Source organism: Myzus persicae, unplaced genomic scaffold (assembly GCF_001856785.1).
Source record: "Myzus persicae strain clone G006 unplaced genomic scaffold, MPER_G0061.0, whole genome shotgun sequence".
NCBI lineage: Eukaryota > Metazoa > Arthropoda > Insecta > Hemiptera > Aphididae > Myzus > Myzus persicae.
The window spans coordinates 1-53376 of NW_019102340.1; the positions used below are offsets into that span (position 1 = coordinate 1).

Genomic DNA, 53376 nt, shown 5'->3' on the forward strand with positions numbered 1-53376 from the left:
TTGAAAATTATATTAAAAAAACTAAAAATCTGGTTTGTGGCGGTCGCTCTGCTGTATATTAGGTTACAAGTGGGTCACTGTAATGGATGGCGTTAAGTTTGAATTCAACAATAAAAAATCATTGTATACGAAAAACGATTCTGAGCGACGACGGTCTGTCAGTTTATAATATAAATTAATAATTTAGTATATTTGATGATATTATTGTGATTAAAGTAATTTATTTTACTAGTAAGTATTAGTACTGCACGCAGTAGATTAAATTCATTAACAAAAAAGTAAATTTAAAAATTCAATGTGGGTATAAAATATAATATACTTTAAGAGTTTCAAGTACCCACGAATAATATTTTTAATTTACAACAAAATAACATAAATCTTTAATTTAGTTCACATTTGAAAATAAAAATATGAGATACTATTTTTTTGATTTTATAATAACAGAATAACCTACTTGCTTGACACTTTGTTTTGAATTTTCAACCCTAACCTACAAAAGTTAAATATTTCAAAAATTTTAAACTATAAAATTATTTGTACATTTTAAATTTTTAAATGATGTGAATTTTATTCAAATTTAAACTTTAAATGTTCATTGTAAAAATCAAGCCTATTTATTTTAAATATTTTTTAACTAATATTGTAAATATCTATGAGGAGCATTTTATTGAATTTTCAAGCTTTTTTCCCCAACAAATACAATTTTATTAACAATTATGGAAAAAAAAACTAAATAAACTAAAAAAATCAAAATTCAAATTTTTTGTAAACAGCTCAAAACGAGTCAAAATAATTTGAAAATTGTATTAAGTATATGAATTGAAAATATAAACAAATGGTGTGAATTGTAAATATCTGCAATTATTGGTTTTTCCATTATAAAAGAATAAGTAAAAATCACTATATGAGAAATGGAGTGAATGTTGTCAAAATGTCAACTTCAAATGCTTATAAAAATTTTAAATTTGACTTTCCGGTAGAATTATTTTTTTTGATAAAGGTAGATAAACTTATAAGGAATCTTGTATTAAGTTTTAAAAACTTAGATATAAAACGAAACATTTTTATGAATTTCTAACTCAAAATATTTTACACATTTTCGTGACTATTACTTATTTTGTCAAAATTCAAAATTCAAAGGCTTATAAAAATTTGTTGTCAAAATTGTATAGTTTATAGAAAACGCCGTTATAAATATTCAGTAAAAATGTCATGTATATCTACGGTACCTATATACTACGGTATATTTTTTTGGAGTTACATCAAAGACCAAAATCGATTTTGTCGAAAACCGGGTTTCCGTGAAAATTCACTTTTTTAATTAATTTTTTGTTTGTTTTTCCTGCCGCTTTTGAAAACTATTGAGAATTTTTTACTTTTGAGCCATCAAAGTACCGATACTATTCACATTTATACCAGAAAAAATGCTTGTTGAAAAAAATCTAAGCACTTTTACTCTCCCAAAATAACGTGATGAGGGAAACAAAAAAAAATAAAAAATAAATTGTAAAATCAATACATTCATCGCTCCGCTCGGATTCTAAAAGAAGTTAAAAAGTTAAAATTTACGTAACTTTAATTTTTAAACTCGTATACACCCAAGTTTGAATAACTACAAAATTTTAGAATATTTGAACGCCTGTGTCTATATTTATTTCATTACTATTTACTATATTATATAAAGATACCTATACTAGTATAAAAGTATATTTTTCATAATCACTCGTACGGGGTGATTACTTTTGAGGATAGTGAGTTTACCACTCTGTGAACATTGTTGTTTTTTGGATACAATTATAATATAATGAAATATTAATATATTATAGTAGAACAATGATGCGCTCGGGAACAAAAAATATGCCCCTACTTTACCCGGGTAGCAAATTTTCTGGGACAATAAATTTTAATTTTGAGACTAAAAAGTAAAATATGTAAGCCCCAAAAGAATAGGTAATCAAACTTACGTATACTCTTCGTATATCGACTGTTCGGGGAGTATATAGCTGCAAGGATCTATCTGGAGTGCAGACGCCATATCGAGAAACTTCTTTCTTCATCTAAGCCCGAACTGAAAAAATCGAGATTTTTTATAAAAATGACTTGAGTAGAATGAAATATGTGAGAAAATGTTTATTGTTGCCTTACACATTTCTCTTTTGTTCAATGAAATTATTAGAATTGTGAATCGTCTCCGACGAGTGACGACGATCGGTTTTTGCCATAGATGACAGATATAATATAATATGTTGTTATCAGTTTACGAGTTTTTGAATTCTTTGGATGACACGATACATTTTTTATTTCAGATTCCGAAACATAATATTATTTGGAGTGTTTAAATCTAAACAATTCAGAACACGGACCTCTGCGTATAGGCCATTTAGATACCCTACTGTCGCGAGTTCATTTTTTTGTCCGGCATCTCACAATATTGTTTTTAGTCTTAACGGTTAATGTCAAAAACCATGGTTTGGTCTGTAGAACAAAGTCTGACAGTTGTTCCCAGCGCACTTCGTCTCTCTAAAAGGTTAAGTGTGGTGGACTGTGAGTTCACTTGATTTGAGCATTTGTGACTTCTTCCTGTGAAGCACAATGTAGATAATACGACGTGGACACGTGGTCACACCCTATTTTTTACTTAGACATTTTTTAGTCGTAATTATATGGCATTTAGAGAAGCACTAAGAAGGCCGATTTTTCAAAAAATACCTTGTAGCGGTATACACGTTTAAACTTTACTAACGAATGTATAGTTTACATCCTAAGCAATTTTTTGAAATTTTGGTATATTTATGCTCTATTTGTTGGTGAAACCAAAATTTACTTATCTTACTTACTTTTTTCTCTTGTTATAACCATCGTAGGTTTTACGTGTTTTATCAAAAATAAAAATAAAGTAAGTAAGATATGTAAATTTTGATTTCACTAAGACGTTGAAGATACCAAATACCAGCAGTTCATTAAAAGAATATTCCAAAAAATAAAGTATTTTAAGCTCAATACACGATGTTATCAAAAATACTCTGAACAAATAGACATAGTATTATGGTAATGGCATATTGCCAATGTGACATTGATTAACAATTATTGTAAATTTGTAACTAATGTAACTTATATGATTAATTAAATAATCTTTACTACTGATTTCAGCTTATAGATCTGGCTCTACTGAGAATGTACTCAAAAACATAGCGATTAAAATCCAAATGTGAGACTTTGGGTTGGGTGTAAATGCAATTTAGCTCAGAGCTTTTTTTTTTAATTTTATTTTTTCATAAAGTATGTTTTTGCATGCTTATTTGATTGTACTTACAAAAAAAAAATCGTTCAAACTTCATTTGTAAGTAACAGTCAAAAAACTTTAAAATTCTCAAGTTTTGGAAACATTGTGTTTTTGACCTTAAAATACTATGAATAAACATTTTTTGGAATTTTCTTCTATAGAAATGTTGGTATTTTTATGCTCAACTTGTTGGTGAAATCACAATTTACTTATCTTTCATACTTTTTTTTATTATTAATACACAACGAACCTCAAGTTGAAATGGAATGAACGGTTACACAGTATTTTTCGAAAAATCTGCCTTCTTAGCGCTCCTGGCGGTCAAATCCCGCCCTAAATGCCATCAAATTACGACTCGCTTGTCGCTCGGCAGTTCGGCACCGAGTGACCACTCCGTATTATCTATCTACATCGTGCTGTGGACTATGGAGGTACCTGGAGGAAGGTGTTTTTGAAAACCGACCTCACGCCTCGGAAGAACTCAAACTTCGAATTCGAGAGGTAATCACTGCTATTATTTATGTCTATAAGTGGCAAAATACCGCCGAAAACCTCAGAATTCGTCTTATCAATGTAACACTGTTGAGGGCAATCCTCTTTAAAATTTCTATAAGTGTTTAGCAATGTCGCACGATGTACCGAATAAAATACCCTCAGTTCTGTAAGCTGCGTCGTTTTTTAAAAAAAAACCGTTCAAAACTGCACCGTTTGTTTTGCTTCACTCCGTACTACTACTTATAATAAAAACCATGGTTTGAAGTCGATGAGATTTTTCGATTTTATTTTCAATGTGGCTTAACGGTATTTTGTTTTACTGATTTTAATTGAAAAATATTGTTTTTTACATTTTCTGATTTCTATATCTTTGCGCCGTATAATTTTTTTCTGAAGTTTGAACTCATTATAGGTATAAGTTATCTTTTTCTGCGGTATAAAATATCATTTTTACATACTTTACGTTTTTAATTCTGAGGTGTACAATCTACTTACATCGTATCCTACGTGCAATATTGTGGTTCTCGCATTTTAGTGATAATACGCAGTTGTTAAATTTAATGGCTCAAATAAAACGAAATATTTGTTGATACTGTATTACCTACCGTCGAACGATATTATAGACTTGCAGTCTATTTACCTACAATCATAAAACGTTTATATTTTTTTATAAATTATCTATTAAAATGTTTTCCAATTTCAATATACATTTGGAATATAATTTAAAATAATTTTTTATAATTTTTAGTATACCAAGGCTGCTCATAATGCTTCTCATTGATTTTAGCTATGTTTCATTTTCAAATACTCAGCACTCGTGAGATACCTACAACTACATTATGAGCGACGGTAAGCACTTTCACATAATGATAATATAAAATTACACTAATTTTTTTTTAACTAGGTAGGTATAATTTAACAATTTTCAAATATTAATGGTGTTGAAGATTTTTATAAAAATTTAAACTTTAAACTCTTAAAAAAACATTGTGAATTTATATTTTTGATGATTGGGATGTGAACAATTTTTGAAAAATGTATTAAATTTTCAAAATTTTTAGCCAAAATAAAAATGATATTATAATTTCCATTTTTTAAAATCAACTATTCATTTCATACTTATTTATTCCTCTTAGGAATCAAAAACGATCTGTAGTATCTCACTGGACTATAATTTTGATCATTGTTTTAAAAATAAAACTGTTTTCTAGGTAAACTTTGTTTCGAGTAGCATATATCATGCTTTTGGTAGGTATCGCTAAGGATACTCTAATTTATACAATTTTTGAACTGAATCATATGTTTAATTAGTGAATCACATATTTTCATCATAATGTTTGGAACAAACACATGTACCTATGATGTTAACTGTTTAATGTTGACTACCTTGTAGAATAACTTTGATAATATGATCTAAATACAAATTATACTATCTGATCAGTTAACAGTTTTATGTACCTAGTCTAAATATTATATTGATTTATCGAATATTAGATAAATGTTAAATAAAATTATTATCTTGAAACCATAATACTTTATTTGGTAATAAATGTATATTGTAGATGTAGAATAGCTAAAATACAGCTCATGTACCTAATGCTTAGTGTTATATGTGAATTAATACACTGTTTTTACCTATTTCAGATTTAAAAAAGATGGCACTCTCTACAAATTTAGAAGCATTACGCTGCGCAAATCAAGACTTTTCGTTTTCTTTGTACAGGGTATAGAATTAATTTTTCTTATTATAAATATAATTTTTTACCTAATAAATAATAATTCTATAGGAAGTGGCAAAAACTGAAAGAGGAAATATTTTCTATTCTCCGTTCAGTATTCATTTGATTATGTTTATGGCTAGTTCTGGAGCAGCTTCAAAAACATTTGATGAAATAGTAGCCACCTTACATCTAAACAAAACTACTTATTCACTAGAAGCGTATAAGCAATTATTGGAAGACATAACAGTGAGTTCATTATACAGCATGTTGCATTTATTGTATCTCATTATGTTTATGTATTAATATTTTTATGCTATACAAATATAAATTGTACCTATTACTGTTTGCCTATTTTACAATTATGACATTTATTGCAATGGAATATAAGTTTCATGGTAATTTATTTTTTTTTATCATAATGTTGTAAATAAAATATTTTTAAAACAGTATAGAAATAATTTGTTAAATATTAAAATGTAACTATATGACCTTATAAAAATAAAAAGTACTTAAATACTATTTTAGAGTGAAAATGATAATCTGAAACTGGCAACCGGAATGTTTGTTGATAAGGCTTTCAATGTCAAAGAAAGTTTTGTGGAAAACTCTATGAAATATTTAAAATCTTCTATGGAGAAATTGAATTTCAAAAATGATCCAGAACAACAGCGCCAATATTTAAATGATTGGGTTTTAAAAGAAACCAATAACAAAATCAAAGATGTATTTCTCGAAGGTAATTAACTCATATATGAATGTTTATGTTTATAATTAAATATTCATAATGTAAGTAATTGTTGTTAAACAATTTTTTTATAGACTCTATTAATCGTGATACTACTTTAGTATTGGTAAATGCTGTGCATTTTAAAAGCTCTTGGGCACATCCATTTAGACATGTTTATGATGAATTTTTCTATGTGACTCCAAGCAACAAAGTTCCAGTGAAAATGATGAACCTCGAATGTGATTTTCAATACTATTATGATAGTATTCTAAAATTCTCCGCACTTGAATTACCTTATAATGTGATAATACTGCTTATAAATTTAAATTTTTAACTTTGAAAAATGTATTATTTTGTATTTTTCCTTTCAGAACTGTGATTTTAAAATGACGATTTTACTGCCCGATGCTAAAGATGGTTTGAGTAATCTGGAGGATAATTTTTTTTCAAAATTTAAATTACTTGATATTTCAAAAAAAATGGCCCTGAATTACCTTACAGTCAAATTACCTCGTTTCAAAATAGAACAGTCACTACAATTGAATGAAATATTATCCATTGTAAGTACATGAAAAAAAAAAATGTATATTTGTTGATTTAAATAATATTTTAGCTTGGATGTCCTACAATGTTTACACAAGAGGCAAACTTTTCTAACATTGTTGATGATCGTGATCTCCATGTGAGTAGTGTTTTGCATAAGGCATATATTGATGTAGATGAATACGGAACTGAGGCTGCAGCAGTTACAAGTAATAATAAAGTTCATTACCTTACTTTAGATATCATGCATTTAATGATTGTTATAGTTTTTATAAGTATGTAAATCAGTACCCACTTAATCATTAATTTTTAAGTATATGTATAGGCTGTAATGCTAATTTAATTATGAATATATTTTAAATAATGTTAAATATAATTAGGTTTCAAACTTCTTCATTGTGTGCAATATCATCTGATAATGATTTTGTTTTTGATCATCCATTTATGTTTTTTTATTCATCTAAATAAAACAACATAATATTTGTAGGCTGAGTGAGACCAAAATTGATTAATTGGCTCAACATTTTATTAAAGTTCTTTTAATTATTTACTAAAGCTTGTTAACAAATTAATTACTGTGAACCATTTACAGTAAATGTTTTATATTTTATTAACAGGTTTGTGAGTAAAATTATAATTTATATTTCCAAGTGCATTCCGTTTATTTTTAATTTGAAATAATGTGTCCATGTTTTGAATTTTTTATAATAGCTTTAAATCCTTACTTTTAATAATGTTATTCTATTTATTGCTTTCTATAAAAATGATGTTGATTATGGAAGATTTTTATCAGGGTTCAATACCGTTTCCTTTTGTACTGGTTTCTGTTTGAAGAACAATTTTTTTTATAATTTTCCGGTTTTTGTGTCATTTTGAACATTCTATGAGCAATAAATAAATTTTATGATGATTAGAGACGGTGAAAAATCTCCCATTTTCTACATCAGCATCTTTCTGGTAGTAATGTGAATTTAGTTGGTACTTTAGAGATGGGCTGCACTCCTACTAACTATTTTTATAATCATTTTTAATACACAATTTATGATGAATTTGACCTACGATAATATTATTAAATAATATAAATTTCAATCTGGATTAAGTAAATACAAATGCATAAGCTAATTTTTTATTGTTTTTAATGTTTTAGGTATCCAATATCAACAACAACAGCGTTTAGGATCATTTAAATGTGTCATTGTTGATCATCCGTTTATGTTTTTTATTTCTACTAAATGTAATACCATTATGTTTGCAGGTCGAATCACCAAAATCGATTAATTTTATATTGTTTACAACATTAATCTTTTTAAACATTATCATATATTATTTTTTTATTTATTTATTTTGTTAAGAAATGAATGAGTATTTATTTGCATTAATTAATGTTTTTATAACCATTTATTACTTTTTTTCAAAATATAATTTAACGTATTCTGTGTATTTTTAAATTGAAATAATGTGTATATGTTTGGTTTTTTTAACTTCATCTTTTAATTTTAACTCATAACATTGTTATTCCATGATAAATCTATAGGTATCGTAAATAAACCGCACATTTTAATTAAAGTAGTATCTCTAAATACTTATTTCCCACTTTTAGTTTATCTTTGGGATTATTATTTCTTAAATATTCCTCGCAAAATTAGTATTTTAACCCCATTAAAATAGTACATAGAACATGTCATGGATATATATCTTGACTTATATTGTTGAGTGTTGACACAAAGAGCCGATTCTGGGCTCTGATATAATACTGGTTAGATAAAAAGGTAATGAAAAGGTCGAATGTAAAATCCGCTAGTTTTATTTTCTCACCTGTAATGGATGTATGAAAACTCCGCCAGGATTAAGGCCTTTCTTATGTAAATCTTAATAGATCTGAAATGGAGGTAGAGCTGCAATTGCATATGTCAGATAGATTGAACAATATTAGATTTATATATTTTTGTATTGATTCAGTATTTTTTTTTATTTTTCGGTTGTTCAATTTTTCCGTGACCATTTATGTACGTGTATGGTTACTGATATTTCTCCAAAATACATCATAATTATTAATTGTACAATATTATATTAGTATTATGAAAAATGCAGAGTTGTTATATTTTGTGTATTTCTTTTTAAAATGCTTTGCTTTTATTGATTTAAATAAAAAAACATTTACAATAAATGTTTTAGACTTCATTAACAGATTTGTGAGTAAAATTAAAATATATAACTACAAGTGCATTCTGTGCATTTTTAGTCTAAAATAATGTGTCCATGTTTTGAATTTTTTACAATAGCTTAAATGCCTTACTTTCAATAATAGTGTTATTCCATTTATTGCTTTGTATAAGAATGATGTTGATTTGGATATTTTTATCGGGGCTCAAAACCATTTCTAATTGTACCAGTTTCTGTTTTAAGAAAATTTTTTTTTAATTTTCCGGTTTTTGTGTCATTTTGACCATTCTATGCGGAGCTATAATTATATTGATTATACAATGATGTTTTTTTTTCTGTCTGCCATCACCTTTAGAGATGGTGAAAAATCTCCCATTTTCTACATCAGCATCTTTCTGGTAGTAATGTGAATGTAGTTGGTACTTTAGAGATGGGCTGCACTCCTACTAACCATTTTTATAATCATTTTTAATACACAATTTATGATGAATTTGACCTACGATAATATTATTAAATAATATAAATTTCAATCTGGATTAAGTAAATACAAATGCATAAGCTAATTTTTTATTGTTTTTAATGTTTTAGGTATCCAATATCAACAACAACAGCGTTTAGGATCATTTAAATGTGTCATTGTTGATCATCCGTTTATGTTTTTTATTTCTACTAAATGTAATACCATTATGTTTGCAGGTCGAATCACCAAAATCGATTAATTTTATATTGTTTACAACATTAATCTTTTTAAACATTATCATATATTATTTTTTTTTTTTATTTTTTTTTTTTGAGAAACGTATGAGTATTTATTTGTATTAATTAATCTTTTTAAAACCATTTATTACTTTTTTTAAATATAATTTAACGTATTCTGTGTATTTTTAGATTAAAATAATGTGTATGTGTTTTGATTTTTTTTTAACTTCAGCTTTTATTTCTTACTCATAACATTGTTGTTTCATTTAATGCTTCCTATTTTGGTTCCAGTTTCAAGAATGGTTTTCAACTAGTTATTGTAAATTCATAGTTATGGAATAACTATATTTATAATAGGTATATAACATTTTATTGAATAAAATATTGTAAAACAGACTGATCACCCCATCGTGTCGCCAATTAGACACAGGTTACTATTCATCTATTCAGTACAATGTATTTAGTTATTTGTAAACATTAAATTGTGACGAATAAAAAAAACATCAGCTATAGGTAACTGCTTTAAATAGTTTAAATTATATTACAATATGATATGGGCTTATTAGTTATTAATAATATAATTATAAACTAAAAATACAGATTAGCATTAACATTAACATAGGTAACAACTTTTCTCCTTGATATCCATGCATTCCGACTTATTTTTGTTAACAAATTTTGCGGCTGACTGCCTCCTTGTATATCATATTATATACCTACCATAATGATGGTATGCACAGGCAAATACAGGAATATTATAGTACACAGTCTTCTAAGACCGTGATCTAGAACTTAAATTAGAATTAGACTGAACTATAGGTCTATAGCTTGGACTTATTTTTCAAGCAGAGTTATAAACACTGTCTTCAAAATATGTCCTGAGTTATTATTTTAAAAAAAATAAACTATTATTCTAGTTATCAGGTTTAGGTACCTTATTTAACAAAATCTGTGTGACTAAACACCCTGCGAGTCTGCCTAGTACCTACGGAAGATAAATAAAGCGCATAAATATAAAAAACAACCACAATTAAAGGTCAAAGGTATGTTTCAATTATTAACCTCCATGACAATAGTAATAAAATAAATTAAATTAAAATGTATTATTTTTCGTTATATCATCAGGATTTGCATTAATTAATTAAAGATAATTTTTTATTAGTGTGAAATTACTTATTTTAATTAGAATTGTAAATGTTTTATATAATTTAAGGAAGCCGATATCAGTTTAAAGGTTTCTAAAAATGTTTGATTTTGGTTATGGTTTTTAAAATTTTTAGGTAAGTTCGGGCGATTGTTAACTCCGCCAGAATACTGGTTAGATAAAAAGATAATGAAAAGGTCTAATGTAAACTCCGCCATTTTTATTTTCTTGCCTGTACTGGAAATATGGAAACTCCGCCAGTGCTTATGTAGGTAAAACTTCATAATATATCTCAAATAAAGGAGCTCAAAAATCCAAAATGATAGTGTTAGAGAACGTTATAAATGCTTATGAAAATGGATTTATATTAGACTGAGATGCCAGAATATCTACAAAGTACAAATTGTATCTCATCATTTTAGTTCACAGTTCCCCATGTTATAACATTACATAACATACCCGTAGGTTTCAAGATACATATTTTATGATTATTAGTTATTGCAATTATTTATTATGATAATACATTAATACCATGACAATTTGGATGATTTGTTCTGAAAATTATTATTTTTATTAATTTTTGTATATTTTTTGGAGTATTATAATAATGTACATGATATCTGCCCTATAAATTAATTTTATACTGTGGCTTGATTTCCTTTACTAACAAAGTTTACATGAACCCAATTTTACCTGTTTTTTTTCCTGGCGGAGTTATCACTAAAAAAAAGGTACTTGTGGCGGAGTTTACATGCGTCCGGCAGGCCAGATTTTAGATTTTGAGCTGATCGCTGAATGAACTGATTTTAAATCGATGTATGTTTTTCTTTTTTGGTGTTCCTATATTGGTATTAGATGCCCAATATATATCATATATAATGCGTGTAGGGGGCTGGAGCAGGCATAAATAATCACGTAAAACAGGCCAAAAGCTAGATAAAACTGCGGGACTTGGGTTTGACGGATTTTAATTTAAAAACTAATTAAAAATCTTCAAGAACTTTACTAAAGCATGGCAGTGGAAATGTATCATTATTACGACAATTAATACTTAATAGCATACTTAAATATGTAAAATACCCAAATTTTTATTATTTAAATTGTCAATATTTTATCGAAGAATTTGAATAAATAAAATCTTCTCGACTTTTCCCTAATAAACACAATGGCTAATTAACATACGTTTTCAAAATTAAAGTTCGTCGAATCCGAATCCTTCAATTCCGTCTAGCTTGGCATTTTGTCATTTGAATAGCATGGCGTTTAGATGGAATTCATATCATTGACATAGGTACTGACATGTGCCTGAGCTTGCGGAAACTTATATGCGGGCGGTGAGCCGTCGGTACCCGGTACTCGATAACAAATTGTATGAATTACGCATACTAACATTAATTTACATAATTGTTGAGCTGTAATAGTATAGCTAAAAGCTAGTAAAAAAAAAAAAAACATTCATTTATTTCTCACACAAAAACACACCTCAAATGTAATAGCTAGGTAAATGAAATGCCTAAAAATTACTCCTTAAAACACGTCACCTTCCAGCCACCTGAACAGTTGAATATTATGGGGCTAGGTAAATTGAGTCCGAAATACCATTTTTGCGGTGAACTGAGTCCCGGGTCTGAAAAGGGTATAGGTAAACTGAGTCCCGAATTAGTTTCCAAAAAGCACATTTTCCTTCCCACTTTTACAGAGAAATTTATGTCCGTCAACTATAAAAATTGTCTTGTTTCGTTCACTTGTCATTAAATCCATAGTATTAAACCACACTGTTTTTTGTAATAAATAATTTTAAGAACTGTAATTTTGAAGTTGAACATTTGAACTACAACCGGTGACTAGGTCTAGTTGTCATAGTCATCGGTATAATTTACGTATAATTTGACGATATATACGTTTTTTTGATGATCGATAGACGGATAATAAAGTGTGATGATTTTCGTGCTCATAAGGTCTTTCCAAACACTATCGGCAAATCGGCAATCGATAGTCACTAATTGGTGACTATAGTCACTATACAGTACTCATTGAATGTAGAGACTTTTTATTTTTAAGTTATCGTCGTTATTTATAAATTAATAACAATTTATTTATTTAATTTTTTAGAAAAACATTATTACTCGGGACTCAATTTACCTAGCCCTAATATCCACCCAATTATTTAGCTCTCAGTTTACCACTCCGGCACTCCGCCCGGAATATTATAATACTTTGAGGGTGGTGACGGTGAAAATGTTCTAGTTTTGTGTTGTTCAAAAATGTTGATTTCTGTACACGAATCCTATTTATATTGGGTATGTTCTCTATAATACACTTCGGGGTTTAGTATAACTACTAGTGCATAATACAAATAATACAATGTCTTACCTACCTATGTAGTGCCTATATTATTATGATCTACTCGTATATAGGCTAGGCAGGTAGACTGTATAGGTATATTGTATATACAAATCTAGGGATTCGTTCCCTGATCGGAGGACTCTATTGAGATAATTTTCGAAGAATTTAAAGCTTAGTTAGCCGCCAGCCACTTTCTTGATGTATCCAGCGCATTTTATGGATTAAAATCAGAACACCCATGAGCTTTTTTTTTAATAATTATATATACAGGATGATTCAAAATTTATATTACTACCATTTTATCATATAAATTTTTATTCAAAATAGTTCAAAATATATTGGTAATACAAAAGTTTTTTGATTTATCTATTAAGATTTTATAATTTTATAATTGCTTACGATATTTTAGGGGGAGTTTTGGGGGGTCAAAAAAATTGGAAGCCAATACTTTTTTTAAGTAGTTTTCAAGCATAGAGTTTTACATTAGTTAATGTTGTTTATGCACTAAAATTTATTCAAAAAATGTCTTCATATTGTGTTTGCAAAAAAAAGTATTGGTTTCCATTTGAATTTCTATAGTTGACCCCACAAAACCCCCCTAAAATATGGTAAAGAGTTATACAATTATGAAATCGTAATAGATGTTTCTAAATCAATAAGTTTTTTTATCATATATTTTTCACTATTATGAATATCTATATGATAAAATGCTGTAACATAAATTTGAAATTTGAATCACTCTGTATAATATGTAGTATATACAATATAAGTAGGTACTTGAGTGCTTAAGATATTCCTTTTAATGTAATGTTGTACCCATACAAAGGGGTAACTCGCATTATTGAGTGGGACACGAACGGCTACAATAGTCAATATAAGCGCAATTGGAGTATTGTAACTAATGGCAGTGTACATTGGTACTATTAAATTATTATATAATATTATTATAGCTGATAACCATACCTTTTAACAGCATGTCGAATATCGACAACACTCACTAAATGATTAACTATTGAAGGCTTATAATATCTTTTTAGTTTTTAGTTAGAAAGTTTGCAAATGTATTATACATGGCGTATGTCGCATGTACTCGAAATTTTGTGTACTTTGTTTGTCAGTATTAAATTATTAGTCATTTACCTAAGTGGATTACCTAACTATATTATATAGTCACTTTTGACTAAGCAGTATCGGATGCCTGCCTATAACAGCAGTATTATATACTAGCCTATAATATATTTGTAGGTATACACTCACGCATCAAGTTAAAACATAAACAAAGTTTATATATTAATTCATATTTATTTATGTTTACTAGTTGATTGATATGACATAACTGCATGAGTATTATTGATAATTTAGGCGTAGTACTTATTTTTCCTCAATAATTTGTACACATACAACAATAAAACAACAATAATAATTGAATATTTAACCGCCAATTTAACGACTTGTCGTCAATATAGCTGTAGGAAATGTGTTTTTCTGTATAATTACTAAATACCTACTTATAACACTTTCTGGCACTCAAGAAAATATCCTAGTTATATACCTGCAATTGAAAAAATAATTGAGAGAATTAGATTAATAGCAAAATCTTGATCATTTTTATTGTTATGAAACTAATGATTTTAGAATGTAAGCCTGATGCCTCTATATTATATTATTAGTAATATTTCTATATTATAGATTTGTATATATTAATAAAATGTTTTTAGTTTATATTGATCATTATAATAGTCATTACTCATTAGTCATAATCCAATAATTTAAATACATTTAATTTGAGATTAAAATTATTATTGTATAATATCAATAATAACTCAACTAGTATTAATATTTTTCATAATATTAAATAAGGTATGTTGTTTTTATATCAAACAACAAAAAAAACCAGTTGGACGGGGAAGCATCAGCTATAGGAATGCCATATCTTGTATAAAAACAATAATATTATATTAAAATAAAAATATTTATTAATATTACATTTTAAATTCCACTCACTGTAAATACAATTAATTTATTAAAGATTTTTAAAATCCTTCGACAAAAAATTGGTAAAAATCTTTCAAAAAACTGGTGACAATAAATTATTATTTTAGTTTAGAGCCAGGAAATTTTGAATTTTAAGATCCTCTCAGTGCAATCGGAATGTCTGTGAATATAAATTTTAATATGATGTTTGTAAATACTAAATTGTAAGTATGAGTGGGCAGAGAAGGGGCAAATTGTAATTGTCCGGTAGCACCACATTCCTAAATTCGGCCTTGAGTGTCGCAGCAATATCATACGGATATCTGCAGAATATCATAATGTTTTATTTTAAGCATTCGACATTTATTAAAATAGTAAAATCGAGTTTGCTAAAGACTTAGGATGCAAGTCTAGTTATAGCTCGAACAAAAAAAATGTACATTTACATTTGTCGTCTGTGATATATCAATATATCAGATATTGTATCATATGTATTAAATTATATGCCTAGTGCCTACCTATTTAAATATGTTTGGAAGGCAAAGTAATTATGTTGTATAAACATGAAACATGAACGATCTAATAATAGCCTGCAGTCTGCGGGGCTGTGAATTTTAAACAAACACAATATTATTTTGTTTCTTGTAAGTTGCACAACTTAGTTTGATCACAAACAGAATTTGAATTGTATAGGTCATGAGACCTTATAAACTATAGGTAGGTACCTATATAATTTTGAAACTTATATTTTGATTAATTAGTATTTGAATTTTAATCGCATCTCTAATTACTACTTTATTTTTCTGGTTTCCCTATTTTTAAAATACTTATGTAATCCCGTCCATATTTTATAAATAGTTTAGGTGTTAGGTAATTTTATATCAACCTATATTTATTCACAGAACACAGACCTAATTACAATTTACAATGTAGGCAAATAGCGGTAGACGGCATTAAACGAATTCCCAGGGGAACCAGAAACCACAACATAATAGCGAGGTCGATGTGCCCCTATTGTACTTACCACCTGCACCTCCTATTATTGAGTCTTTTTTGTAATAAATAATAATCTACTTACAAAAGTTCGGAGATGACGTCACGGCACGTTGTCGTTGCGCTTGCTTATCGCTCTATTCGGCACCCGCGGGGGCGGGGCGCGGAGTGCGGACAGTGTTAACATTCTCTTATCTAATCAACGACCAACGACCCTCGACAAGTGGTGACAACGCATAGAAAAGGTATTGCGTCTATTTTAACTTCAGAGAAAACTCCAAACTATAACAGTAAACAGTATTAGATAATAATTATAATTATAATAATTTATAATACTATTAAGAGAACAAACAGTTATCCTTCCCATTCTTTGCAGGCGACACGTACGCAGCGGACGAATAATAATTATTGGTAGTCACGTCCGAAATTCATCGCGAGAAGTCATCCGGTTGTTAGATTTTATTTCAAAAGTACCATCACGGATACTCGCAGGTCGCGATCGTCTCATTGAACTCTACACTTTTTTCTGTTCCACACACAAGTTTGCCGTTGACCAGAAATACCGACGAAGTTATGAGTGACGGTGAGTACTTAATAATTATTCTCACATCATAATAATGTTTTTCATAGTTATGGTTACCATATTTGGCTAGGGTCTCGTCTGGACGTTCTAGGATTTAGGAATTCTAGGATGGAGTGTATAAAAATTCTCAATTTGAAGTAAAAATTTTCATTTTGGTTTGCAAGCAAATAAATGTAGTAAATTTTCTTTTGATTACGGTTTTTTGAGTTTCATATAATATGTTGCGTCGAGTAAATAAAGCGCCTGCCTGACATTTGCCGAAATTTCGTAGTTATGCCGGGTTCTCGTGTCCTACATTATTATAACATTTTTATACATTGATAACAATAACGATTGTGATAACGATTTAATTGGATTTTAATCATGGGCGTTTAGTCGTACAAGATTTTTTGTTTTTCGATCATGATTCATGAATCGGGACATTTTGGTCTTTTGTCGGGACGTTGGGACAAAGATATCAATATCGGCGACAGTCCTGATATATCGGGACGGATGGCAATCCTAATCATAGTACATAATATACTTACTTAATTCATACTTGTCATGTCGACTAGTTATTTAAATTTTAAATCACCTACCTAATTGCATCGTTGGGTTTTATGATAAACACAAACAAAGATGTGATTAGTTTCTATTAGTCATCAATAAATACAATGTAAATGTTTCAAAATGATGTGTTACAATAGGTAATATCATATTAGGTATTATATATTGTTATGATAACGTTAGGTGCACAGTTTGAGTAATTGATGGCACGTTAAGCCCTGTTTACTCGTCTATTTTGTTTAGTTGTTTTGTATCGTTTCAATGCTGAATCATACAAATAATGATGAATAATAGGCGATAAATAACGACGATTCAGATTCCCGGTATATCTGCGGTGAAAAATCCGAAAGGAAACGCATGGAGGTACGTCATCGACGATGAGTGGGGAACCGCCGTCGGTCCGTGCACTTTGCACATCCTATTAAAAAATCCGCTCATCTGACTGTGGTCGCACCGCCGCCGCCAACGTAATTGGTCACCGTCGGTAATCGGCGGGTTTCAGGTTGTTGTTGACCGTAGTTGTCCCGCCTAGCCCGACCAAAGTACCATCACTGCAGTAAACCATCATACTAACAATATAATATTATAATAGCAATATTATCTAGGTAGGAAATATGAAATATTCAGTACCCAATCACCCGCAGACCGCAGTCTGTGCTCCCGAGTCTCCGAAGCAGCACCGCGATCGTCGATAAAATAATATCCACCTGCCGACCCGCCGGACAGTGAGTTGTAACTTCGTGCGAGGGTTTTGGAAAAAAAAACCGTTTTCAAGGTAAAATCTGTTTCGAATAGATTTAGGTACTTAGGCAAGGCGTAGAGTTCTCGGTTGTTTGCCCGTCGATGTGGATTCTCGTGTCTTGGAAATCACCTAGGAACTTACTTATTATGGCCGTGTCTGCTCGAAGCTTACGAAAGATAAACACCGGTTTAATAATAACACCAACTTACTATTTCCCTGTGCAACGATTTCCAAGGTTTCTGACGTTTTGACCGTAACTAAAATATTAAACTTGATCACTTCTTGTATGGTTAATTATTAATGGTTATAGGAATATGAAAAAAATACATTTCTTGATTAGATAAAATATTTTTAAAAATGCATGTATCTAAGTTTTAGAATCATTTTTCGATATCCATAATAATAATGTGATCTCCACAATATTTCGGTGACCTGATCATTTTACAGTTGTATAGTGTAGTCTAAATACATTATTTTATTGTATATCTATATGTTGGATAAAAGTTTCTTTGACTGAGACATTTTGAGATTTTTAGTTCTTTCTGAAAAAGTTGATGCTGATGGACAGAAATTAAGTTTTGTTGGTGTTTTCGATTATCAACCTCTTTGTCCCCCCTCCCTTATTACAACTTATTAATGGATATTTTCAATGTAACAAATAATAAACTGAATGACCTACCTATTTTTAAGTAATTACAGACTTATTCATACATGAATTAATTAAAGTTCAATCTCATAACGCAAACTGCATTAGAACCCCTACTCAATATTGTCCATAGATGTGAATATCAAATGGAAATAAGTTGAAAAGAAAGACAAAATGTATTTTATACCCAAAAGTTAATACCTAAATTACTTTGATGACCATTCTTCTTGTATACTGTAACTTGTTAGGAAACTATATAGTTTCAAGTTAAATTTTCATATGCCTTGTAATTATGTTTAGTAGGTAGTAATTAGACTTGTGTAACTATTGGCCTACTGCAGTAAGTTCTTTGTGTATTAATTTTTGAATTGTCATACCTAAAATAAGTACTTACAATTTTATTAGGTTGAAGGTCAAACTTTTTGTTAAATTTTAGATGACCTATAAGCGGATTAGATAAGTAATCATCATTTTATAGTTTATTTTTGTCTAATGTAATTATTTTCTGTGTTTATATGTTTTAAATTATAATCTTATTTTTTTTTAAATACACCGAATATCATTTAAAATTTTCTCTGTCTATTTATTTATTATTATTTTTAATTTAATTCTTAATGTCCAATATGCAGATAGTATACATTAATATTTATATATTTTATATAAATCGGTTTACGAAATAAGAGTATTGCATTGGATTATCAATGGCCATACTATTGTAAGAAATGTAATTATTTATACGTAATATAAAGTTAGGTTATTTATCTTGAGTACTATCAGTCTTGAGATCCCTATTAAACTATATAGTACCTATTTAAATATTTTATTGTAATTTGAAAATTGCTACTTACCTAGGTATTACTTATTGAATATACCTATTGCTATAAGTGTGAATTAATAAAAGTTTATTTCATATATCTATTTCAGATCCTAAAAATATGGCGCTCACAAATTTAGAAGCGTTGAGCTTGGCAAATCATGATTTTTCGTTTTCTTTGTACAAGGTAAAGAACTATTTTTTTTATAAATATAGTAATTTGTTTTATCTAATTATTATTTTTAATTAATTTAGGAATTGGCCAAAACCGAAACAGGAAATATATTTTACTCACCATTCAGTATCCATGTGATTATGTTTATGGCTAGTGTTGGAGCAGCTTCAAAAACCTTTGATGAAATGATAAAAACTATACATTTAAATGAAACTACTCATTCATTGGAAGCATATAAGAATCTATTGAAAGACTTAACAGTGAGCATATTATGCGTTGTCTGAATATTAAGATTAAATTGCTTAACTTTTTGATTTTTTTAACAACCATGAAATGTATAACAATAGAATATAAATTTTCACCTAAATACCATTGTAGTTTATACTTAAAATTTATTCTCTTAAATGTTGTTAAATACAGCATACTTAAAAGTGTATGAAAATAGTTATGTGTATTTACATTATAAAAATATAATATGTTGTAATTTAATACTATTTTAGAGTGAAAATGATAATCTGAAATTGGCAACCGGAATGTTTGTCGATACAGCTTTCAATGTTAAAGATAGTTTTGTGGAAAACTCTAAAAAATATTTAAAATCTTCTATGGAGAAATTAAATTTCAAAAGTGACCCCGATCAACAGCGCCAATATTTGAATAATTGGGTTTTAAGTAAAACCAATAACAAAATCAAAGACTTATTTCCTAAAGGTTAATAACTTTTATAATATGTTTATATTTAAATATGGATAATATAGTAATATTAATGTTTCATTTTTTTTACAGATTCCATTACTCAAGCCACTGCCTTAGTATTGGCAAATGCTGTGCATTTTAAAAGTGCTTGGGCACATAAGTTTAATGATGCAGAAGATGACTCATTTTATGTAACTCCAAGCAACAAAGTAACAGTCAAAATGATGACTCTCAGACACGATTTGCAATACTATCATGATAGTGATCTAAAATTCGCTGCACTTGAATTACCCTACGAAGTGAATATTGCTTTATAAATGTAAAATAAATATAATATTTTGAAAAATTCTTTATTTTGTATTTTTTGTTTAGCACCACGCTTTTAAAATGATAATTTTATTGCCCGATGCTAAGGATGGTTTGAAAGACCTGGAAAATAACTTTTCAAAAATTAAATTGCATGAAATTTCAAATAAAATGACCCAGTATCATGTTACTGTCAAATTGCCTCGTTTCAAATTAGAGCAGTCTCTGCAATTAGAAGAAACATTATCCAACGTAAGTATATTTAAAAAAAGTCTATATTTATTTATTTATAATATATATTTTAGCTTGGATGTCCAACAATGTTTACACGAGCGGCAAACTTTTCTAACATTGTTGAAGATGGTGATCTGTATGTGAGTAAAGTTATGCATAAGGCATATGTTGACGTTAATGAAAAAGGAACCGAGGCTGCAGCAGCTACAGGTAACATAGTTTATTTTTTCTAACTGGGGTTTGGTAATCATTCTTCTTTTATCCACTTTTTAGGAATAAAATAATATTTAACAAGTAATATATTTTCTATTAATTAAGCACGTCACATTATTTGCCAATATTTAACCTCTTTAAAATGTTTAAATACTGGTGTATTTTTGTCTAAAACTCTTAATAATTGTATGCATGGTTGTTAAAAGCTTATTGTTGGGACTATCTTTTTATAAGAATAGGTGATAGAAGATACTTATTTTTAGAAACTATCAGTAGGCACTATTTTAATCATTACTTATAAGTAGAGATGTGAGTGGGTATTATCATTGATTATAATTGCTATTGTATTTATAATCAATGGTATTATACATCTGCATATAATTTTATTATACGAGGTACTATATTACCGTGGTATAAAATTATTTTATATCTGCGGTATAAACAAAAAAATATATTAGAAAATATAATTTACTGTGAATTGTAACTTAATTTTTTTAAATTTAAATTATTGCTAATCACTACATATGTCATTACTATTGGAACAATGGTACCATGATTTTAAATATTAATTTACCCTCACCTAATTCTTCTATTACTGTTATAAATTTTTTTTTAAATATGATTAAAATATTTTGAAATTGGTTATTACTCATTAGTCTTATAGCCTATGTTAAATTGTTGATCATTTAAGATACTACATAGCTTTATAGTTTATACCATATAATAGTTATACCATATAATACAATACAAAAATTAAATTTTGTATTTCAACAACTCTACTTATAAGTTATTTATTTTAATAATTTATCTCTTTAGTTATTAAAATTACATCACACCAAGGTTTGTTTTATTTATTCATTTTCTGACACCTTAACTTGATGTGTCTAATCAGATTTTTAGCTACTATTTTTGTACTTATTTGTACAATAAATGTTGATTCAATATCAAATAAGTGTATCGAATTTAATAGAATTGCTCACAAGAAGAGTTCGCAAACCATATCATAAAGGGCAAAGTGAATAAGAATCAATAAAAATAATTGATGTACAAACAACTATTATTATAGGATAAGATAAGATTCTACGTATCTATTTCTTGTTTGAATAATTTTGTTTCTGTAAGCATTTAAAAACATGTTGACTGATTTAATAATTAAGAAATAATAATGTGTACAAATATATCATAATTATAATACACTAATATGTATTATAAAATTAAATATCATCATAATATTAAATTATTTTCTTATCATTTTATTTTAACATTTTTGTATACAACATAAAGAAACTGAGTCGAATAACTCAACCTAAATTTGCGATACTTTTCAATATAACTTATTAGTTAGACATTTTTTTTAAATTATTAAATTAATAATGTTTTTTTTAAATTTGATATCTGTATCTAGATGTTATATACTACGTAAAGAATTGTATTAGACTCCTGCATAGTTTTAGGACGCTACAACTGCATGTGTTGTCCCTCTCTTCCAAATTTAACACATAGCAAAAACTGAAACCGTTTAACATTAAAACCGAGAAGGCTGCATTCATAGCTAATAAGTAATAACATAAAAGGAGAATTTTGGCTGTGAAATATTGTTTTTATTTTTTTGATGTCCGAACTACAAATAATAAAGTTATTCAAGTTTGAAAAACATAAAATTAATGGGATTTTGAAACAACAAGAACTTTTTTCATATAAGTGATAATATGAATGATATAAATGATATTATACAGATAATGTTCTCAATCAATAACAACTTGGAGTCTTAACTATCACTACAGTTTCAGTGATTCTATCGCGCATAAACAGTTTTTGCTATGTTGTACATTTGTTAGACTGAGATAACTCATATAGATGTGTATAGCGCCCGCCCAATCAAACCCTACCTAGATAAATTTTAATTGATTAATGTATGATTAAAGAACTATCCGTTGCTAACATTTATGAACACATTTTTTTAAAGGAAATTAGTAGTGTTTTTTTTTTTTAAATTCTAATAGTAAAAATGTATTGCAGTTAAAGGTTTCTAATAAATGCATTATTATTTAGCTTACATTATAATGATTGGGTTTAACCTGATTTTATAGGATATGCTTAATTAAATTTTTTTAACAATTTGTTTGTTTGATATTATTTGTTTTAGCTGAAATAATCTAATTTTAATCATTTATGATTGATCTATGTAACCTTGTTTTTGTTGTGTTACAATTATGATAAACAAGTATAACAAACTTTGGTGTTCATTTCTCTTAACTAATGTAGTATATAATAATAAAACTTTCAATCTGGCTTTAGTACCTATATAATTAAATTTATTAGCTAAATAAAAATATTTGAAATATTATTAGGTATGGCAATTCGTATGAAGAGAAGTTTAATAATGAAAGAACGTAAAGATTTCGTTGTTGATCATCCGTTTATATTTTTTATTTCGACTAAAGGTGGTAGCATTATTTTTGTAGGTCGAATGACCAAAATTGATTCATTAGTAAAATATCTTACTAAAGAAGAACTTTAATATGTCCCATTTAAAAAAAAAATGTATTTATAATTGGGTTATTAATTTTGTTAACAACTTAAACTGTGTTGAGCCATATATATTATATATATATATTTATTTGTGTTGTTAATAACTTTATTAGTATTATTATTTTGTTGTAGAATGGAAATAATATGTATTAGTAACAAATAATTAATGTAATTGATAACATTTAAATTTACAGTAGACAACCTATGTTAGTATCTGTTCTAATACAAGTGTATGCTTATGTTATTAGGAATGACTATGCTTACCCGGTGTTTGATGACCCCCAGAGCATACGAAGAAGTTGAGTTTTTTGCAAACTGTCCATACATCTTCTTTATAATGGGCCAAAACAATGAACTTTTATTTTTTGGCCGAGTACAAAACTTATCTGAAAATTAAAAGCCACCCAAATGTTATCCTATTAATAGTTACCCATTTCAATTTTATCAGTATTTTCACACATTTTTATTATTTCATAGTTAGTTTATTATTGTTAGTCTAAACGCACATGTTAATCATATTCTCAAACATAATATAAGTGTTTGTATTTTCTAGCTATTTTTTTAGTGGAAAACTATTCTTCATACTTAAAATAAATGATATTTATATAGTAAATATACATTGACATAGACCATTAAGGTTGTTCCAATGAACTAATAAAAAAAAAATATATAGTAAATGCTATAGTGGTATACTATTTAAATTATTTAAATGTTATTATTAGTTTTATTTCACATTGCACATTTGGGTACATCTCAGATGAATATTTTCATTATAAATTTTTAACATTGTTATTTAATTACATATAATGAACAATTGAATATTTCAGTTTTTAACCATCTGATCTGAACAAAAGTTATAACAATTATTATAAAATACAACCAATATTGGACTTTTATAAAATACTGTTAAGGGTATAATATATATTTTGTAAGTTGATTGATTAATTTTCTATTTTTTAAATACTAATTTTGAAAGCTGATTTATAATATATATTATATATTTTTTTCAATTAATTTATTGTACTGTTATTTTTAAAATTTTTTTTTTTATATCAATTATACATGTTTAGTTTCAATGTTCCTGTTCAAATGTATCTGATTTAAGGTAGTTTTTTTTTATAAATGTACCATGTAAATATCAACAATATCAAACAGCTAAAATACCTATATATATTTTTAACAATGTGTATTTTACCAAAATATAAGATTTATTCAAGGTTAAGCACTAAACTATATTATATACCATAATAAATTGCTTATGTATAAGAGTCTCATGCATTATTTGTTGTTCCCCGTTACATAGCTTTTTATTTTCTAGTATCATAGTATCTGCTTGGGTTGATATTTTAGAAAGTTTTACCGTCAATCATTATTATGGTATAACCTTAATGTGTTTAACAGGCTGGGATATGGACAACAGTATGAGTTTTCCAGGAACAAAAAATAGAAGTAAATTCAAAGCTGACCATCCGTTTATTTTTGTTATTCTATCATATTTTGATTATTCTCATGTAATTTTTACTGGCAGAATCGTTGCGCTGTGATACTACGGTACTATACTACCTTAATGAATATTTTTAATTAACTAATTTACTTAATTATCTAAATAGTTGAATAAATGTGGATTTTGTTTCTTGAAACTAACCTTAAGCAAATAATTATATTATTTTGTGTTGTAAAAGCACCCAATTAATTATACTCTTCAGTTGTATCATATTTGATTGTTACTTGATAATTAGGCACACAGTATTAAATTCACTAACATTTATATTTATATCAATAAGTTAGTTTGTTGAATAGTTTATGAAATATAAGTTACGAGTAATCATAAATACCAACAAAAACTTTTTACAGTGTAAATAAATCAGTTTTATGAGTAATAACAACTAATGGTACAACTAATTTTTTGTGCACAGAAATGTTATTGTTGATCCCAAAGCTAAATTTTAAGAAGGGTTTCTTACATCTATTTATTTTATAGTATAACTAATGTTAAAACTGTGCTTGAGCTATACGATCATTAGGTATTTGGTAACCGTCATTCATTTTGGTGCTGGTGAATGTTGCAATTTGATCAAATACTAAAATTAAACTTATGCGAATTCATAATATTTTGAATGTTGTATTTCATTGCATCTGATAAACACCTAACAAATAGTTAATTTGTTAGTTTCATTATGTTATACCTATTTTATTTGAGACTTGCACTTTTGTTTCTACGCTTATCTAATTGTCAAAACAGACGATACATTATTGTGTACCTTATTATAAGATTGTTTTATTTTTATACAGGTGTAAATATAATTTTACTGAGACTTCCTGCACAACTACCCAAAGCATATTTTGTTGCTGATCACCCTTTCTTTGTTTCGATCGTTTCTAGAACAAAGACCATTTTATACATGGGCCGTTTATCAAAACCGTTAAAATTATATCGTTTCTTATAATTTTCAGTTATCATATAATTAATATAGCATTTTGCATTTTTCAACACTATTACATTTTTTCACTCATTATGGAAGTTTAAAGTATTAAGCTTCTACCGGTGGGCCGAGCGGGTCACGAGAATAATATTGATAGCGTAAATCTCCAATATCCATTTGTAGCGATTCTCATTGTACGTTAAATATTTGGGTAAACCAGCTTTGGTTGTGAATGTTTTTGTTAACCATGACTAACTACGTAATATTTAATGTCAAGTTTATTAATAATTATATTGTCGCAAAGCTCTAATCGCGCGCGCTCACTCGAATTTCGTAAATTGCTTATTTAAATCTTCCGGATGGAATTTTCTGCAATCGTTTAATCAAGTACGTATCTTAAGGTAGCGAGTCTATGGCCCCTCCCCTTTGCAGTTCTTTTTTGGTATTTATAATATATAATTTTGTGTTGTATCTCTAGTAAAACATTTACGTGATCCTCGTTTTCACATCATCAAATTTGTGACGCATTACAAATATGTATTGTTGAAATACCCTCTATATGTACCTACTATCGTGCACTACCTATGTTTGTTTTGTATTTGTGCAGGTATGACGTTCGTCACAAAGAGTTTGATTCAACCAATTTTGCCGCCGCCCAACGTAAATTTCGTCGCCGATCATCCTTTCACGATTTCAATAGTTTCTCGCTACAACGACGTAGTCTTTGTAGGCCGCCTGTCGACATTTTAAGCGATGTGTCGATGCACAGTCTCCCGGTGACACATATCATTATCCTGTCGCCAAACGCGTATATACTGTTAACGTAAAACATAATGTACCTAAGTATGATATAATAAACATTCTGAACAATATTTTACCATTTGATCCTGCGGCGTATTTAAGGGTGGTGGATACGTAGATGGTCGGATCGCCGGCTTCCCTTGGTAGTTTTTTTTCTATGCATATTTACAATAGGTACTTATACAACACAATATATATTATTATGATTTTATAGATGAAACGTTTACGCGATTTCGCTTTCATATAATATAACATACAATTTGTCGCGCATTACAAGGTTAGGTTATTTTGTTTTATTGAAATGCCTAACCGCTATATTTTTTACTACCTATCACATCCCTACTATCTATATCTGTTTTATATTTGTGCAGGTTTGACGTTTGTATCAGAAAGTCTAACTCTACCAGCTTCGCTTCCGCCCGGCGTAAAGTTCGTCGCCGATCACCCTTTCACGCTTTTAATAGTTTCCCTCAACAACGACATAGTCTTTGTAGGCCGTCTGTCTACATTTTAAGCGATGTGTCGATTTGCACTTTGCAGTCTCCCGGCATAACACGTGTTATCGTGTCGTCATACGCGTTAAACTGTTAGCATAACATAATGTACCTAAATATATTATAATAAACGTTCTGAACAATATTTTACCAGTAGAAAATTCAAGGAGTAAATTTTTTCTATTATTCCATTCTATTAGTAAATTATAGTTAATTCAGTTTCGCATAGTTTAGAGCGCGGGTCTATAGTCGCATCGCCTCCTCCCTCGGTAGTTTTTTAAATTCAAGCCTGGGCAAGTTAACGATAATCTTTAACTGAGTTAAGTTAAGTTTATAGAAAACATTTCAAAAACTTTTAAGGTTCATAGCAGGTAGTTAGGTTAGTTTAGTAAAATTAGTTATCCTAATTTTTTTTAAGCTCAGTTAGGTTAATAGTTTTACGGAAACTTGCAATTAACTTAACTTAAGTTATTTACTATTTTTTATTTTATATTTAAAAAAGTTAAAATAAAAAGTTAAAACTAACTCAACTTTAACTTTTTAACTCGTTTTTGCCCAGACTTCGCCTTTTTTTAAATCTATTTTTTTCATACTTCATGCGTAACTCAGCCGATTTTCAGCTTCTATACCAGAGCTCTCCAACCTTCTCGATCCCCTGCATCTTAAATACCTACTCGTTCCATTTCTCAATCTCTTAGGTTGATCCATCCAACGTTGTCGTGGCCTTCCCACGGATAGTTTTTTTATTTGGCTTTTTGATGAGGTACTGTCTAATCGATTTACCCCCTGCTAGCGCACTCTATAGCCTTGTCGACATCTGAAAATCTTGTAAATTTGGCGCATTATAAAGTCTGTTCGAGTCTGCTCGTATAAATCAGTATTGGGTTTTAACACAGTCCCATATATTTTTCTAAGTGTTTTCCTTTCGAAGGTCCCTGTGTTGCTTGTTTTTGTCACCCTGCGTCGTGGACCATGTTTCTCATCCGTACACCAAGCAATGGGGTTTTTACCTACTTACAGTAACATTTACGTGATTTCGCTTTCATGAAATATTACATAAAATTTGTCGCCGTGCATTACAAATATGTATTATTGAACTACCCGCTATACTATTGTGTTTGTTTTATATTTGTGCAGGTATGACGTTTATGGTGACTAGTATGTTTCAACCACCTCCGCCGCGGCCCAACGTAAATTTCGTCGCCGATCATCCTTTCACGCTTTCAATAATTTCTCGCAACAACGACGTAGTGTTTATAGGCCGCCTAACAAAATTTTAAGCGATGTGTCGACTACTCGACTCGCAGTCGTCCAGTGGCGCATATTATCATTGTTTCGTCAAACTATACGCGTATACTGCTTACAAGACAATAATGTAAATAATATATAATAAACATTCTGAACAATATATTCATTTACGGTGATTAAACTCCGGATTAAAAATAAAACGGTGTTCTGGTATAAATGATAATTGCTCAATACAACTTTTTAGGGAATGAAAAAAAATCTTTACATAGGTGCCCTCAGAAATTTTTCTAGGGTGAGGGAATAATCCTCAAGTGTTAGAAGAGAAATTTTTTCAATTTTCTTCGCATTTTCACAATTTCAGAAAAAAATTACTGAAAATCCAGGGCGGCCAATTCTTCAGCTTGGCCCCCCTTCCTATGTATCCGTACCGAATTTATGCACTGTTTTTTTAATTATCCTTCAAACAAAGTACAAAAATCAAAATATTTTGACATCGAAAACTACGAGGAGTACCCACTATACCTACCTACATCACATAATGCTACTTAGAGCCTGGAGGTAGGTAATAATCCCCACAAGACTACTGAATTGACTTGTACCCTCCTCCTGAACCGTTTAAGCATGTCATAATAATAATATACCGCACAGCTGCACGCGTCATGCACAAAATATTGCAGTTTTCGATCGAGTATCTAGACGAGTGCATCAGCGTGTCGCTGCTGCGTACAATCCAACCAATCGTTTTTTCGCCGACCGTTGTGTTGTAATGTTGTCACTTGGACATTTTTCAAATCGATCCGATTATAGACTGCCCACGTATTTACGATCCCTATGGAAACGACATTTGAAGTTGACGACGATGATCACGGTGTATACGTGTGTACATATTTTGCGCTAATCAAATTATGCGCTATACGCCGTTTCGAGATAATTATACCTACACAGGTTCTGCGTATTATTATTATATTATATACTGCGACAGATAATTGCATGCAACGCATTACTGTGTCCTGCACCATTTGGCCACATCCGGCGATTTACGCATTCAATTCAACACCCTTATATTATGTACCTCGACCGCTTATTCCGTGACCGCGGTTCTGTTCGTCTACGCGGTTTGCAGCAGTGATGATGGTTATTAGCGTGCATTGTATTATATACATTTAACGATTTAACCGCCCGAGGTCGACTATTATGTTATTGTGCCCCTCTGTTGCGTATGATATCGATGCTCTCGAAATGTAAATCTTTTTGGTTTCGAAACGTGTAAACTTTTTTTTAAAAGTCGTCTGCCGGATTTCTACATAGGTCATTATAGTGTATAATATATAGGTAGGTAGTTTAGTAGTTACCATTCTAAGTCCTTGCGTTGGTCAATAAAATCGTCCACCATACGATACCATTGAATCACTTATCATTTTGATATTATTATACTTTACTTTGGTCATCAATTTGACTTATATAAACATATTATTTCGTATTTATTAAATTCGTATTTTTCTCATATTTGTTCAAGTGGTTAATTGATAGTTATTATAAGGCGTCTACTACTACCCCGTGGTTTCTAAATCGGTTGACGTTTTTACAAAACCGGTAAGTTTACCGTCGTGCTATAGTATACGTAATGTTACAACGATTCCGATTTCTAATTTTTTTCGTGAACAAATGTTAAAAATGCGACTTCGGAGTAGGCGCTGACTGTTACAGAGCTGAGTTTAGATGCAATAAACGCTCGGCTTGTTCACCGATCAGCTTCGGGAAGCTCGTCTGTGATACATTTTTGTAACAGTTTCCCCTCTCGTCTGATGAACAAAAAAAATCTTTTCACGAATTAAATATCGGTACGGTACGTAACACATATATGACGCTAATCTGCCACTTCTATACTGCAGTTATTGCATCGATAAAATATGATGCAGTTGCTGTTTATCGACAAATTTCGTTTGAACATATTTTGCGATTATTATTTAAAGTTTTTGTGTATGTGATTGTCGCCCGATGATGTTATTTGTATAGGTGCTCGTTTCTTTGTGGGAATTGTTGGCTTTTGATAATAGTTGAAGGTCGCAAAAGCAGCAGTGCATGTGTTGTACCTTTATTTGAATGATACTATAGGTGTACAGTGGTTCAAATTGTATTGGATATCGTGATCGTAATTTTTTAACATTATTAACCGTCTTGGGGTGTCTAGGGGCAAGGTGCGCTTGCGTATAATATTATACACATAAAAAAGCTGTCCTCGATTTTGAAATTTTTTAAGGAAAATTATATATAAAAATAAAAATACGACCTCGCTATTCAAGTTTTATGAGCTCAAAATTGAATTCGATCGAGCGGCTAACCTTTATACCTACCATCGGTGCGTTGTATTAAATAAAAACAATTATTGCAGTTTTCCGTGGAAAAATAAATGCAAAGAAATCTTTGAGCGATGGCCATTTCCAGTTTTTTTAGCGGCACGAAATCTGACCGGTTTTATAATCAGCTCGCACCTCGCTCCCCGTCACCCGTATTAGTGACCACAAATCTTACCTCGTAGACATGTTAAAAATGTATATAATATATATTGTGCAGCACTCGTTATGGTGAAGTACAGTGCCAGGTATCCGGTCGAACCACCGAAAAAAGTTGAATTCCACGCCGATCATCCCTCCGCCATCGCGATAGTGTCGCGCACCAACGACGTCTTGTTTATGGGCCGCCTGTCGAACCCGTGAACGACGACGTTCCATTATTATATAACGTGTACATAGACTTAGGTATATCATTGCAAGTATTATTATTTTTATTATTGCAAGTACCTACGACCCGACCGTTTTTGCGAGTGCGCCTACACCCCGGTGCAGTATGTATATTATAGAGTGTGTTGTAGAATTTCAAACTGCACGATTTCCTAACAATAAACATTTTGGAGTTGATGCGTTTTTGCTATACAAGCACGTCAGTATTATGCTGGGTATTAGGTACCTATGTTGATTCACTTAATGCTTATCGTATTAATATATAGGCTGATTCGCCAGCGTTCTTATTTCTCACCCTCATTTTCCTTTAAAAGTGCAGTTATTCAAAATCTAATTTTTGCAATTTTCAAATATACTTAAAAACCGCATACTTGAATACTCAATACTAACACTAATTTTTGGATCATTTTTCGGTGATACAAACTTCTGTTTTTCAATTCAGAACCACTCTTTTTTACTTAAAATTATTCAGTACTCAGCAAACTATTTTTTAAAACAATGTTGATGTACCTATATATGTTAATATCTAAATAAAAAATTGAGTAGTTTCCGAGTTATTGAACATTAGTACCGGCTAAGAATTATAGAAATACTCACAGCATAAAATATATTATCAATTATGTTATAATTATTTGTGTACGAAAAAAATTGTGTAAGAGATTTGATGAAATGAGAAAGATATTTTGTTGCTTTTTAGTTGTTTTATATATTATAGTTAATAAGATAATAAATTAATCTATTATCGTTTTAAAACATTTGTTACAATTGTCTGAATAATAACTTATGGTAATAAGAATATGACAAAAATAAATAATACTCTTACATATATTTTAGTTTTCTGTAAAACAATAGCCGGGTGCCAGGATTTGTCATACACTGAGGGTCCTTAGTACATTAAGTGAAATAAGTTGGAAAAAAATCTCGTAAAAGTTTTGATTTAGATACAAAAACATTTTCAAAAAAATTATCTGCTGAATAATTTAAAGCAAAAGGGTGGTTCTCATTAAAAAATCAGAAGTTTGTATCGCCACAGGATACTCCTTAAATAGTATAAAAAATCTTAAGTATTCGAAAATATGTAGTATTTGAATTTAATTAAAAATTCCAAAAATCTTATTTTGAATAACTGCATTATTCAAGAAAATAATAAGGGTGAGCATACTTTGTGAATCACCACTGTTTAGTGTGTCTACCAATTCGACATAGGCGGAGATAAAAGTTTAAAGGCGGGAAGATAAGATTTTAATATTAAGGTAAAGATATACCCTCACCAGTCTATCGATGTTTAGAATATCGTTGTTCCGTTATATAAATACATCAAATATTATAATGTAATATTAGGTGTCATTGTCTGTAACTTTTATTCTCAACAATTAATATTTTTGGAAAATAATTTATAACTCTTACTATACGTATTTTGAGAGCTACTATTATTATACAGATATGTCGTGTTTTTCATACTTAACTATACTAGAAGAAAACAAATTAAAAATCGTTGTTTTTTTCTTTTTTTTAAATCTGCGATAGCCGATTTATAGAGTTAATTTACATAAATACTTTATGAGTTGAATTATGAATTTCTATTAAATATTCAAATAGTTATGTAAGTCTTAAAGATTACGCATTGAGGAGGGCTTACAGAGTACCCCACAACTACCACCTTACTTTATATGTATATACATATACTATATTATCTCTATCCGCTTTCTGATCTTAAACTCTATAAGACTCATACGACTATTTGAATATGCTTAATACATAAATGCATAATTCAACTCCATAAGTATTTACGAAAATTAGCTCTAAAAAAGTTGGCCATCATAGATTTTTATGTCGAACACAAAACAACAATTTGGGGTACACTATATGCGATTGTTTATGTTAAGACATATTATATAATTTTATGATAGACATGTACACATATTACACACTCATAGTTAACCGTTTTATTGTTCAACCGCAGTTTAGCCTGTAACACGACAATATACTGTAGTTTTGTAGGTACCTATCTAATTATATCGTTGTTTTTGCACTCTTAAAATTGTTAAAAAAAAAAAAAAACAAAATACTTATAGAGGTGTACGTGTACATGTATATAATTAATAGTTTTTACGCATTTTACGCGCCAGCCACAGTCAGCCAAGCCAAACGTATTGGGGTTTTTGCACAGATATTGTACAGTTATACATAAGCTGTTTGCTATATTTCTATGGAAAAAAATCAGCTTTTTCATTGGCCCGTCCGATCGCTTTGAATAATTGTTTTGCTCACTCGTGCTCGCTGTGTGTGTGTGTGTGTGTGTGTGTGTGTGCGTGTGTGCGTGTGTGTGTGTGTGTACAAAATGTATATAGATATTATTGATATAGATATAGATATATCATGATAATGTGTACCATATAGTGGCTCATACGGTACACTTAAACATGATACATAGGTATTATAATACTGTGTAGTGAGCGAAATGTATTTTGTGATATTGATTTTTCTTTGTTCAATGTCTCAATCCGTTTCGAACGTATAATAATATTATTATCATTGTCGATGAACAATAATTTAAATAATTGAAAAACAACTCACCGTTATCTCATATTGTATGTGTGATTTTGCGTACAGGAATGCAATTCGCGTTATTGAGTGCGTGGATACCGGAACCGTCGCCAAAAGTTGATTTCCACGCCAATCATCCGTTCGTCATCGTGATACTCTCTGGTACGAACGACGTTTTGTTTCAGGGCCGTTTGTCAAAACCATAACCATAGTCCAGAATGCCAAACGATTTATCATATTTTATTATATTCATACCTATAAGCAATATTATACACACAATAACTACTTATTATTTATTGATACGATTTTTATTTTTACATGTTCTACCTACTTTTAAGCGATAAAAATATAATATATTAAGAATATTATTCTTATGATACCATCTATACAATTAATAATATGAACATTTGTTTGTTATTTAATAATTATTATTATACGATAATTTCTTACCTGATTAATTAGCATTCAATTCCAAGCAATTCCAATACCAATTTTGTAAATATATACCTTACAGTCTCAATTTGTTAAAAGTAAGTTGGCAGGCATGCGTTGTACGTTTAAAAATATCTTATCACACATAACTCTTTAGTTAGACCCTGTAATAATTGGCTATATAGTAGTCATTTTATTAAGATTTTTTTACACGGAAATAACTGTTCAGAGATTAAGTTGTTTTGTGTTTTTTCTCGGCTATTCCTCTTGGTACCTTTTTATTACACTATTAGGTCATTATAATCTCCTGAGAATTTCCCTGTTCAATTATACCTTTGGACTAATTTATTCATCAAGTTTTCCTTGAAAAAAATATCCGCATATTACGAAAGTGAGCGTCCCTTAGCTTATAATTTATAATTTTTTTTTCCATCCATGAAAATAATGAGCACCACTGATAATAAACATGCGTGTGTGTGTCCGCTGCTCACAGTTTTAAATTACCTTATACCATAAATCATAAAGTACCATATTACCATATACTATAAATTATAATAAATGTATTATTAAGCGTTATGTGGAATATTAAATAGTTGCGCTACCTATATAAAACATTAAAATAATAATTCTATAAATAGGTTTTTTTTTCATTCAATGGTAGTTTCAACTACGACCGTTGTAACTTGTAGTACTCACTCGGTTTTATGGCAATATCCGTTTATCTGATCGTCGGAAGTACTTTGTACATTTGCAGTATAGGTAAGTACCTACCTGCAAGAACTAGGTATATAAGTTGAAAATAACATTTAATATTTCAGATCAATTTATAGTTGTCAGAAATTTAGAACTACCTACTAAAGTAGATCTATTATCTGGAAAAAGTCCTCTATGAATTATACTACGAAAGTTATTTTTAGTGCTGATCGTATGACAGGTAAGTCGTTTTACTTTGACTAATTGTGTCTTTTTTACTTAAAATTAAGACAACAAAGAATAATATAAAAGTTGAGATTAAATATTAAACTTGTTATTAAGGAAGAACATTTTTTTCTTTTGCTCGACCAATACAATATTTAAAAGTACTAACCTTATTCGTTAGCAATTTTGGCTATTCACGATTATTAGTTTTCATTTTAAACGATCAAAAATAACTTACTATTTTTATGAAAGATAAATGCAATCTTTAGTATGATTAGTATTCATCAAAATTGAGTCAAAATAGAAACTTGCAGTGTTTTCTATTTTGTACTATATAGATAATATATTTAGTATGTATTCAAATGATTGTATATAATTAGATAGCTGGTGTTGGAATATCTTCAAAAACATTTAATGATATTATATTGCAGTTATATTAATGTTCTATCATTATTGTCCAAACCTACTTCTATTCACTTTAATAAAGTCAATAATAGATTTAAATGAACACCCATTCACTAGAAATGTACAGAAGTATACTGCAATATCATTATTAGCAGTATGTGTAAGTAATTTAACTATTAAGTTAAAGAATTTTAGTTACTACTGACCTACATTATTACTAATATATTTGTCAAAGATTTGCTTGTTTTTTATTTAAATTGTATTTTGAAAACAGATCAGGGGGAAATTAAAAATTGTTGATTAACTGCACAACAACAATTATAATTTACTTAGGTGTAAATGTTTCTGTCTAAATTTACAATATTTCGAATTACCTATATCCTGTTTATGATTATTTAAACATACATTTATATAAACTCGGTCATTATATATAGACATGTAATACTAATCTCAATACTTTATGTTATTCATGGTTGAAATATGCAAGATTATTGCACATGTATATACCCCTTTTCAATCAAATATTTTATAATAAAAACAAAAATAGCAACGCAAAGGAGCTTATAATAATCAAGTAAAATATATGCTCGGGAATTTTGAATTTGTGAGCTTTTGCCACTGTATTTTTCATGATAAAAAAAATTAATACTTGTGACATCCTTTTACTCAGCCATTTCCTATCTGACGATTACAACCCGAGTCTAAAGTATAAAGTATGCATTAATATGAATACATGATGTATATTAATATTATTAATTTTCAACCATGATGTTGTGAAAAATTAATCCAGGTCAGGTGTGTGTAGCTAAATAGCCTATGTATGTCGCCGTGTTATAATTTCGTTATTTAATAATACTCTAATAATAATTGTGGACAATAGAGAACATCAAAAAACATTATTGGGTACCAACAAAATGGACTGCTGAAAATATTAGATTAAAAGGACAGTCTTTATAATTTAACAGTAAACATTTTGTTGGAGACTGCTTTTGCTGTTGCTTTCATGTTTTTGATATCTGCTTTCGTCAATGGTGACGACAATGGCGTTAAACCTTAATATTCATAGTGTCTATACATATATTAATGTATTATTATTTTATTGTATACGTTTGGATCGTTGTGATTTTTATAACACCGCAGTCACGAGTCTCGTCTAATCGATTTAAATTACACATTGAAATTCCATATTATAAGAGTATTGTGCTTATTGTACCGATAGGTATACAACTTTATAATATTTAGTGGGTATGAAATATTTATTCACTCGATAATTCTTTTCAATATTTGGATTTACCGTTTTTGATGGGTTCCAAGTTTTAATAGTTTCGATACAGAAAAACACTCACATACCACGTGAACAGATGTGGGTACCTACCAACATAGTAAAAATCGCATACGATCATGATGCGTTCATCGTGGCGATAAGTTATCTTTCTCACATATCCTATAAAAGATTTATTTAATTATACTTATGAATTATGATACATCCGTCTATAATATGAACTGTTTGTGTACTGTTTGTTAGAACAAAGTTGACGATAATATTTGCTTGTATCGGTCTTATGTAGTTTATCAGTAGTGATACATATCTACATAATATTTGTACCTCACTATTATACAGGTAATATATTGATATTGATATGATCATTGTTTTGTACTTTTAAATTATTATAAATCACTCGTCTAATATAAAATACTTATTTCACTATTGTTTTAATTTAACAATTGTTTTGTACCCATCATAATATCTTTTGTTCACAAGTCACAACAACAGCATTTATTTTTTTCGTTAACGCGGTAAAAGTGTGGATACCTGTAACAACTTTTTTCGGACTCGTTGAATCAGATACAATTATTGAAGGTACATAATACCAACACATTCTATAATAGGTAGCTTCTTGCGGAAACGGAATGCTCATTATCAATGAACAATACTAGTTGGTGCAATACGGTGTATTTTGGCATAGTAAAATGGAACTTATACACATTAAAATATATCGTTAAACTCAAATAACATACCTATTTAAGTAAATACATTTTTTTGTTAGATAACTGCATGGCTTACATTGCCGGGGGACCAAATAGTGATAGGTATGGTCTGCAATCAATATTCAATTATTTCAATTATTGGGATTACAGTAACGGTCTAAAACTCAAACTATATATGTTGAAGATTTCACTTTTAAGTTTGATATCTGCTGTAATGACTTTGATCATTGGAGAAAATGTTTGAATTATAATTTTACAAGGTAGAAGTTTGGCTAGTACGACAAATTAGAAGTATTTATTAATTGAATACCTATATGGCTATACATGGAATAATTATGGTAACTCTAAATAACAGTAATCCAATTTATTTATAACAACGTTTTTATTTATTGATTCTTAATAAGAATATTATATTTTAACATTATTATTTTCTAAACATAGAAAAACTGTGCACATTAATAAACAGGCAAAATAATTTAAATAATATTTGGTATGATTATAATTTAAAATTATAAAATGTATTGGTTATGTCATATCACATTTCGATGAAAAAAAATCTAAACGCGAATATATTTGATAAGAAAATTGGTCATGTTTCCAAATTCAACATAAAAACCAAGTCAGCTTATCATTTATAATGTCAGTTGTATTGTATTATTATTTATCAAATAAATAATATTTTATCTGTGGATTCGTCGTTATCAAGTAAAACTATTATAATATCTCTTCTATGACAATTGGCAACCGTTGCGTAAGAGTGTAAGACGTAGGCAGTGTTAACGATTCTTAAATAAGCTTTCAATAAGCAGAGTGAACAGGAACAAAACAATGTTGTGTTCCGTTCGGTTTTATTTTTTATAAATCACAATATTTTTAGTTCAGAACTACGGCGTTTCCACGTCGGTGGTGGTGAAATATGATACTGCTTGGTTTTCTCCGAAAGAGTCGAGGTTTGACAAATTCCATATATATAAAGTATATTATTTATATTATTTTATTAATATTTATAAATCACGATTTTTTAAGTTCAGATACGCCGTATAACTTTCTTAAGTGTGCGGTGGTCAACTGCATGTGTAGGTCAAGGATTTCCCCGAAAGAGACGATGTCTACGTAAGTTTATTTTCTTATTCTTTTGGAGCTTAAATTTACTTTTTAGACTTAAGATAAATATTTCATGCCACACGCAATGTGCTACCCAATATTTGTTGGTAGAAACATTTTTTATTTCTAGACTAACGGACATGTACAGTTTCCGCCAATTTAAAAAAGGTTTGATTCCCGTTTCCGTCAATCTACCTGCTATGGTAAAATTATCATAATATATTTCATATCAATTGGAGTATAAATAATTCGGATACCATATATTATAAATATATTATACTCAAATGGAAAATACATAATATTTTATCATACGATTTATAGCTAGTTTTAATATAAATATAATAATTAAAATAATTAAAAAGTAATAATATTTATATAGCCTTAATATAATTAAATGCAACACACTTTAAGTATGAATAATGCGATATTCGTTTATTTTTAAATTCAGTTGGAGCCTTACTAGTCCTAGCACATTTTAACAAAGTGGATTTATTTTTTGGCGTATTCGCAATATTTAAATTGGCGCTATTTATTTTAATGTAAGTGTCCGTCTGGACTTTTTCAACCAAAAATTTTTAAAAATATACATATATTTGGGTATGATTTGTAAAACTGATGGCTAAAGTGTGAGTGAAATGATTCACAATTGTTGGAGGAAATTTTAAATTTCCATGTACATAAGTTTCTAATAAATGTTCAGAACCAAAAATATGGAATATATCATAATAATTTTACCTCGAACCTTTTTTTAAATTGGCGGAATCGGTCATTTCAAATTTTGGCGGAAACGAGTAATGCCTAGACTAAGCACATCAATATTATAATACAATTTATAATTTATACAACATTCTGTAAAATAAATTTACAATGTATGTATTATAATATAATAATGTTTGTTGAGCAAAGTCGTGTTAACATCGGACTGAATATTTGTCATAAAATTATGGAAAAATATACATATTACATATATATATTTTAATTAATTATATTTTTTAATTAATTATCCCTAATGTATCTAGATGATTATTATGTTTTGATTCATTTATATGTTTAATAATTTTAATAGTCTAGTATCGGGCTATTGAGGCTGGACTGGTGCAACACTTAAAACCGGTTAAACACGAACCTGGAGTTAGCTCATTGAATAATGTCGTGCAATTTATTATTTTGGTTGTGCAAATCCGTGCTAATTAAGGAGGCTAAATATTTGTGAACAAAAAATTGATTTTCAAAATGGGCTAGGCTAGTGTAGTGTACGTGTGTACTTTCCATACTTACCTGCTAGTTTATGAAAGTCATCCGTACAAACCTAGAAATCCATAAAACTGCAGCAGTCCACCTGTCAAGGTAATCAGTGTTCATTCCGTTAGTGCAATATTCATAATATTTATACGATTTTGTATGACTTAGAAGTACGCGTATAGAGAGGGGGAATTTAAGTATTTTCCTTTTTTTTAAATTAAAAATATTTTTATTGTTTTACCTACCTACCAAATACTAAGCGTAGCATTCCGATGAGCAATTTATATTTAACCAGACGTTTTTAAAAGTTAATTAAAATATTAAAGTTTCAGTATTAAGTTTGAATAATTATATTACGTTAGTGGTTTTTACTTGGGTATATGTCAAGAATGAATATATTATTACATTATAAAATAATATGTTCGTACATCTGGACTACCTACGCTTAATGTACGCCACTGTTCCAACATTGTTCAGTCAAAGGGACTTTTTGGTAATACACCTATAAGTTTTATATTTTTTTACTACTACGCTCGACTCTCTTAAAACATATTTTTCGGCTCAGTCCATAAGTATTTAATTAATTAATTATAATATTGTGAAATTCGGCTTAACTCATGGTTCAAAATTTAATAATAACATTCTTTAAAAAAAATAAATTTTTAAGAAAAATATTTTTTTGACTAGTATTTTTTTTTAGTTACACAAACTAAATTTTTTTTTATACACGTAAATTTATTTATCATTGTGAAAATATAATAATAATTGATCGTCGTTAAATTCAGTGTTTAATGCGGTACGGCAGTATTTTTTTTCATACATTTTTATGCGTTTATTTCCTGATAACAATAAGCACGTACTAAGTGATTTTTAATGCGCCTCGCAGACGATAATTCATTGTTTACTGTTTGGACTAAAATAATATTTCGTTTTTATCGGATAAAGAACGATAAATAATTGTTTGATGTTGTATACATTACATACACATATAAAGTATTTAATAATATAACGCCAACAATTATTTGGTAATCATCAAAATGTACCTACCAGTCCACTTTGCGTCAATTTTTTGCATCCTTGATGCGTCTAAAATTTTGATTCAGCTAATATTAATTAAGTACTGGCTGCATTGAAAATGTTTTGTAATCTTAAATATTTTATTTATTGTGTTTTAAGGGTCGACAATTTAAAATTATTTTAAACTACATATAAATATACAATTTTTCAACTTATAACTAATAACTAAATTAAATATAATCACGAATTGATAAAATTATTAAAACAAGGCTGCATGGGCTTTTCAAATTTCAAATATTCAAATCATTTAGTACAATCGCCGCCAATCTTCTGCCAAAATTGAAAACAAAATACATTTGGAGTTTAAAAAAAAAATCATTCATTATTTTATATGTATTTTGGCGTCATATTTTCTTCTGTTCCTTATTCACAAGTTAAGTTTTGAATGTACTTTAAACATTTGTACTATGATTTAAAAATGTCTGCACTGTTGTAGCTATATAATAATATTCTGTGTTTAAGAGTATTTCATGCACTCGTGGCAATTAACAATAAATTCAGGGATGTGATATATTATGTGTAACTCCTGCAATGTGCATATGAATAAGTTACGACTTTATGTCGTTTTTAGGCAGTCTGTAAATAATTCTTAGGTCGTCACGTTTTGGTTTCCGGTAAATATTTGCGTTGACGTTGTGCACAACGAGCTAATGGAAATTAGCCATTCGACCGATGCAGTGACCATATTATTATGTAAACTTGTTATAGTTAGTCCCCACTCCCCACGCCGTTTGTTTTATAGTTTATTATATTATATTATAATATGATCGACGATTACTAACAGTTATCACTCATTGTCTCAAATAATATTATTAAAAAGTTAATCAGCGTTTTGATAAAAAATATATTTTAATTTTAAGTCACTAAGTTAGGTACAAAATAATTTTTTTTATTATCTTAATTTATTTAAAAAACTTTTTACTTTTCCGAATGACAGCTTATCTATATTTTAAATTTAATAATGCAAGAAGAATATTTTTAACGAACAGTTGATTAGTTATAACTTATATAAGTATTTAAATTTTAAATTTTAGATGAGAGATGTCGAGTACCCTTCAAATGCTGGAGGTATTACTTACCTATATTATGTGATTTAAATACAAATCGTAGTTGACAAGAACAAATTTCCAGTGTAAAAAAGTGTAGTTTTGAGGAACACTAAGAATGTTTTTAATGAAAAAAAAATATCATAGGAGTTTTTTCACAAACGATTTATAGTTGGTAACATATTGAAGGATTTTTTACGATGGAGATAGTACATATAGGTGGTATTTCATAAATGGTTTATTTTTGGTAACATTAGGTAACTCTTAGGTGAAATTGTTTATTATTTTTCATTAATTTCACGAAGCAGATAGCACATAGTATGTCTTATCAATAATTAACTTAAATTTTTTTGAATCCAAGGATACCAAAACCTCACAATCATCAATTTAGCACATAGGAGGTTTATTTTAGGTAACGACGAAGTATTGAAATTCTACAAATCAAAACCCATTGAAAATTAATGAGCTTCGAGAGATGACTTGAGCAAACGCCTTAAATAAAATATTCTCAATAGTTAGTGTCTGTCAGTGATTCTTTTCTTCATCACTGAAGTTCGTCGTCGGAAAACTATATATTTGGTATTTAGGTATGTGTGACAAATCATTCATTGTCATTCTCGCTCTCAAATAATAGATAACAAAACTTAAAAAATAATACCTACTCAACATATTAGATTAGGTCAAGATTGGTTAGTAGATTTTTATTCAAGTTTTAATATATTTGACATTTTTCAAAACTTATAATCTTAAATCTTAATAAAATAATGAACCATTTTAGTAATTTTTGAAAAATCTACAAAAAAAAAGATAGGCACACTTAATCTGATTTTAATAAATAACGAAAATTATTCTCGTTATAAATTAACTAAAAATACGAAACTACTTTAAAATAGTCTCTTAAAAATGTAATTTAAAAGGGGAAAAAATATCTTAAATAACGATTTTTTTTTATAACAGTTGAGGTTTTGTCTGTTTAATACATATATATTATTACCTAAATAAATATCATTTTAAAAGAATCCAAATGTAAATGTTTTCACATAACAACCAAATTATTTGGTACTCTTAAATTTTTTATAAATTTGATAACATTTCTACAATATGATATAAAATCTTTTCAATAGGAATTTTTCTTACAAGTTAAAAAAAAAACAAAAACAATGATACTGGTCAATATAGGTGGTATTATAGGTCCGTATAAGCTATATAAACAATACAAGCCGATCTTTTAAAAGAGACGTCCGGAAGCCAGAGTTAAAAATCGCCCGAAAACGCTATCGTGCAGGGCTGGTTTAAATCGAGTACAACAACAACAACAACAACAACAACAACAACAAAAACAACAACAACAATATATATATACAATTATTGTACTAGTGTTGTTATTATTATAGAGCTGTGCCCGTACGATTCGTGTTTTAACGGGAAACGCGTAGTGTGAGGGGGATTTTGGTCGTATTATCTGATTCGCCTTGGCACAAACACACACACCCAAACTCACACCCACCAACACCCACCCCGCACCCATACGTACAATATTATATCCAACGACCTATAAGTACCCACTCTTTATAATCTATATGGTTACGTACACACGATGATGTACCTGTGTGTATGCTCTGCACAACAATAACGGCTGAAGATTGGAGATATCAAAGTTTACGCGGAAATCGTCGAAAACAATGGCAAAGCGACGATGGCCGTATAATAATACCTATGCACACGCGGCACGATACTTGAAGCTTATTATTATAGGTAGGCACAGCTGGGTAGTTGTGTTTTTATTTCGAATTCTGATTTCTGAAATTTTAGAGCATAATATGTAAGTATCCACATAATCTATTTTGCAAACATACCTCTTATTTTAAAACGCTTAGAATTGTTATTTTTTTGTTGAGCCTTCGGGAACATTATATCGTGATGTGCCGAAATAGACTTTTTTTAAAAATCATACCGCTATCTCCGCTGTTTTTACTTACTTTTCTACCCACCTATAGAAATTTAAATCTGAAATCGTCGGAGCCCCGCAATACCTACAGAAAAATGTAGTAGGATTTAAATTTAACTATATTATCTAATATTCACTCGGCAATATTAAAATCAGAGTTTAAAATATAAAAGGATTCAGGACAATATTTAGTCGAGGCAATAATCTGGGACTTGCTCGCTCAGTGAATGCTGAACAGAGTGAATCAATCGCACAGAAAATCGAATTGAGAAATGCATGGGCGGCAGTCGTTTGGACGAGTATAATTATTTTTATCATTACCAAAATATTAATAGTTCGTTTGGGCCCCCTTATTATATTATCATTATACCGTTTGGACGCTTGAAATTATTTTTACCTGCAGCCTGAGCACACCTGTGAACTTTGATGCGCTTGTAATTTTATTTTATTAGCTTTCGATTGAAGTACCTACTGAAATGACTAAAATACAATATTATACTGTACAAACAAAGTATCCCCCTAACGCCAAACTTCACACTGAAATAGAAACTCAATCAGTTGAAATTCATTAAAAAAAAACCATTTTGATATTAATAATTATTTATTTTTGATCATACATAAATAACATCTATAAATACAAAATCCCATCTTCTAGGACTTAATGCGCCAATTCAATGATGATTTCGTCAACATCTAGATGTATGAATGGACATCGTTGCTATTTGCTTGGACATTTACTCTCGTCTTCATATAACAATACAGTTAAAAATGTATAGTTGTACAGGACATCACGACCCCCCCCCCTCCTTAAACACGCCACTGATTGATGTGTTTATCGTATGTGGTTATATCTTTTATGTTTTACTTTTTCAATCGCACCTCATAGTATACAGTTGAGTGTATAAATTAATTTACCTGTGCACTTCTGTTCATATTACCCACTCTTTCGCGTCCAAACGGCATTTTCGGTGGAATACGCAACCAACCGAAAACGGTATTATACATTTATACAGGGTGTAACAGAAAGAACTGACTAATGCAATAACTCTTGTTATAATCAATATTTTGAATTTTTTTTATATAAAATTTATAGTCACTTGCGCTACATGTATAATATAAAAAAAACATTATTTTTATTTTTTAATACTGAGTATAAAAATTTTTAAATTAAACTAAGTTCAAAATAGTCAATTTGTGAATCTGATTATAAGAACAGTTTTGATGGTAAAAACATTTATCTAAGTCGAGTAGTTTATTTTTTAGAATTTTTTAAAATATCAATACTTTTTTGATTAAATTCATTTGGAACGTAACAACTTTTTTCAAAATATAATTTTAGGAAATTTGCTGACACGAGTATATTTCTTAAATTATTCACTACACATTTAATGTTAAAAAATTTGTCCTAGGTTAAGGTAGCATTATTCTTTTTTTTTTTGGTCAGGTCTATCTGTTACACACTTACACCTCAGTATACAATTCACCCGAGCATACCGCTTACACGTTTTGGGCGAATTCGACCAAACGGCCTACGCGCGCGGAAGTTAAACTGCAAAGGATTTCGTCCTTTAACGGTTATCATAATATATTAATATACGTGATATAGGTACGCGAGCAGTGCTCTAAACGATCGCATAACAATAATATAACGTTTTGCGTACAACGGTGACGTTGCGAATGCTTTATAGGTACGTAGGTATAAACCTAAATCCCGTCGCCGCAGAGGTTAGGTAAGCACAATAATTATTACCGAATCGGACCTTTCCATTGTTTACGATCCGACGGCCGTTTGATTTAAACGTTTTCGTGTACTGCGTGTGTGTATGCGATATTATTATCGTTATTGTTGTTGTTGTTGTTGTGCTCGTCGTTACCACTACCTACCGGTGTACGTATACCTGCTTATTTGCACAGATAGACCCGTAGCTTAGATGTATTACACGCGATATTATAATATATTATTATACCGCAGAATATGTATATACCTAGGTACCTGTACTACACTTAGGGGCCACGCGCGTTTGCGTGCAGAGCATTTTTCAGATCCCGAGGCCAAACCGCATTGAATAATAATAACAAAAATATATTATTGCAGGTATGTACGAGTTCGAAATGTTACCGCTCGGCCGGTTTTTATACCACGGTCGGTACGTAAAACCAAACGACTGCAAGCTCCGTTTACATACAAAGGCCGACCTAATATCGTAACCACCGCCCGCTCATCAATCCGCGGCCGTGGTCTCCGTGAAAAAAATCGCTCCGAAAATGTCTCTCGTCCTCGGGGCACTCTACCGAATTTCCATTATAACGATATACGCGTACCACATCATATTTTATTCGCACCGATCACGTGACTCAATTGTTATGAAATATATTATTATGATGTTATTATTATATAATGTGTGGTGTTGGTATACGATGGGCTCAATCTCGGTTTAAGACCCCCCTTCCACCCTTTGGACCACTAGACCGGAGATTTTTTTTAGGGCACTCTAATTCTACAAAATATTGTGTGTTGAAAAGCAGGATTTTGCGCATTATAAATTTTGACGAAAGTTTGTAATGTCATTAAATAAAACTAATAGTGTAATTTATTAATATATAAAAATAAATTAAAGCTAACTATAGTTAATAATAGTTCATCAATTATTGGTTGCAGGAGATACATTTAACATTTGAAGGATTATTATTTTGCTTTAAGAATATATTATTATGATAGAGCAATGATAAAAATCGTCGTTGCATTAATAACTTTAAGCTTCAAGTTATATAAGTATTATACTATAATAGTTCTGGTCGGGTCTTAGGTAGTAGTTATATTTTCATTTTGCTTTCAACGACACGATCTCTTCGAAGTCTGAAGAAACGACGTGATAAAATTTTAAAAGTCACCATGAGAAACTTTTGAAGGTCGAACGTCGAACTGTTTCCATACCAAAATATAGTGTAATTTGCAAATGTAACATATTATAAGCGTGCTCAGACTTTGTTCACAGGGCATGCAGCCGATAAAAATAATGCGCTCTACAAAAAAATATTTATAATCAGATATTGAAACCATTTGTGTTATCACTGCTTCTATTGTTACGCGGAAAACAATGGGTGTTTTTTTTATCACATTTTTGTTTTTTTATGTTGAAAAATAGAAACATCTTTTTTTTTTAAAGACGGGTTTATCGAAAATGATATAATTTCCTAATTCTTGTCTCATATTCTATAATATTTTTAAGCCGCGGCGTGAACACTGGTCGCAAGTACCTGCACATGTTGTTATTTTTTCTTTCTAAGAGTGTTATTTTGGAATTGACTTTGTTCATACATTAACCTAACCGACCCTTAGGCTTGTGTACAAGCGCTCATACTCTGCGCACCCCGACCGCACTTCTATATGATTCGTATATTATATTAAGCAGTGCCTTGATAATAATAATATATACACCCCGTGCAGCAACACCATCACGTAATATATTAACTTGCCGCTCAAGGGTGTCGTCGTCCGGGGAGACATCTGGAAAACAATATTCGGACGGCAGTCTCCGGCGCCGCAGATGTACCCGACTACCCCTCCTCCCGCAGCAGGGTCCGGGTTCGTCGAATCTTTACTCTCCCCCCCACTCCTGCGGCTTTCCCGCGAATAATTTCGTCCAATTATTTTTCGCCGCTAGCCGTTTCGCCCGCACACTAATTAAATTATGCAATATAACGACCGTAATATAATACATTTAAGTAGTGCGTATTTAATTCTACAGGGCGGTCGACAGTGTTTTTTTCTCGGAGTGAAAAGATCCTCTTGCTCGCTCGGCAATCGCATCAGTTACTGACACACCCTGTACGCGATTAGTAGTCGTTCTTTACATTGTATACACACACGCACAGGAAATCGTTAACCGAACTCGCGGTGTATGTTTTTTCCACTGATCGTATATATATACTTGGGTACCTACGTTTTTTTCTTGTGAATATACGCACGCAACGCGGTGTGGGTCTCGTTTTAATAGAATATGTGATTTGTAATGAAATGGAAAAAAAAAATCGATGTTGGGGGCATATCGTTTCAAAAGTAGCTGCTCTGCACATCCGTTTCGTTAGCACACGCACACTTGCTCGCGACTGTGAATTTTTCACACCTCGGGGTGATGCTTTTCTTAAAACAACATTACAATAATGGTTTGAACGTTTTTAAAAATAGTTCGACAGGTAAATTGAACGTGGGATCATATAACAATACGAAATATTGCAAAAGCCCTCGTCGGTGAAATGGAGCTTGTGCCCACTGCGCCATGATGTGTACCACAAAAGTTTCTGGGCCGTTGCGATGAAACATGGAACATTAAACATATTGAGTTCCATAAGTGTATTTAAAACAGTGTAAAGGGTATTTTCCGTTCGGCCCGTCGCCGTCGACAACGTCTTTGACTTCTCTAATGTCAAATTACATAATTATTGCGTCAGATTGGTATATAGTTTTTGTCGAATCAAACCAACTTTAAAAATAATTATTGTAAATATTGTGGTCCACCGTTATTTTTAACGTCAATAACACAATTTTCGAACTGTTTTAATATCACGTTTAACGAAAAATTCGTTCAAACAAAACCTTTGGTATTTCAGTATTTTTAATAAATGATTGTTCATGTAAATCGTTATTAAAACGATACCGTTGGTCTTTGTTTAGTGCGTAGTAGGTATGTCGTATATTAACTGTGACTTACACGTACACAGAAAAAAGAAAGGTTTATTGAATATACTGTATGACTTTACATATTTTGTAATCAAAATTAAATTGCTGTACATTTTATTTTTTGTTCATTCCCAAATAGTTATGACCGTTATGAGTTTTGACTTGTGAGCTGTGCAGTAATAATTTCCACGGAAAGCGAATTCATTTCAAAATTTGATGATTACAATTTATAAGTATTTATTTTGATTTTTATAGATCGCATATGTATATGTATAGATGGGAATCATGCAATTTGTTGTGTGCATTTCACAATATATGATTCCAACCTACCAATGTACACAGAATTTTGTGTTCATTTTGTTCATACGTACAAAAATTAATACACGGATTAAGTATTTCGATTCGAAAATGATTGGTTTGTAAGTCTGCGTTGTAATTTATTGTACACTCCGAAAGTGAGTTTGTCAGTTGATCAGGTAGGTATACCTATTAATTATGGTGATATATTGATAAATTATTATAAAACTACAGTGTTTCCACGACATATTTTTTCTACGTAGTAAGTACTATGGTGTACCTACATTGTTTTTCTACTTAATGTGTTTTTAACTGACTGCACTTAGTACTTTAAACTATTACACACGTAATACGAGAACATGTAGTATGATCCGTATAATAATATCTTGCCTGATGATTTTCATAGTATATAATGTTTATAAATATTATGACTACATAATCACAAAGAGCGAATACGTAGACATTTGCACGATGCATGTTCCTGCTCGCGTATCATTGTGTCATTAAGGATTACAAACTCGGTAATGACGACGACGTTATTATTAAAACACCCAATGCCGTGTTTGAATCGTTCAAGTTTTAATTAAAATTTAAAACCGTTTAAATTCGAATTCAACTCGAATATTTTGTGTTTGACATGAATACCGGTTGCGCATCGCCGCAGAGTGGGGGGGGGGGGAATACCCTCTCACTAGTGTGTGTACGGGATTATTTTTTTGCCGTCCACGTATTCGTTTGGTTTTTTGAAAAAAAAAAGAAAAAGAAAATATAGCCTGAAAACCAAATCATAAATGCGTTCATCGGACCGTTGAATTCAATTCTATTTCGTTTGTTCGTCGGTCGGTCGGTGTTTTTTTTTTTATTTTTATAATGACTACCCAACATCGAATCCGAAAGCTTTCGATTTATATTGTTCGAAATTGAAATCGTTTTTCGATAATAGCGAATCGAGACATACCGCCGCCACTCGAGCGTGTGCAGGGTTGCACGTGTATTATAGATCGAGACGATATTCGATTCCATACTATAATACAGGTAGGAGGTACCTCTACAGCTCCAATGACGTGTAATAAATAGTCATTTTATACACAAGTGGTGTCGTTTCAGGTAAACTCGCGTAATTACTATGGTAAATACCACGCGACCGTAGTAGGTATACCACTGCTCGGCGATCGTTACGTGTTCGCATATATATATAGGTACCTATATCTATTTTACGACTAGGTCTTATAATATAGGTACAATGTAATATGTGCATATAGCATATTAATACAAATATAGTATATATATATATATATGTTTGCTGCTCACAATATTATTATTTAAAACGACGTGTAAGCGTGTGACAAGTAAACAAACATTTTTGTCGGGGCTAATCTGCCTATTTTGCCTATAATATTTTTTACTTTAAACTGTTTCTTGAGTAATTTTTATTTTTCCGCTCAATTGCTGGTTAACTATAATTTTATATTAGAATAGTTTTATGAAACAAACAATATCATTACAGTTTTTATCAGTATAATGATTTCCTATTAATTTTATTCATTATATGATATCTATACACAGGTATTATGTAAATAATATTATTGTTTTTCTAATTATACGCACCGATTTTAAATACTAAATAAATCCTATAGTGAAACAGCCGACAAAATGTTTGCTGTGATCGGGAATCCGAACTGAAGTAAAATTGAAAAAAAAAACTATTTAATCGGTCTAGCTCAATTGTTTTTCGACGACGTCAATAATGGCCCGGCGGATAATGTTAGTTTTCCAGTACTTTTTGTGCTCTGTAAACGTTTCACATATTGACAAGTCGTTGACCGCGTGGTATAATATTATGCACCTAGATTATGATAGTCGTTGTGCATAATAAAATAACATCCATTTACCATTTCTCGGGGGCTCCTCGCGACCGTATACACACGGCTCGAACACAACGTTTTAATGAGTCGAGGAATCGATAAACGACGAGAACGTATAATAATTTATCTTACTTAATAATTCTTCATCAGACTTCCGCTTCGGTCTTACAGTATTCCAGTTACTTTTTTAACGACTGGCTGTAAAACCCCTTTCTGTCATTTTACGTAATATTATTATCTAATTTTACTGCAGCGTGCGTCTTTATAAATATTATAATACCATGTACGCGTACAGGTAATCTGACAAAATATCGTACACACAACGACGTTCATTAGTCCCGAAAACTAATTATCCACACTATTTACCGACGGCAGAACGGAGACGTCGTCGTCGGAGTTTATTATATTATTATTTTCTTTCATCATTCCGGGCTCTTAAATTTAAGTCACGTGCGTCATACATCCTAATACACACACACACACACACACACACACACACACACACACGCACACAAAAGCATATTACATATATACAAAGATGTTATTATCGCGTAATAAACGTCTGCCCGCCTGCAGCTAACGCGCATCTAAACATATTAATTATTGTATTGTATTAAACGGAACTTTATCCAATATAAAGACGTCTACGCGAGTTTTGAAGTCGGGCAAAGCTATTAGTGAACTATACGGTTATACATGTACGTTTTATTATTATTACTATTATTTTTTTTTTGCCCGACGCGTAATTCCGTCTTATTTAATATGTTTTTAAAACGTTAACGTTAATAATAAATAAAAGTTTAATGTAGAAAGAGGGAATTCGATTAAAAAAGTTTATATTTTTTGTTTTTATTATTATTATTTTTTAAATCCATCGAATAACCGTTTCATAAATGTCTAAGATATTTTATAAATCCTTTTGCTGTAATTTAATTTTCTATCAAGTGTTATAAATTACGGGATTCAACGCTTCATAATAGATTATGAGCTTAAAAGTTCGTTATTGTGTTCCGTAGTCTCTTTTAATACTACTATACAAACAAATGTACGCTGTAATACTATTAAGTACTATATTATATATAATATTGTTCATCGACTAAAATATCTGACGCTGGACAGCAGCCGACCGTCATTAAATAATATAATAGCTACTGGAAAATAATAGAAACGATTAAAACAGTGCACTGACTTAGGAGTTCCGATAAAACCGTAATATAACGTACATCAGTGTAAAGTAAAACTCTAATTATTCTAATAATTATTCGAGTGTGATCATATAAAGAGACGTGCAAAGGGGGGGGGGGTATAATATCTCATTCCCGCGGGCATTTTTTCGGCTGGTTTTTGACGTGGTTACTGTTTATTCCATAGATATCAAGTCGGTGGTGGTCAAATCTGAAAAATAAAGTAATGTAAACGATTATAAATGAGTTTTCAAAAGAATGAATTTTCACCTCGATTAGAGCTCTTTTTTTAATATACAATTTATAATGAGGACTAAAAAATAATACATCTCAGTTGTTCCGGTTTATGACACGTACTTCCCTCTCTTCCAAATCGAATTCCCGCACATGCCACTGATTGTGATGGGCGATGATGGTTATATCTATATTTTGAACGACGCTTGCGGCAATATCAGTGAACATTTAATTTTTTTTAGTATTCTTGCAAATAGTTTCACCTGTGATCATGCTAAGGTTAAGCAAAATTTGCTCAACTTAAACTATAAACAAAAGAAAAAAAAACATGGGTAATGTGGTCATATTATATATAAATAATAATTATATAATGTTTATTATGACGACATCGTGGGCGTGCCGAAGGGGTCTTGTGGGTTTATCCACCCACCAAAGTGTCAGCTGGCTATTGTTATTGTTATTATTTTTTTTTTTTATGAAGCAATCGCTTATAAGTTAAATATTTTATACTAAATATAAGCCTCCCTTCGCGGAAAAAAAGAAAGAAAAATGAGATTCTTGGTACGTCGCTGCAGTACGTAATTATTATAATTTTAAAATGAAACGCTGAGTTATTTTGTGTAATTAAAAATGAAATAGTGGCATTTTGTTGAAATAAATTGTTTTAATTGTACAATTATTTGGGATTTTGTGATGAACGATTAAGTAAATGAATGTGTTCGATTTGCATCACCGATAATATAATTATACTTAGCGTATAGCTTCATAACTGATTACAGAATTCAAATAAAACACACGAATTCAAAATTATAGTCCTGTACCTCTCCTCCAATATAATATTCTATACTAGAGTACAACTACAGATAACAGCCAACGACAGATTTCAGTTTTGAAAAAAAATATTATTATTCGATTTTCTTAATAAACGGTACATTTTGTTTGTATGTTTTATTGTTTTTGAGTTAATATCTGCTCATCGCGATTCCATAGACCATAAATATGATAATTTCTCCGAAAAATTAGTGGTCTTCGAACTTCTGAATTGTACAATTTTGGTGCTGGGAATAGTTTTTTTTACTTTTATTTAATTAATTTAATAGGCAAAACGTTCTGCCGGAATAATTG

At 29.9% G+C, this 53376-nt stretch overlaps 2 protein-coding genes and 1 long non-coding RNA gene across 6 annotated transcripts; all 3 read left to right on the plus strand.

Annotated features, from left to right (window-relative positions):
- Window positions 1-3642: 3642 nt before the first annotated feature.
- On the plus strand, window positions 3643-8124 carry LOC111031903 (serpin B4-like). Its single transcript, XM_022312020.1, has 9 exons — window positions 3643-3784; window positions 4527-4627; window positions 5423-5502; window positions 5566-5745; window positions 6025-6235; window positions 6319-6527; window positions 6598-6786; window positions 6840-6978; window positions 7917-8124. The coding sequence occupies exons 2-9, from the start codon at window positions 4618-4620 to the stop codon at window positions 8045-8047; spliced, it is 1149 nt and encodes a 382-aa protein (XP_022167712.1). The 5' UTR covers window positions 3643-3784; window positions 4527-4617; the 3' UTR covers window positions 8048-8124.
- An 8152-nt stretch (window positions 8125-16276) lies between these two features.
- On the plus strand, window positions 16277-34125 carry LOC111031901 (serpin B4-like). Of its 4 annotated transcripts, XM_022312016.1 has the most exons (9): window positions 16277-16378; window positions 16465-16671; window positions 19530-19606; window positions 19675-19854; window positions 20095-20305; window positions 20381-20589; window positions 20663-20848; window positions 20902-21040; window positions 23395-23614. In XM_022312016.1, the coding sequence occupies exons 2-9, from the start codon at window positions 16662-16664 to the stop codon at window positions 23562-23564; spliced, it is 1182 nt and encodes a 393-aa protein (XP_022167708.1). In that variant the 5' UTR covers window positions 16277-16378; window positions 16465-16661; the 3' UTR covers window positions 23565-23614. The 4 variants fall into 4 exon arrangements, with proteins under 4 accessions (XP_022167708.1, XP_022167711.1, XP_022167710.1 ...); XM_022312019.1 differs by lacking the exons at window positions 16277-16378; window positions 23395-23614 and adding an exon at window positions 33896-34125 and having other exon boundaries at window positions 16396-16671; XM_022312018.1 differs by lacking the exons at window positions 16277-16378; window positions 23395-23614 and adding an exon at window positions 28431-28707 and having other exon boundaries at window positions 16396-16671.
- A 4220-nt stretch (window positions 34126-38345) lies between these two features.
- LOC111031909 lies at window positions 38346-46507 on the plus strand. The gene is made up of 3 exons (XR_002604263.1): window positions 38346-38523; window positions 38605-38686; window positions 46086-46507. It is a non-coding gene; the product is annotated as an uncharacterized LOC111031909 (long non-coding RNA).
- Window positions 46508-53376: the final 6869 nt, after the last annotated feature.

Coding starts and splice junctions, on each gene's coding strand:
- LOC111031903 (XM_022312020.1), top strand. Junction 6,236..6,318: donor CAAAGATGTATTTCTCGAAG/GTAATTAACTCA, acceptor ATTTTTTTATAG/ACTCTATTAATCGTGATACT. Junction 6,787..6,839: donor TGAATGAAATATTATCCATT/GTAAGTACATGA, acceptor ATAATATTTTAG/CTTGGATGTCCTACAATGTT.
- LOC111031901 (XM_022312016.1), top strand. Junction 19,607..19,674: donor TTTCGTTTTCTTTGTACAAG/GTAAAGAACTAT, acceptor TAATTAATTTAG/GAATTGGCCAAAACCGAAAC. Junction 21,041..23,394: donor CGAGGCTGCAGCAGCTACAG/GTAACATAGTTT, acceptor AAATATTATTAG/GTATGGCAATTCGTATGAAG.